The sequence below is a fragment of the Prionailurus bengalensis genome, chromosome B4 (genome assembly GCF_016509475.1).
Source record: "Prionailurus bengalensis isolate Pbe53 chromosome B4, Fcat_Pben_1.1_paternal_pri, whole genome shotgun sequence".
Lineage (NCBI taxonomy): Eukaryota > Metazoa > Chordata > Mammalia > Carnivora > Felidae > Prionailurus > Prionailurus bengalensis.
The window spans coordinates 112,817,416-112,889,504 of NC_057358.1; the positions used below are offsets into that span (position 1 = coordinate 112,817,416).

A 72,089-nucleotide genomic window follows, 5' to 3' on the forward strand; every position below is an offset into this window, starting at 1 on the left:
GGGAATCCTCTCCATGCATGGATTTATGGATTGTTGAGGCCATGGCAGATAACCAGTTCCACAGAAGCAACTCCATGTTCTTCTGAGGAAGATCCATAGCGCTGCGGAACAAGGAATATAAATGAGCGATGCCACAAGACATTGCAAATGGGGTCATCAAAATACAACCCTCAAAAACAAACTCTGAAGGTGGAGAATCTACAAGGAAAAATATTTTTTGAAATACAGACATTTTTAAATGGTTTCAGTATTAAGAGCACTGATAGACGTTCACTAGCCATGGCATGTGCCTCTTAAACATGTAACAGCCAAAATATCTGTTGATTCCAAGTTTATTAAGTAGACAGCTGAATAAATTTGTTAAAAAAAAACCTTTCAGCATTGCCAGAATTAAGCAAAAAGAAAAGAAAAAGAAAGAAAGAAAGAAAGAAAGAAAGAAAGAAAGAAAGAAACCTCCAGTGTCTAGAGAGGAAAACACCAAAAGAAACTATTCAAACTGCAGTAATAAAATATTTGGCCTTTAATCATTTCCAATTAAATTATATTTGAAAGCTCCCCCTCCCCCACCCAGAGTCATACACAAACACACCAATTTTTAAATGTTTTATAATGGTCAAAGGAGGGCTTTACATAGATATGTTTATTAATGGAACCCACTTTTTAAATTAGGTTTTAATAAGTTGCTAATGCAGTTTAGCCTCAAATCAGTTCCATCTCATTCTCAATCCCTTTCCTGATGTCTAACAGTTAATGTCGTCTAACATGAAGAGAGCTTCCTGCGGCATTTTGGGAATTACCTGCGTGGGGCTTAAATAAGTACAGTTTATAAAGTTCTCTCTCTCTTCCTCAGCGCCCACTAGGAACGATAAAGGCATTTCCAGAGGTAAGTGATTCTCTTCCTCCCTCTGCTCCTCCCCTTCCACCCCCTCCTCCTCCTCTTCTATTTCCTCGTCTTCTTCCTCTTCCGCCTCTTCCTCCTCCTCTTCCTCCTCCTCCTCCTCCTCTTCCTCTTCCTCCTCCCCCTCATCCACACAGTCCGCCTCTTGGACCTCCTCTTCGTCTTCAGCCTCTGCCTCCGCCTCCTCCTCCTCCTCCTCCTCCTCCTCCTCCTCGCTCTCCTCTTCCTTCCCGTCACACTCCTCCTCATCATACTCCTCCTCATTTTTCTCCTCGTCCTCCTCCCCAGGCTGTGCTGTCGGAGACTGGTCCGGAGGGAAGACCAGAGGCGGGTTCTGCGCAAAGCTGTACAAAGTTTCCCGCAGCTCCGCGGCTTCTTCGCCGCCGCTGGGGGGCGCGTCGTTCCAGGAGGGGCCCTCGGGGGAGGCCGGGCCGCGCGCCTGGGCCTGCTGCTCTCGCAGCGCCTCCTGCTGGCGCTCCAGCTTCTCCTGCTGCCGCATGTCCTCGTAGATCTGGTTCATGATGAACTGGGTTGTGTTCCGCGGCGCCCGCATGCCGGGTGCCCGCCACCCGTACAGGTTGACCGGCCGGAGCAGCGTGCTCAGATCCACGGGTGGGCTCCTGGGGAAGGAGCGGCGAGGGTGGCGGCGCAGGCCGCGGCCCCTGCGGCCCCAGCGCTTCTTCCTGCCCGGGGGCCTGGCCCAGCGCGGGCTCCAGGGCCCGCGCCAGCAGGAGCAGCAGCAGAGGCAGAGCGGGTGCAGCCCGTACACCCGGATCACTTGCACTCGGCCTGGAGGCCTCCAGCATCCCTCTGGAGGTGGGCGCCAGGGCCCTCCCCAGCGCCCCCAGTTAGAGTACACCTCCCAGTGGGGCCGCCGGGGTGGTTGGAACCAGGGGCCCGGACCGTGCTGTTGCTTCCTGGGGGGCTCATACTCAGACTTGGGACCAGAGCGGTAGCGCCGCTTGTTTATTGGAGCGCCCCTGCGCCTTCGGTGCCAGGAAGACCAGGTGCCTAACGGGGCCGAGGATGCCCAGCCGCCGCCCAGGTTCAGAGGGTCCTCCCTTTTGTGGAGAGTCTGGGTCATCGTTCAGGGAGCTCCGGGAGGTCTAAATGGAAGCTTCCTGGTAGCGGTCAAGTTTGGCCAGATCCGAAGAGCTGAAGAGCCTCGTTAGTCCGCTCAGCACCACGTGCCTGCTCCTGGGATCACGCCTTTCTCTCCAAGAGGACTCCTCTTCTCCCTCTTCTCCGCTTGCTTGATCGCTCTTCCTTCGTAATCTCTTCGCACCCGAGTTGTCTTGCCCAGGTGGGTTGGGCGGGACTGGGGCTGGGTAAGGATGGCGGGGGAGGAGGGTGTTGGTGGGCGACGCACAGCAAGACCCGCTCCCGGGTCCCACACACACCCGCCTCGGCAGAGGCGCGGGCTGGGAACCGGGGAGGCAAGGGTTGCGCGTTACCTTGCAGCTCACTCCCAACCCAGGTGCTTCACCGTCGCAGTCCTGGTGGGACTGAGGGGCCGAGGGCAGAGGCAGCCTTTAAATACCGGCCGGAGCCGCCGCGTGCCCACCGCGTCCTTGGTTGCCCAGGGTGATAGCCAATTGGGGCCGAGGTCGTTCCCCTTGTGGTGGAGGGGGATTCCAGGTGGAACGAGGTGCCCTGTGAAGGTTCGCAGAGGGCTTGTGACGCAGTTTTTGAAGGAGGGAAAGAGGGCCCTAGGCTGGGGTTGTGCTCAACTCTGATAATATTTGATACCTTTGTACCCCCTGGACGTGCGAGCATATGGAAGCTGGACCGTTAGCTGAACCTCTTGGAAGGGGGGCAGGGGGTGGGGGCTTGTACATTGGAAAACTTATAAAGGGAAAGTGCCTAGAGTCAGAAAACTGGGCCCCACTCCTTCCCTTATGGCCTGTGCACACTCTTCTAACTCTTGAGAGTTATAGTGCGTCATGTGGGAAAACACTACCAGGAACATTTATTGCGTGTGCCTGCAGCAAGCGTGGGCTCACGGCACGTAGCCCTCACACCTCCCCTGTGAGGTAGGCATTGTTATCACACCTCACAGAGTAGGAAATTGAGAGGTTATTTTACCAAGGGGATTAAGCGCTTCAGGGCTGGTATTGAAACCTAGGTTTGTCTGGCCACAGAACCCACATGCTTAACCACGTGACTCTCCTCAACTGCCACCCTCCTTAAATAGGACTCTTGTGAGGAGTACATGAAATCCTATAGGAAAGCACTGTGCTAATTGTATCATAGCACGCGAATGTCCACTGATTAAATAAATAGTACCAGGATGTATATTCGTGAGAACACAAATATGCCAGTTATGTCTTTTCATATGTCCCTCTATCTGTACCAGAAAACCCATTCGTTGGGAGCGTTTATAACATTACATTGAAAATACGGGCTGTGATTTAAATTATCATGAATATACTCTGAGTGATGCTATAAGGGTGGATGTATGTCATTATGCATTCGTCCAAATCCATAGAATGGGCAATATCCAGACTGAACCCTAATGTGAACTATGGACTTTGGGTGATGATGATGTGTCACTGTAGGTTGATCGGTTGAAAGGAAAGTACCATTCTGGTGAGGGATGTTGGTAACTGGGGAGGCTCTGCATGAGTGGGGAGGGGGATATATGGGAAATCTCTGTATATGGGAGATCTTACACTCAATTCGAATGTGAACCTAAGCTGCTAAAAAACTTGAAATCTATTAAAAAATGTGCTTGAATTTCAATTTACCGATTATTAGTCTCTGTAAACCTCAGATTCCTTACCCATATCCAGAAAACAGTTATAGTACCTATTCCATAGGGTTGTGTTAATGATTACATAGGGCACTTCATTAAAACAGCTAGTGCAGGTACCCCATGAGCACTCAGTACCTGTTAACTATCATTGTTGTCATACTAATTACTTAAGGATAAAGAAGTTGATTCAGTGTATGTAAAGATTAGTAACCCTGTGGGTAATGCCCAAATAGGTGTCCTTGCCCTGTGACTTTTTCTCGTTCCACTTTTCAGAAACATCAAGGAAATGCCCTGAGGCCTGATCCTAGAGAAAAACCATCTCAGGGTATATCCCTTTATTGCTTTCCTATGGTGAGTAGAATTGCGGAAAATGGAACGTTGCCCATTGGGAACCTGAGTCTATACAAGCCCCCAGTAAATGGCAAAGAAGTAAAAGGTGGAAGCGCCATGAAGCCTGCAGAGGTCATGCAGGCTTTCCTGGTTGAAAACGGAGAACAGTGTGGGGATTCTTGGATCAGGACTTCAGCCATTGCCGTGGGACCTGCAGGCTCCACAGGCTTCATTCAATTTTGTTTGCTCTGTGGTTTGCTGAGACTAGCCTGCTTGACTCAAAGTGCAGAATGCTGACACATTTAGCCTCCAGTGTCCCTTTCTGGATGTAGACCCAGACATTTGGCAGTTACTGTCCCTTTACTCTGCTTAATTCAAATTGGAATGGTGACACCCCAGATTTATTTTTTCTGAGGACCTATGTGGTATATGATATTGGGTTTTAATTGGGAACTTTAGAAACTGACCATGGTGCCATAGTGGAATTCTCACCAATGTCTTGTTTCAAAAAAGGTTAACTCAGATAATTAAGGACATTGTTTTTTGTACAATTGTTCCACGGTGATGTATACATTTCATATTAATTCTCCTTATTAAAGAACATTAATGTGGTATTGTTCTTGCCCCATCCTTCCTCTTCTTAAGAGAAACAGAAAATTATGATTTGTGAGTTTTAGTTTTATCAAAAGATTGGCATTGTAATTCTGGCTGTTCATGTAGTGGTAAATCACCCAAGAAAATTACTGCCTGAGTATGGTAAACACAGCTTTCAGAAATGCAACTAAGGAATTTTTTAAGACATCTTTTAATGGCCCATGTTCTTTAAATACTGTAATATGAGGTGTTCTAATTCATCATGAAAATATAACACACTTGCCATGGCTTAGTATGTTGTATTAGTTTTCTACTGCTGTGTAACAAATTCTCACAAACTCACTGAAACAATGTACACTTGTTACTTCAGAGTTTTCGGGTGTTAGTTGGGTCCTCTGCTCAGGGTCTCACCAGGCTATGGCCAAGGCACTTGTCTGGCTTGGTTCTTATCTGGAGGCTCCATTTGGGAAAATGTTATTGGCAGAATTTGTTGTGGGTATACAAATTAGGACCCTGCCTTTAGGACCCTCCAGCTGTCTGTTGGACAGACAGAATTTTTTCTGGAGGATGCCCTGAGGTTTGGAGGCCACCCACAAGTCCTAGGGGTCAACAGCCATTCCCAGAGACCATTCTCACTTCTTTGCCATGGGAAGGCCTAGGCTCAGTATGGCTACTCACTCCAATCAAGTCAGCAAGGCAGATCTCCCTGGTGCTTCCTAGCATAATGAATACACACACACGTACATATGTATCATAGCATGGGCTTGACATTGACATTTGTGACATCCATCATCTTTGTTATACTCTATTGGTTAGAAGCAAGACCCCATGTCTTACCGGCATTCAAGAGGAAAAGGTTCCACAAAGGCACGGATACCAAGAGGTGGGAAGTTAATTGGGGGATTACCTTAGAGCTTGTTCATCACATATACCAAGTAAATTTAGTAAAATATGTACTTCTTGGTAGCTAGTTATGATTTTATTTGGGAGACTTAATGACATTTTACATTTTGAAATTCCACTGAGTGCCACATGACAGCATAGGTTACACTAGGCTTTATGTACGCGAGACAGTATATTTTTAAGTTGAAAACACACTGCTATCTTAGTGTTGTTTTTTGTGCATTTGTGTGAATTGAAAAGGATGAATTCAAACACTTGATGGCAGTAGTAACTCATTCAAAATTCGGTCAGCGAAAGCCCTGGTATACAAAACAAGCTGTGAGAATATAGGTACTTCATTTTTATATTTATCACGAACACTATATTTAAACTATTCCAGTTTGCCAATATGAGTTACTAGATTTTAGCATTTTTTCAATTGGCTTTTAGAAAGCAAACCTCAATTAAACGTATAAAAAATTCTCTAGCTAGAAGTTGGATATACCTGATACATTTGGTCAGATAAATAAAATTCAACAAATATTTTTTAGATCCGTCTTTGTAACCAATTAAGTTCTATGGTAAATGAAAAAACAAATAAATGGAACATATTTTATGCACTCTCAAGAACTTGCTTTTTGCCACCCTGAAGGTATCCATGCACAGGAAGTTGAAACCACAAGGGGAGGCGCCATCTATTGGTGTTAGAGGCTAAATGCAAAGTATTAAGACCAGCTTTCAAAGTGGGTGATGGGCATCGAGGAGGGCATCTGTTGGGATGAGCACTGGGTGTCGTATGGAAACCAATTTGACAACACATTTCATATTAAAACATAGTGAGATACAAAGTACTCATTGCTTTCCCTTGATAATTTGGGAAGTTTGGGGATAGTTGGCATATTGTGAGGCCTACTGTGCATCAAAGAATAACATTGTGGTGCTTTTCTACTTATGACTCCTTGTGTCATTTAAGTAAATTATGAAGAGAAAGTTAACTTTGTAATGAGATAACTACAAAGACAGTTTCTGCAGAATTAAAGAGAAGTAAGGATGGGAATTTTGTACTGGTAATCGTACTATGTGTAGGTATTATTTGTTATCACGCTTTGAAAATATTACTAATCTTTTATTCACTCAAGATTTTCGGGGAATTAACCTGACATACTGTAGTCATGACATCTGAAAAACATGTGTAGTCAGTAATGATTAATTAGGAATTATTAGCATGAAAATGTTTGTTTATAAATAAGTTTAAAGTATGCTGTATTGTGTGGGGCAACAGAATGAAGTGCCCCCCCCCGAAAAATGGCCTGTAATATTCGAGAAAAATAAACCTGTGTAGCAATTGAATAAAGAAAAAAAAGTTTATTAAAAAACACAGCATTTAATCAGGGGCCAGTTTTAGAATTAAAGCTTTCAATGAAGAATGTGACGTGTTGGAAATGGCCACTGAAAAATAGGATGCATTTACAAGGAATGCTAAAATGTTATCATCATATTGCACATTCCATGTGAAATAAGGAAACATATAATCCAGACTAGATTCATTAGTGCATATTTATTATCATTATTATCATTATCTTGCTTTGTTTTATATTAAAAGAATGAAGACATTTTTATAGGTCTCTAAAACCATTATGGGACTTTGGCAACTGTGAAATCCTTAGCTGAGAGCCTAGTTGGTTCATGTAGGATTTCTGACCTATATAAACTGTGAGATAGTAAGATGCTAATTTTGTGCCAATTTTTTTAAAGCAATAATAGAAAACGAATATAGAGTTGCAAAGTTAGAATTCTACTTTTAGTCTGATTCAGAATCATGTATTGGAGTGTGTCTAAAAAGTCCGAACAAAAGCTCAATTAATTTCTAAATATCACTGTTTTATAATGATGGCTTGATGGTTATTCTTTTCTAAGGTTTACAACTTGGGGTATACAAATTGTGATTCACAGGGTGCATGATTAATTTTACCCCATATGTCTCAAGCAAATTAATACATATTTTTAATTATTACAGACATATTGGTATTTATACTTTTAAACTGAAACAAAGAAATGCTTATGCATCTACTGTGGAGAAACATAACAATTCTTTTCAGTTGCTGAACTACAGAAGTTCTGGATTTAGCTATAATGTCTATAAATAATGGCATATGATGGATGGTATGAAATAATGAGAAAAATTTCAGAAAATATAGACGAAGAAATATATTTGCCTGAAAGAGATAGTTGAAAATAAAAATATATACTTTAAGTTTTTATTTATTTTTTATTTTAAAAATTTTAATGTTTATTTTTGAGAGAGGGAGAGAAAGAGCGTGAGTGGAAGAGGGGCACAGAGAGAGGGAGACACAGGCTCCAGGCTCCAGGTTCCAGTTTCTGGGCTGTAAGCACAGAGCTCGACCCCATGAACCATGAACTCATGAACCAGGAGATCATGACCTGAGCCGAAGTCTGACGCTTAACCTACTGAGCCATGCAGGCGCCCCAATATATTGTATGTTTTTAATTATTAAAGGTGTACTATTGCCAATTGTCTCTTTTTTTACTTTAATATATTAATTCAGAAATAGTTAGGCAAGGGCGCCTGGGTGGCTCAGTCTGTTAAATGGCCGACTTCAGCTCAGGTCATGATCTCACAGTTAGTGGGTTCGAGCTCTGTGTTGGGCTCTGTGCTAACAGCTCAGAGCCTGGAGCCTACTTTTCAGATTCTGTGTCTCCCTCTCTCTCCACCCCTGCCCCATTCACACTCTGTCTCTCTCTCTGTGTCTCAAAAATAAAGTAAAAAAAAAACAACATAAGAAACAGATTATGCAATGATGAAGAAGTTTGATATTAAAACATTTTTGTGAGGTATAGAGAATTGTGCACTCTCCCACACTGTTGGTGAAAGTATAAATGGGTATAACATCTTTGAAGGCCAATCTAGTAATATTTATTAACATTTAAAATAATATGCTCTTCAACCCGGAATTCCACTTCTATGGCTTTACCCACAGATGTACTCTCACATGTACACGAAGTTATTTTTGTTTACATAAGGCTAGTCCTTCCAATTTTAGTGTAAATAAAAGAACATAAAATGTATGCTCATGTAATGGGCTGATACGTGCTTTTCAGAATCAGTAGAGCTGTATGTGCTGATATGGAAAAATCATCGAGAAATATTTTTAAGTGAAAGGAGCAAAGTTTAGAATAGTGATTATTGTATTTAAAAATCCATGTTTACATGTATAGATGCATATATTATGGTGATATATATGTCTGTGTGGCACCTGCACGTGTATATTTGTAATAAAGAGGAGTAATTGCTTATGTACAAGTTTTTGTTTCTTACGGAAACTTTCACAAAAGTGTGCAAGAAACCATTGCCTAGTTTGTTCTTGGGAGTGGAACTTGAGGTGTGCAGCTGGAAGGAAAATCACCTTTCATTGTATATTCTTTTGTCATCTTTCACTTTTAAACCATGTGCTTGTATTATGATCATACATTTCAGAAAGATCAACTTACCTTAGAAAGCATTCCTTAGCTTCTTCCCTAATGTAGCTCTCATATCATCCATTTTCTGTTTTCTAGTTTATAAACTTTATTTTGTTCACAGGCATAAAGATATACCAACAGAATGATTCGATAGTTATCTAGTTGTGTTCAAGGGATGAGACAAGCCTGAAGTCTTCCTACTACACCACCATCTTATGACATATGCCAACAAATTTCCATTTAAGCAAGGTTCTAAAATGAGTTGATAGATCTTTAAGGTGATAAAACATTATTATTCAACAACCAAAGCCATGTTTTTTGTTGTTGTTGTTGTTGTTGTTGGATATAATTATTTGTATGTTGCATTATAGTGAATATTTGCCCACAAGGCCATTGTAGATTTCAAATACTTTTATTCTCTCTTTGATTTTCTTTAATAAATTTGGAAACAGAAACATGCTTTAGTGGAAAAAAAAAGGAAAAGGAAAGTTTAATTAAAAAAATCTAAATCTTGACAATACACCTAAAGTGCTCATTTAAAATTTTTTCTTTATTATGTACTTAACTTGAAACTATATGGGACAGAAATCTTTAAAGCCTGCAAGTTACATGTGATTTTCAAGAATATCTGCGAAATAGATACATATTTTTTTTATCATTTGGTTTCACTCTTTCTGTACATCATTTGTTTTTATCCTTGACTTATCTGGTGTTTGCTTAAATTGATAAACTGTCATCATATCTTAAAACTTTTAGTTGTATTTTGTGAAATTATATCATTTTTCAGAACACTATTTGAAAGTATGCTGAGCTTTTGTTTCCGAAGAGAGCAGTAAGAATTGTTTCGTTATAGCAGGCATCATAATGCTAACCGTTATCCGCAATTAGACAAGACTCCCAATAGGCAAACGAGGTAGGCACATGTATGCTTGAGGAGTTTTGCTGAGATTGATAGGGTTTCCATCCAATCGAATATCCTCTAGCGCCTTACGGATATAAGTCAAATTTTTAATGTTGCAGAAAGTATCTTCATGCATCTCCAAAATGTTGTTATTCTAAAAGAGATGATAATAAATTATAAGACAAAATATAACATATGCCTCGTATTGATTAATAACATAGTGCATTTTGCCTCACCCCCATTTTTATTCTTTTGTTTTTTCTCTTATCCAAAAATGCATGTTAGGGATCATTATGCATTGAACACTTTCTAGACAGTGGGGATTAAATCATTGAAGCACAAAGTAGACATGTGCTTGCCCTAATGGAGCTTACATTTCAGTAATAGAAATGTAAAATAAGAAAGCGAGAAAACAAATTTAAAATGTTGTATCTAAAAATGTTGAGTAGGGAAAAGGAAGGGTGGTCACTGTGGAAAGTCATCTTAAGAGGTAGCAATGGAGCTGAGAATGGAAAGAGCCAAGGTAGGAATATTGCAGGGAGAGAGAACACCATGTTCAATCTGAGTAATTACCATGGAATGTTCAAGAATGGGAAAAAAGTCAAAATGGCTGAAGTCAATAAAGTGAGGGAGAGAGTGAGCAAATCTTAGGGAGATACGCAGGGCCCAGAAATATGTATTTAAAAATAGCTTTATTGGATATATTTTACATAACGTAAAATTCATTCACTTTAAGTGTGTGGTTCAGTGGTTTTTAAGATAGTCATGGAGCTATACAACCATCACCATAATTTAATTTAGAACACTTTAAACAGCCCCCCAAATCCCATAGATGTTAGCAATTACTTCCCCCCCCACCCCCCACCATTTTTCTCTATCTCTAGCCCCTGATGATTTCTAATCTACTTTTTGTTTTTATGGATGTTCCTACTTTGATATTTTATGTAAATGAAATCACATATCATCTTCTGTGACTGGGTTCTCTCATTTCCAATTGTATTTTTAAGGTTTATGTATTTTGTACCATGTGTCGGCACTTGTTTGTTTTTTATTGCCTGATAATATTCCATTGTGTGGACATAACCACATTTTTACCAATTCATCAGCTACAGAAATTTGGATTGTTTATACTTTTGGCTTTTATGAATAATGCTTCTATGAACATTTGCATACAAGTTTTGTGTTGACAGATGTTTTCAGTTCTCCTGCATATAGGCCTGGGAGTTGAATTGTGGGTCATACAGTAACTCTATGTTTAACATTTCAAGGAGGTATTGGACTGTTTTCCAAAGTAGCTGCACCATTTTAGATTCCCACCAACAATGTATGAGTGTTCCAATTTTCTCTGCATCCTAACCAACACTTGTAATTGTCTGTCTTTTTTATTTTAGCTGACCAAGTGGATGTGAAGTGGTACCTCATTGTGGTTGAGTTCATTGCTAGTGTATTGAGCAATTGATATTTTATATTGATTTTATCACCTGCCACATTGCTGAACTCATTTAAGTTCAAATGGTTTAGTGGATTACTTTGACTTTCTGTATAAAAGATCTATGGATCAATTTGGGGATTATTTCCATCTTAATATTAAGTCATCCAAACAATGAATATGGGCTATCTTTCCTTCATTTAGATCTATTTTTCCTCAGATAAAATTACATACATTGAAGGTATACAGCATAATGTTTTGATACATGTATACATGGTGAAATGATTACCACAATCAAGCTAATTAACGTTTCCATCACCTCATATGGTTACCTTTATGTGTGTTTCTGGTAAGAACACTTAAGATCCACTACTGTCAACAAATTTCAAGTACACAGTATAGTATTCTTAACTATAGTCACCATGCTGTATTACATTGTATCTCCAGAACTTAATACATTCTGAATAACTAAAACTTTTTATTCTTTGACTAACATGTTCCCATATGCCCCAGCCCCCAAACCCTGACAACCACCATTCTACTCTCTTCTTTGAGTTAGACTTTTTTAGATTCTACATGTGACGTCTTATAATATGTGTCTTTCTGTGTCTGACTTATTTCCCTCAGCATAATGTTCTCACCCATGTTGTTGTAAATGGCAGATTTTTTTTTGAATTTTTTCTTTTTATTTTTTTAAAAGTGTATTTATTTATTTTGAGAGAAAGAGAGAGCGAGCTGGAGGGACAGAGAGAGAGAGAGAAAGAGAGAGAATCCCAAGCAGGCTCAGCACTGTCAGCACAGAGTCCGATGCAGGGCTCAAACTCACGAACCGTGAGATCATGACCTGAGCCAAAATCAAGTTGGAGGCTTCACCGACTGAGCCACCCAGGTGCCTGGTGAATTTCTTTTCTTTTTTAAAGAATTAATAATTACCCATTGTATACATATACCAAAATTTCTTTATCCATTCGTCCATTGAGAGACACCTAGGTTGCTTCCATATCTTGACAACTGTTAGTAATGCTGCAGTGACCTTGAAAGTGCAGATACCTCTTCGAGATATTGATTTAGTTTCTCCCTTGAATATATATCTGGAAATGGGATTGATTGCTGGATCATATGGTAGTTCTGTTTAACTTTTTGAAGAACCTCCATACCAGTTTCTAGAATGCCTGTACCCCTTACATTTGCACCAATAGCAGACAAGGGTTCCCTTTTTTCCACATCCTTGTCAACACTTGTTATCTTTGGTCTTTTTGATAATAGACATTCAACGAGGTGACATCTCACCGTGGCTTTGATTTGCATTTCCCTTATGATTAGTGATGTTGAGCATCTTTGCATATACCTGTTGGCTATTTGTATGTTTCCTTTTAAGAAATGCCTATTTAGGTACTTGGCCAATATAGTCGATATTTTATTGAGTTATTTGAGTTGTGCATATATTTTGAATACTAACCCCTTATCAGATGTATAGTTTGTAGATATCGTCTTTCATTCTATAGATTATCTCCTCTCTCTGTTGATTATTTCCTTTGCTGTGCAGAAGTCTTTCAACAATATGTATTCCAACTATATATCTTGTACTTTTTTTTGTGAAAATTATTCTTAGGTGCTTTATTATTTTGTGATTAATAAAAAATGGAATTGTTTTCTTAATTTCATTTTCAAATTGTTCATTTATAGTGTATACATATACAATTAATATTTGTATATTGATTTTGTTACCTACTACCTTGCTTAAATCATTTATTGGATTTCTTTTTTAACTCATTGTTAATTAGGAAAATGTTGTTAAATGTCCACATACTTGTAAATTTTCCCGATTTCCTTTGTTATTGATTTCTATTTTAATTCCATTATACTCAGATGTACTTTGCATAATTTCAATTCTTTTCAATTTGTTGTGGCCAGTTTTGTGGCCTACCATATGATCTATCCTGGTAAATGTTCGTTGAACACTTGAGAACCATGTATATTTTGCTGTTGTTGGGTAGAATGTTCTGTAGGTGACTGTTAAGTCTGGTTGATATATAGATCAACCAGATGCTGCTAAGATCTTCTTGAACTGTTTCCTAGTTGATCTTATGACTAGCATTCTACCCATTATTAAAAGTGAAGTATTGAAGATCCAACTTCTTGTTGAATTGTCTATTTCTACCTTCACTTCTATTCATGCTTCACACAATTTGAGGCATACTGTTTATAGTCATTATTATAATAACGTAATAATGATTAATAATAATATATAGGAATATATAATTATACATTGTTAGGTGCATATATGTGGATAATCATTTTATCATTCTGTTGAATTGACCCTCTTCTCATTACAAAGTGTCCATCAGGAATAACAGATTTAGTGCCTATGTGCTCTACTATTTTCTTTGATAGGTAATAGGTACCTGCTGTTAATAATAATTGTGCCTCACATGTAAGAACTTACCATGTTCCTATAACTGTGGTGCAGGGAGGTTCAGCTATTTTATCCAATCTTTAGATAGTGTTGGGAGTAGAATTTCATCCTGGGGAATCTGCTTTTGCCAGAGCCTTCATTCTTAATTACTATATATATATATATATATATATATATATATATATATATATTTGGCAGACATTTGAAATGAATCAAAATTGGAGATTTTTATATAAGCATTAAAAATAAATACAAATGGAAAACAATGTAAATTAAAATAGCTAGGCGTGCGTAGGTGGCTCTCTTCAAGCGTCTGACTTCAGCTCAGGTCAAGATCTCGTGGTTCATGGGTTTGAGCCTCGCATTAGGCTCTACCCTAGTAGTGTGAAACCTGCTTTGGATTCTCTCTCTCCCTCTCTCTCTGCCTTTTCCCCACTTGCATCCTCTGTCTCTCAAAAAAAAAAAAAACAACTTAAAAACAGCTATATACTGCATGTTGATAAAGTGGTCATGAGAAGAGAAATGTTTTAAAGGGTGCACTTAATGATACCCTTTTAAACCTTAGAGTAGGGTATGTGAAGCCAATTACTTTTTATTTTTTAATGTCATATTGTATATACAAATCCATTGTGTTTGAATGCAACATCAGAGACCAATTTACTTTGTAGGGTCAGTATTATCACAGACAGCAGTAATAATCTCTTAATCCAGAGAGTTGGAAGTCTGTCATCCCTCAGCAGATAGGAATGTCCTAGGATTGAATTTAATTCAATACATAAAACCTAAAATCAAAAGCTAAAATCGACATTTTTTTTTCCTCCTGAAAGCCAGGAATTAAATTAAAAATTTCTTTCCGCCTTTTTCTCTTCCATTTCCAATTCTCACACATTTCTTCAGGAGATAAAGGTTTTGATTTTTTTTTTTTCAAAAGTAATTTCATGTGCCAGAAAGGTGTATTAAGATTTAACAAAGACTGAAAATCTTTAGAGACTATGGTTATCAGAAATAAAACAGTATAGACAGAAGCATGAATATACAAAGACCTTGCACTCAGATAGAGAGTGAGAGAGCGAATAAAGGGAGGAGAAGAAGAAGAAAAATGGTGACTGTGTGTCAACAGGACATTATAAACAGTTTTTGCCTCCCAGCTTCCTCCTCTTTGCTTTTGTTTTCCATGGAGCTATTGAGCGTACCTTACTAGTAGAAGCTTACCTGGAGGTGAAGGGCCCGTAGGTTTTCTGGGAGTGGCAGAGGGATGTGGTCCAAATTGTTATCGGTGAGGTAGAGATGATGGAGATCATACATATCCTGTAAACATTCCAAATGTAGGGACTTAGTGGAAATTAGCGGTGCCATAGTTGTATTTTCCATTCCCTGTTCTTTCAACTACTTGTAAAATAACACATGCCCATCCAGGTCTTGTTTTGCAAGGGTGAAGCAGATTAGTTCTCTAGTTGCTAGACAATTCAAATGAGTTTTGTAAGAATTAACTGTAAGCAAATCTTTCTTGATGAAAGTGTAAAGTGTTTCTGGAGCTGTAGGAAGAACCTTGCTTTGTGCACTCTAACTTCTTCAGTTTAAGCAAGGCAGTGTCTTCCCATGGAAGATCTTCTGCAATAAGGTTTTGAAGATTTGGGTAAGGCGTAGGAAGGTCCTTTATTTTTTATGGATAGAGAAAAGAGTTTCTCTCCAACAATATCCTATTCTTTCTAGTTCAAATAACGGGAAAAGGGCAGCATAACAAGATAAAAAACAAAAAACATTTAAACAATAAGAGGTCTACTCTAGCCAAATACTACAGAATAAACTGTGACTCACCATCACCCATGCCAACAAAAGCTGAATGGGGAGACTGAACTTTGACCCTTGGCAGACTACATACAGTAAGGTGTCCTAACTCCACTGCCTTACCAGGGTAATGTTATGGGAGAGCTAGTGGAGAAATGGAACTTTCGCCATTGCTTAGTGCTAATGGGTCCACACAGCTCTCTGTACTCTCCCTGGGAATAACATGGTGTCTCTTCAAATAGTATTTTAAATTTGTTTGTTTGGCATAGATTTAGAAGAGCAGCTTGAACAAAGAGAGGGTATGAAAGCTGGTTGGTGAGTGTTTTCATACTCTATGCTGTTATTCTAGCCTCAGACTTGCTTCTTTCATTTAGAAAATAAAATTTCTAAGATTAACTGAATCCATCCTTTTTACAAAGTGATTTAGAAGACTTCTCTATTCAACGCAACTCCCTCACCCTGCACAAGTAGTTATCCTTTAAGCCATGTAAAATATTCGCCTTGAGCGGAGTTCCTGGGAAATACAAATTGTCTGGCTTACACCATTTCTAGGTGCGCCTTGTAGACTGGTGTTCCAGGGAGAACCAACTCCTTAGTCTCACTCTGCTTTCTGTTCTTGTTGTTTGACTAGCCTCAGAACTTACCAGAGCACAATATTTCCCCAAAACTTGATAAGTAGTACTTACAGGTTTTGTTTGTTGTTTTGTTCTGTTTTGTTTTTAGTAGTTAAAAGTCTCATAAAATTGAGACTTTCCTTATGGAAATAAAAAAGCTAGTCAATGACAGCAAATGAGGTGGAAAGATTAAAGTCTTCCATATCCAAACTTAAAACTCACTTTAAATGCTTCTTGCTTTATTCCTTTCCTCCCCAGCCTATTGTTGCTAATATCAATAAATGTCAAAGTGTTTGGCAATTCTGGGAGCTGCCTTATTTTGTTGTCACGCAGGACAAGCTCTCGGAGTTGAGGTAGCTTTCTGAATGCATCCTCATCAATCTCAGATATTAGATTTGAAGTCAGATCAATTCTTTTTAAGTCATCTAGAAGGAAAAATGAAAGAAGTAGTTAAATAGTGTTGAATATGTTGTGCTCGCATAAAAATATGAATATAAATTAACAATGAATTTAATTATCAATGGACAATTAATAAAATAATTATTTCTAACTACTTTACATACAAATTTAATTGCTTCCACCCAGTGCTATACATATTTTTTTATACACTTATAAGTAAGCATAACTTTAGGGGTGCCTGGGTGGCTCAGTTGGTTAAGCTGCGGCTTTGGCTCAGGTCATGATCTTGTGGTTTGTGAGTTCCAGTCCCGCGTCAGGCTCTGTACTGACAGCTCAGAGCCTGGATCCTGCTTTGGATTCTGTGTCTCACTCTCTCTTTCTGCCCCTCCCTGACTTGTACTCTGTCCTCTCTCTCTCTCTTTCAAAACTAAATAAACATTAAAAAATTTTTAAAAAAAGCATAACTTTAACAAAACATTATATTTAAGATAACTTGTGCTTTCCCTATATTCTTCATAAGCTTTGTCTAGATTTTACCATTTAAAAGGTTTTCCTCACTGATGCCAGATTGCTGTATTTTCTAATAGTCATAGATACATTAGCATTAAAATACAAAGGCATTAAAAAGAAATTCTCAAATGATCAAACCACTTTATAAAGACACTTTATAAAACACTTTATAAAGTTTTGTAAAAACTTTTCTAAGTTGCCAAAATTATTAAGTCAGAATGTAGGCTTTTATGCATCAATCATAAAGCAACTGTGCTTTAATGGGAATCTATTCAAACAACCCAAATCCTAGTAAATATATGACCATGACATTTTACTCAATGTCATAACATGATAATGAATTTTAGCCTATAAAATATACACACTTATGATTCTATTTCTTGAAAATAGCTCATTTGAAAATATCAACTATATAGTTTCATAATGACCTTTAATTCGTCATCATTTTTAATACAATTAAAAATAACCTTCAAATATTTAAATAAGAAAAGAGTTGTTTATGGGCCAATTTTCATATCCAAGGTTCATTTTTAGTACCAACATTTTATAGTGCAAAAATTTTGGAAAAGTCTGTAAAGAAGAAATGGTATTAATGCTGTCATCCATACTTAGGCTTGCAAAATCATTTTTGTTGATCTTTTTAATTCTGTTGAAGCGGGAATAGAAATAAGCGGTGTTCTTGGGCAGCGGTGGAATAGCATCAAGTTCATGGTCATCACAGTATACGGTGGTACTTATACATGTACACAGAAGGCAGGTTGGAAAGTCTACAAGGTAGAGGCAAATAATTATGTGTAAGTAACAAAAGCAATTTCCAAGAAATACTGTGATTAGATGTTTGTTAAATAATATTAGGGTCTCATATAGACTACCCTGGGATATTTCGTATTTTATCATATAGTTTTCTATAAATAGAAGTTAAAGTCAAACGTACCAAGGAAAGCTGCCATGATGATTAGTATATTCTTTGTAATGTTGTAAATTTTATTTCAAATTACTGAGTGGATAAAGTGTGGTTGTTGCTTTTATGCTTATTAGAAATTCTCTTTTCGAATGTAAATAGTAAGACTGGTTTTCATAAAGTTAAAACATCACACATACTATTTTTATTAAGTCTTTGGTTTAATAATTAAACACCTCACTGAAACAAACCCTGCTTCAAGAAAAATGACAGAGTAATGATCATTAATATTAATTCATTCAATATATTTATTGAATTCTTTCTATGTAAATGACACTATGCTAGCTGGTGAAATAGTGAGGAGCATGAGGAGACACAGTTCTATTTTATGATCTTCTATGTAAGATAAGTGTTAATGACACAAATAAATAAAATGGTAACTGTGAAAAATGTCATGAAATATATGAGCATAAAATAGGGGAATCTGGCTCAGTCTGACAGTCATGGTTCTCTGAGGAGGTGATAACTGAGTTGAGATCTGCAAGAACAGAAGGAGTTAACCATGCAAGTGGGAGGAAAGAGTACCCAGGCAGAGGAAGCAGCATTTGCAAAGGCCCTTCACTTTGGAGGGACTAAAAGATGGTCCATGTGTCTATAGCACAGACTACATTGAAATGTATGGGGGAGACCGTGCAGAGGCCTTATAGGCTGTGCTATTACAGGTTTTGTTCCTTATCCTGAGGATGGGCAAGTTATTACATGATCAGATTTGCACAGATTAAGAAAACACTCTGCTTGAAGTTGTCATAGAAGACTGAGGGAGGGCAAGTGGACAGAGTGGAGATGACTTGCTGCCTAGATAAAAGATGATAGTTGCTTGGTTGGGGTCATGGTGACATGTTGAAAAGGCAACATATCCAAAAGGTATTTGTGAAGCTGCGTTATGTCTCAACATATTGATCTATATTTCTCTATCACATGTGCACACACACACACACACATACACACATCCCTCCTTCAGTCTCTGTTTAGTGGTCATGTAGAGGACAGTGAGCTTCAAAGGAAGACAGAAATGCAATGACCAGAAGGAAAGGAGCAAGATAAGATGGGGAGATATTATGGAGGCCAAATGGAGAGAGAGAGAGTTTAAAGGAAAAGGGAATAGAAAACATTCTAAAGCTGCTGAGATGTCAGGTAATTTAAGGACTGAAAATGTCTTTTGGGTTAGTTACTGCGGTGGTTATATACAACTTCAGTAAGAGCTACAGAGTGATGGGGCTAGAAGCCAGATTAACAGCCAATTGAGGAGGGAGTTGAGGGTGAGGAAGTAGTTACAGCAGATATAGACAATGCTAGTGAGATGTTTAACTGTGAAGGAGGAAAGAGAGATGGTGATAAGTATAAGCAAATATATATGCAGTGTGTAAATTGACTGAAGCAGGAGAAATTTGTAGACAGAGATCCAAAGTAGAATTTGAAGATCAAAAGGATCCTGAGAGGGCGGTAAGACATGGACTCAAAGCCACAGTGGGCAAGATCGCATCCTGTATTTGAGAGGACAGTCCATCTGTTGTGAAAGGAGGACAGGGAGATAAGGTGCGTGCATGTCCATGTAGGTAAAGATTACATCTCAAAACAGAAAGACCAAGAGCTGCTGACCAGAAGATTGCATTTTCACTGTTGAGCAAGAGGCTTGGCTCTCTGATGAGCTTGAAGAAAAAAGGGAGGAGGAGGAGAAGGGTGGTTAAGATGTGAGATGGAGAATGTGAAATAGCCATGAGAGAAACTAGACGAAAGTGATGGAAGAGCTTCCTTGCAATCGCTCAGTGATCAGTTCATCCCAGTTTAGCTGGGACTTTCCTGGTGTTAGCCTTGAAACCCCCCCACTATGGGATGCCTCACTCCCAGGCAGACCTGGACATTTGGTTGCCTTCGCGGAGGGATCTACTTGTGGTTTGTGATCAAGAATTATTAGTGCACCTACTAAGGTCTTATTGCTATCACCAAGTAGGGAAATTATTTACAATAACAGCTCTGGGAATGAAAACTATTTTAGGAATGGAAATCTAGGAAAGAAAATTTAAGGGGAACTATAAAATATTGAACACTTGCTAATTTTCAATTCATTATAAATTAATATTTACCACATATATATCTTTTTAAAATAAGTATTTGATTCTTCTATATTTTCATTGCCTTGCTAATTTAGCAGTAATTGCTTAAGGTAATTTATATATATTCACGCCAGTTATATTTTAATTCTAGCTTTTCCACTCATAACCCAAGCTTATTTTATATGGCTTCAGAAAATTATTTTTAGAAATTTGTATTCATAGTAAAAAAATATGATATTTTGATTATTAATGCTCTAAATAGTTCCTTCCAAGCTATTTAGCTATGATGCATGTATAAGATTTAAATTTAATTTTAAAGTTTAGCATATCTGGTGCTGATTTTTCTGTGGATAAAATGTGAATTAAAATTTTAACTTCATCGCTTCTCAGCCTTTTGGCTAAGGTCAAGTGTAAAATTTTAACTTCATTACTCACCCTCAGACTACTTTGCAGATAACTTTTTTTTTCTAAAGCCATAGATTTTTTTTATGGGTTCAAACCTGACATTATTGAGCCATAATTTCAAAAACTGAACACAATTTTCAAAATCTAAAGCTTTTGAAAAGATTGGGCGTTATGTTTTTCTGTTGTTTCTGGCTTGGCTGAAAGACCTGAGTATAGGTAACAGTGCCAGAGCAGTCAACTTCTGAAGGATCTGAAATAACTTAAAAGTGAGTAACGTTCTATATATGTTTAATTTCCCTGCTGAAAACTTTCTGCTGGATACTTACGTTTCTTTCTATCGTGTGTGTATCTGCATGTTTTTATTTGTAGCGTGCTCTACTACTTCTTAGAATGTTAGCTATGCGGTAAGAATATAATGTATTCACTTGAAGTATTGGCTTAGGATAGAGGGGTCGCTATTTGCATTTCAGCACAGCTAAGTACCACGGCCATGATCTTGCACAACTTTTATCCTATGTTGGAGTTTTAGTTGTCCTATTTGTAAAGCGGAAATAATAATACTTAGTACAGAGTATCATTCTGACTCTTCAAAGGGTTGATATACATAAAATGTTTTAGCGGTTGGCGTATAGGCAGCATTTTACAAAAGACAATCTTTTACATCACTTACTGGTGAACAGTTAAAACCCGGTAGAGGCAGAGAGTAGGTTGGTGCCTACCAGGGGCTGGGGAGTTGCTGCTCAACACATGTAAATTTTCGCTTATGCAAAATAAGTCAGCTGTTGAGGTCTGCTGTACAACATAGTGCCCATAGTTAGCAAACCTGTATTGTACACTGAAATATTTGTTGAGAATTTTTAAAAAATAAGCTCTTTTATCAATAGTGGAGTAACGAGAATAACATTTATTATGTTACTGTGGGTCAGGCACTAAATTCATTCATTCAATTCTTACAACAACTCTATGAAGAAAGTTGTATTATTTGTTATCCCACATTTTGGGTGAGGAAACTAAGGCAAAATATGGTGAATGTCTTGCTCAAGATTGTGTTCCCAGCAAGTCCCAAAGCTGGGATTTGAATGCGCTCCCCTGCTTTCTCTCTCAGTATGTTCTGTGCAGCCTTTTGTCATATTACCTATTACACATTATTGCCCCTCCATTTGTTTACACGTCTGTCTCCCTGTACTAGAGAAAAATATCCACGAAAACAGCAGTCCGTTTTAAGATAAGTTTCGTAGCTCCAGAAGTTCCAGTCCAGAGACACTCTCTGTACTAAATAAACCTTTGCAATGGGAACTCTGCTCATTTTGGTACACCCCCTCACTATGCCATCCTCTGTGTGTGAAACTATTCTGGTGGGAGTCCACTGGAGTGCCTCCAGGGGTGACACGGACGAATTCTAACAAGAAACATAGATCATAGAATCACATCTAGCCTCAGGAACTCCTAACGGCCGTGGCTTAGGTCACCCTCAGGCTGTACAAGATGGAGTTCAGGGCTATGGAATGCCTTCCTCTCTGCTGCTCCCTAGGACTGAGTGAGAGAAGAAGACTGTTCCAATAAGTACACAGACAAGAATCGGAACGGGCTTGCTTTGAACTCAGTGTGTGACACTAACAGCTGCGTGATCTCCGACAAGTTCCTACCATTTTTGAGCTATTAACGATGAAAAGATTAATCCTCACACCTTTACACGCGGGTGGTGGTAGTCAAGTGAGAGAATATGAAGCGCTGAGCCTTATGGCCCACAGGTAGTATGTGCCCGGTCAATGTAAAATATTAGCATTATTGCCGTCAACCCAATCAGCTGTCGTTACCTTATCATCCTGAACTGCTGTGGCCTCATCTGTCAGGCATCGATTCTCATCTTGCTAACTGTATACTCTTTGTTCTAGAAATGCGTTCCACCACAAAGATTTTGAGTAACGATGCTAGGCGAATGTTTTCGTCCCCAGATTTGGTTATTTGATCATTTCTATCATGCCAAAGCTTATTTAATTATTAAATTAATTATCAAAACTGCTTTTTATGAATTATTAAAACTCCTTTATATTTGAATGCAAAATACATATCTCCTGCTTCAAACCTAGCCTGTAGCAAAACTTTCTCTGTGAGTCATGTGGACTGCCTATGGCCTTGGAGCTTGACGGTGTTGCGGTATGACCAAGTGGACTTCATTCACATCAGCTTTGATGGACCTGACCTTCATTGGTGTGTGGACCCAGAACCCCAGTGAACTCAGGCTCCTGTGGGGAAGAGCCATCGATAAGTCTAGGGGTGGACTCCTCCTCCTCTTCTTCAGCTTCCTCTGGCTGTGGGGGTGGGGTGAGAAGCTCTCTGTTCCCAGAAGGCATCACTGTGGCTATTTCAATCTGGAAAAGAAACAAAATTTCACCAGGAAGCCTCAACCCCCCTGTGTGGTAGGGACACAAATTTTAAATGTATCCATTTTTTTTTTTGCCACAAGAGGGCACTGGTGTTCTGAAGTTCAACACTACAGGACAGCTTGCCAGGGAGAGCACATGTGGTTCTAGTTATTGTTATTGTTGGGTTTAATTAATTTTGTTTTTCAAATCTTAGTAATAATTTCCAATGCCCATGTTTTTTTCTGGGGGGGTGATTATCTTGCTCTTTAAAACATTCTTATATGATTATTTATTTTTTAAAAACCTCATTTATTGTTTTATAAATACATAGCATTGCAAGAATGCATTATTGTTGTGGAAGATTTAAATTAATCCAGGAGTGTGCAGAATAAAATCCCAAAGTCCCCTTCACCCTGAAACCCTGATTCCACTCTGCTTGAAGATAATCACTATTAAGAAATTAATGTGTATGCTCTGGTCCTTTTCATCCTTAGTTTCCTAGATTCAAATATTCTGTTTCTTTACAATTTACACTTCCAATAGTTTTACTGAGAAGTGTCCTTTCTACTAAAATGAAAAAAATATGTATGGGTATATGAAAACTATATGATTTTATCATGTGCAATTTCTCATATACTTTCAATTTTAATTTGAATAACAAGTATTACCAACAATATTTGGGTTTGTTAAAATTGGCTTTTGTGAGAGTTTTGACAATAGAAGGCATCTGTTAAAATGGAAAAAAAATACTCAAATATTTTTTCAGAGATTATATTTTAGATTATACATGGTGTTCTTTTCTTGCATATTTTAGGTAATGAGTTACTACTGCTTTTAAGAACACCATTTGCATTTAGAATAACCGCTTACTCTCAAATCCCTCCCCGTGTCTCAATGTCTATTCCTTTGCATTACTTAATAAATATCTACCTTCCTGACAATCTTATAACCTTAGGCAGGAAATCTGCTCAAGATAGTTCATTGGCAACATGAAGGACACACTTTGGGAGTCTACTTTCCTGATGGCATCCAGAAATCTCAGATTCTCCTTTTACTACCCTTATATGGCTGCTTGATTCTTCCCACCTTTCTTCTTTATTCACATTTATTAAATAAGCAAAAAAAAAAAACCCACAAATTACCTTTTAATGTATTTAATGTCAAATGGTATGCACAATATTACTTTCATGTATGAAATAAGTATGTAATTAGGCCAGATATTTTGGTATTTTAGATAGCTGTTTCAGGTAATTGTAATATATTTAAACTTAGATACATTTATTATTTAATGTTATTTTTAATAAATTTGAATGCGTGGCTTCACAGATGAAAATTAAAATTACTCTTTTTTTTTAATTTTTTTTTTCAACGTTTACTTATTTTTGTGACAGAGAGAGACAGAGCATGAACGGGGGAGGGGCAGAGAGAGAGGGAGACACAGAATCGGAAACAGGCTCCAGGCTCTGAGCCATCAGCCCAGAGCCCAACGCGGGGCTTGAACTCACGGACCGCGAGATCGTGACCTGGCTGAAGTCGGACGCTTAACCGACTGCGCCACCCAGGCGCCCCTAAAATTACTCTTTTAAAGGAACACTAAACTTTTTTGTCAGTTCACACTTCTGAATTGTGTCTTTTTCTGTTTCTGGAGAGTCTGTCCCTTTCAGCCCTTCCTCCCTGTATTGTAGTGACTCCGCCAGTTTCCTGCCTATCCAAGCCCACTACATGGGACACTCTGAGTTACATATCTTATCTTTGTAACTCAAGGCTGTAGCGTAATAGATGATCAACAAGTACTTATTAAATATAAGCTTGCTTGTCCAAACTATATCTAATTCACAGCTTTATATTTAACTTTAGAGATTTTACTGATAAGAATCATGAATGTGTTAATGCCCACTTTAATGCATTTTAAAGCATGAAATCAAACCAAAAGCATCTCATACTGTATTTGGTGCATTAGGAAGCCATACGTGAAGATATTGTAACTCTTGGCCAGAAATCTCCACTTGAGAAGATTGGGCACACTTCCTTAAGCAGGGAGACATACGGTTTCCATCTGCAGGATCAGAATGAAGCAGATTTAGAAGGAATAGATCTGCAGAGACCAAAAGGAGGCTCCAGGAAGAGCGGAAATTGAGACAGATGTTTCATGGAATGGAGGCAGCCTAAAGAGAGAAACACATTCCAGACACGTCGCCTTGAATCTTTAGCTTTGTAGGAAAAATGTTTGCACATACTTTCTACAGATAATTGTTTTTTCCACTGATTTGATGCGAAGCCGTAAGATCTCACTTGCCATCCAGTATAATGAGGCAAAAAACAGCTTTTGTGCTTATCAAAACCCGTTTTGTTCATGCTTACTTGCTAATAAAATGTGAACGTTGAACCATTTTGAAGACCAAGGGAAAGGAATGCCTTTTCAGTTCAGCAAAATTACAGAACTATAAACTCAAAGTGCTGTTCCTGGTAAGCTTTTCGCATTGCAGACCCATTTATTCTCACTATTGAATAGAAATGATTTAAGCTTCTGTCTTTTTTCCCCCTTTCTTTTAACAATTTTCATACTGCGATATGAAGTTATGAGGCAATGCGTGCAAAGAAATGTGGCCAGGGAAGCACAGCCACCTGGCTCTCCATGGGGCTGACTTTTATGCTTATCCTGCAGAAACCTAAATTTGGGAATCAACACAAATAGCCAGAAAACATCCCTGCCCCTTTTTCTTAGGCTACAACTGGCAACACTCAAACGCAAATATAACTGAGCCTGTGATAGAAATCTTCATTCTTCCCGAATGTTCCTCCGTTGTTTTTCCTTTTACCTCCTTGTTTTACTCTGACCTGTTGTTTTTGTCTGTTTGTTTTACTGTTTTTTTTTTTACTGAATTCTTTTGATCTGTTTATTATGTTTACCTGGATTTTACAAACACAATAAATGCAAAGGGTCACTCCTGCACATGGCCTCGAACTTAGCCACCACTGTGCTTGCATATCTTTTTTTTTTAGGTTTATTTATTTATTTTGAGAGGGAGAGGGAGAGAGAGAGAGAATTCCCAACCAAGCTCCACACTGTCAGCACAGAGAGCCTGATGTGGGGCTTGAACCCATGACCTGTGAGAGCATGCTTTTTGCTGAAACCAAGAGGTGGACACTTAACCGACCGAGCCACTCAGGTGCCCCTATATCTTCTTGACATAACACCAGCAAGGCACGTCTCTGAGTTGACTGGGGTGCAGTAAGCTTTTTCTTTTTCTTTCTTTTTCTTTTTTTCTTTTTGAAAGAGAGAGAGCTCACACAAACTAGAGAGAAGGGCAGAGGGAGAGAGAGAGAGAGACAGAGAGAAGAGAGAGACGGAATCTTAAGCAGGCTCCATGCTCCTCACAGAGCCAGACACAAGGCTTGATCCCACGACCCTGGAACTATGAACTGAGCTGAAATCAACAGTCAGATGCTCAACTAACTGAGCCACCCAGGTGCCCCTAAGCTATCCTCTTGTTTACCTGGCTTTAGAACTGTAGTCATGGTGGACATAAACTATCTACATAAAAGAGTACATCTGTACCAGAGATGACAAATGCATAGCCCACAGGCAGTGACCTGGGTAGAGTGAAGTGTCAGCAGATGTCAGGTTAGAGCAATAACAGTGCCAAAAAGAGTCATCAGGCCTACCTTGGCCTCTGCACCTTTCACAGCCTTGACTCCATGTAAGCCCAATACAGTCCCTGGGAAAAGGGGTCTGAAATAACTCACAAGGGTCTTAGATGAGGTCCCTGCCCCCTGGAGACATAAGAACTCACAGTGAAGAATGATTCAGTTACATTTCTTGGACCAGGTTATGTGTACTGAGACTTTTACCAGCAATATTTATCTCATTATCAATAATACTGCAAAAGATTTCAGACTTTCATTCTCCAATAATCAGAAGAGGTGTCCACAGAAAAATCTTCTAAAAGCACTCAGCACCATTTTAAGTGATAACATTTGGTTTTAAACAAATTTAATCAAATCCACTTGTCTCATCCAAAAGCACATCTAAATGACCTGGAGGAACATTGTTACCATTGAGTCTACTTAATGTATTTGTCTTAAGTTCATGGTAAAAATATGAAAAAAGAAGTGTGTTCGGAAACAATAGCCACACTTCTCTTCCTAATTGCCTCCTTTGCCAGGAACCCCGTCACTGCAGACTCTTGCTGAACATGCTGCTTATACTTGTTTAGGATGATGGAGAGTCATTTGCTGCTGCTAAGCATGTGTTTCAGCTAAAAAAACATAATGTATGTGTGTATGTGTGTGTTTTAATATTTTGATATCTTTTGATCTCAGCACTTAAACTGAACTTAAGTTTCCAAAGAAACACTTAATGAAAATGTCACTGATGTGTGACAGAAAGAAAGCTATGAAAGAATTCAGGATACTCAATCGATTCCTACCTTCATGAATGGATGAAAAGATCACTGAATGAATGAGTGAATTTGTAAATGCTGGAAGTTTTGCCAGTCTTTACGGTTACCTAATCAACCAGAATGAATGTCTATGCCAAACATTATATTTAAGTAATGATCATTATGTCCATTTTCCCTGTCAGTATTATTTTCTAAACATCTATCAATACCATTATTTTTTTTTCTATGTCTACCATTATGGCCAGAATCTAAGTCGCTACCTGTCTTGCCAGGAATACAGCAATAGTCTACTTACAGGAAGTTGGCATCTCCTCAATTATATGTTCACTCTCTAATGAGAATAAGCTCTTTAAAAGACAGAACTGATCACTGCCAACCTCTGCTTAAAATCTTTAAATGGCATTTTATTGTTCTTAATAGCCACAAGAACAGTGGCCTTGCAGAAGCAAGGTAACATATTGGTTTGACTGGATGAACTTGACTCTGGCCTATCTGTGAGATCTTGGGTGAGGGACTTTGCCTCCTAAACCTCAGTTTCTCTACCTGTAACATCCTGGTATATATAGTATATAGTACAGCTGTGTTAGGATGAAAATGTTAATACACAGAGTAAGTGCCATGGAAATTTATTATTAATAGTATTTGTTATTTTTATTTTTGCTGTTTTTATTTTATGTTTGTTTTTTTTTAATTTTTAAAATGTTTTTATTTATTTTTGAGACAGAGAGAGAGACAGAGCATGAGCAGGGGAGGGACAGAGAGAGAGAGGGAGACACAGAATCCGAAGCCATCTCCAGGCTCTGAGCTGTCAGCACAGAGCCCGAAGCGGGGCTTGAACTCACGGACTGTGAGATCATGACCTGAGCTGAAGTCGGACGCTTAACCGACTGAGCCACCCAGGCGCCCCTTATGTTTGTTATTATTAATAAAATAAATTCAAAACTCTCTGCCTTACAAGGTCCTGCATGGCTTTGCCCTTCTAGTGTTGCCTTCTTCCATTTCATACAAACTCTGAACTTTTTCAGCATTGCCCATCTTTAATTTCTTATGCTCCTTTTTCTAGAAGACGTTTGCATGTGCTAGTTGTTCTGCTTGGTATTCCCTCCATCCCTTAGCTTCCCCCCCAATATTATTTTATTTTATTTTATTTTTTAACAGCTTTATTGACACTACAGTACATCCTGAAAGACAAAGAAAGCAAAAGCATGTGCGCACTGAGATCCCTGGTGACTCATTGATATTCACTTCAGAATGAAGATATAATTGTTCCTATGGCAATACAAGAAAATAATGCATATTTTAGTGTAAATACTGATAGGGTCAGGGAGAGGGTCGCAGTGAGGTCTCCATTCCAAGAAGTCACTTTAGATTGTTCTCATGATGTAAAACTGACCTTAAAAACGCACAAGAAAAGACTGTTTCACCAAGGCTTTGAGAACAGCTTCCTGACGCTTGACTTTTTAGTGATAATAGCATAGCTAAAGAAAAAGTAAAATGAAGAGAGTGACAGCCTAAAAAAATCGAGTTCAGGAAAGAATGATTTGTTGTTGTGTCCAGCATTGTTTGGAGGAGAGAAATCTTAAATTTGTTGGCCATAAGCAGCAGTCACTAAAGAGATCATCTCTGGTATGGAGAAGAGACGTTTTACTGGATCTCATAATCTGCTAGATAAAAATAACTGGCATGGACTGAACATTCACTCTATGTGAGAAACTGTTATGTTCTTCCCATTGATTCACATGTAATTATCAGAACAGCTCTTTGTAGAACGTGCAGTAATTGTGCACATCTAATAGATTTGTAAACTGAGAATGGGAGATGGGAGGGCTAAAATGAATTGTCTGAGGTCACACAAATAGTAAGACCAGGATTTCAATCTCATTAGTCCTGCCACAAGACTGCTTGATTTACTTAATTTTGAACCTGTATTCAGCCAAATAAGTTTCTGCTGAATAATCTTGTTTCTTAGGAAATTTCCTTCTGAGAAAGATGGGATCTGGATCAGGGAAGTGAGCCTTACCACTGGGAAATGGCTTCACCTTATACATTCGTAAATGGACTATCTTGTCAAAATTTCAAGCCTCATATAGTTTTTGCTGGGCATCATTCATCAACCTACAATCTGATTTGATCATCATTGATTATGTTAGTCAGTTGCTGATCCTGAAGGCGAAAGACAATACCAAGGCCACATTGCCCTGTGGGAGCTCTTGACAGTCATTCAATCCTCCCCTGAAATTGACAAGTGTGAGAAGCATCATATAATATCAATATAGGTGGATTGTAAAATTCAAGCAGCATTTATTGTAATTCTAACTTTTTTGAGAAATAGGTATTATGTCAGAATGAAGCTTTAGTCTGGTTAAACTTGATGGTTAAGACAATTCCATGCATTCACCACAGTTTCATTTTCCTCCTGGGCATTCAGCTAAAGTTCATTCTCTACTTTCCTTGACTCTAGGTCGGGTCATGTGGTTCGTTCTAGCCAATTGAATGGGAAAAGAAGTAATGCACCACATCTGGTCCAAATTAGTGAAGCGCAAGTATACTTTCTCCATCTGTCAACAGAAGATACTAGTGTGACCTTGAAGTCCCAAGGTGAAGATGGTGAAGTTCTAGCATGAAGGAAGTTTGAATCCCTAAATAACTACTTGGAGGACAGTAAACCTATTGACCTGCATTGGACAGTCATGTCAGCAAGATATAAATTTTTATTGTGTAAAGCCACTGGGATTTTGGAGTTGTTTGTTACAGCTGCTAATGTAACTTGCCTTAACATAGATCTTTTAAATTTTTGTTTTCTTATCCATATCTTAATCATACTGAGGGAACAATTTTTAATATTGTTATGGGTTGATTTACCTGGCACAGATCACTGAAATTCGAAAACATAAATGCATTTTGTGTGCGTGTGTCACTCAATCCTCTCTGATTTCTTTCTTACAAACAACTGTTCTTTGATTTTGCTTATTTGGTGGAATACTTACTGAAATGGTATACTACCACATTTGAGTGAATTCACAATTATTTCGATTCACTTATTTTTAAAGCTCAGTATTTTATTAACTAGATTAAATCAGAGTTTATAAATACATATTATGAATAAATCTCTACAAGTCCAATATCAAAATTAGTTAATGGCTTTCTATTTACTTCAAAAAAGCATAAAATCATATTTGATATTGACTTGCTAGGATGTATTTATGAAAACATGTAAATTATTTCATGCTTTTAAAAAATCTATCCTAATAGATGGTGATTCATCATAAATTCATAACTCTGAATGGTAGTGTTTCTTTGTATTTAATGCGATGTTTAGGTGAAAATTGTAATGCAAGAGAGATGAGAGTTGATGATTTGAGGGTTTCATTTAATAATATCCTCTCTAGTCTGTATCTCTTCTGGGACCACAGCATTTTGTTGTTCCCATGTTTATTTACTCATTTCCTTTCCTTATTGTCAGAAAGTGGCAATATTCCATTTTTAGTTGCCAGAAAAAAATTTCTACTTTAGTTTTATCCCAGTTTATTAAGGACTCCATTCACCACCATTCCATTAGGCTCCAGAAAAACTTAATAGATTTTCAATATCTTAGTTCTCACAAAATGTATCATCTAGTTCTAATTGAATGTCTCCAAATAATATTGGAAGAGAACTTTGGCAAAGGCTTTAGAAACATTATCTAATAATAAAGTCAGTTCACATTCCCTTTCCCCTTACCTCCCTTATTCCCCAAGTAGGGATGCCAGAAGGACAATTTAGTGTAGGCTGAAATCAGTAATCTCATGAGGATAGGGGGAGAGAGAGAGAGAGAGAGAGGTGAGAGAGAGAGAGAGAGAGAGAGAGAGAGAGAGAGTCAATCACAGTAATTGAAAACAAAGAAGTTGGACTGAAAACCAAGAGATTTGGAACCTTATAAACTCTAGCTTTTTTTTTTTTGACAGAGCAATTTAGTAATATTTTAAGTTTTGATCTTTCCTATCTTTACACAAAGCAAATTATTCCTTCTAGCACAGACTTTATTGATTCACAAAGTATAATAAGCCATGCCTTTTAATACATAGAACCTATCCGCATAAAATTGCTATTCACTCATGGTGATGATGATGATGATGATGATGATGATGTATATATTATCAGAGGGTAATAATAGACATTTTGAATAGGAAAACGTGCAGCAGGGAGGACCAGATAGCTAATAGCCAATTAGCTATTAGCTAATAGCCAATTAGCTTTGAAATAGGTAATTATTATGTTATTTATTTCTACTGTTTAGTTCCAGTGGTAAAACCTTAAAAAATTTTTACAAATTTAGAAACCTGACTGTATCTTTTAGAGGCAGAATTTGTTTAAACAAATGCAAAAACTGAACTAGACCAGAATGCTAACCTGAAGGCACTTACTGCCACCAATATATCCCCTGTAGCCTCTGTAGTCTCACCCGGGAAACCAATCATGATCAAAAGATTGTTGTTGACCATAGCACCAGAACAAAAGACTATAGGTAAGTCAGCTTTGTAATAGCATAAGGCGAAGGAGGTGCTGTTTTTCTAGGGATCAAAATCTTTAAATTTGTTGATGGCCATAAGTTTTTACTATTAGTTTCAGGATTGAATCATCCTGCCAATTGAAGGCTGTTAAGTAGTAGTTGATTGGCCTTGAAAATATTTGATTTGATGATCTTCCTTTCTTCTCTCAGTATCAGAATGTACTGATCCTTTTCAATCTCCTTCATCTCTCTCTATATTACAGATTCAGTATAGTTTTAGTAGGAGGATTTTTTTTAATTTTAAATATCCTGGATTTGATTTCTTTCACATTTAATACTTTAATGAGAGTTTTGATATCATAACTCCAAAGATAACTTAATATCATAACTTATGAGAAAATTTGATCCTGCCTCAATATCTTATATATTTATTTTCTTTGTTATTCTTCTCATATGTTAAGAAATGGAGTGTATAATATATATTTGCATCCATACCATTTACCTCTTTAAAGCCCACACTGAATGTGAGCAGAGAGACTGGCATGATTCACTGTGATTACCCTTTAGATCTCACTTATTTGCATCTCATATTGGCTGAGTTGACATCAAAAGCTACTAATTGTACAACCTAATGAGGGACAACATTACCAAGCGATAATTCTTGAACTATTTCCACGCCTGTGAGTGTGTACCTTAACAAACATAAGGTAAGCCTCTCTATTCCTAGCAAACTCAAGACCAGTCTAAGCAGGACTTGTCCATATGAATATAGGAAATTGGGGAAGATCTAGTGAAAATTAGGCATATTGAAAGAGAGCTAATCAAGACAATAATAGGTCACTTTCAATCTCAGGTTAGAAATTAGTATGATGGGAGAACATGGTCAGGGTAGGATTACCCAACTCTGAAATATAAGATTTCCAAACTTTTTTTGAAAGATGTTATTTCTGGCATATTTATAATTTACTATTTTTTTTTAAATATATGTCATTATGTGAGATGCCACAAGGCAAAATCTACAGGAGTATGTTAGAAAAGCAAAAGTTTGGACTGGAAAAAAAATGAGAAGGCATACAGTGTATGGGCACCAAAAATGTAAAATAATTTTGAAAATAATTTAGAACTATTAAAATAATTTAGAAAAAAAAACACAACAAATGAGCAACTGACTCACACTTCCCAGCTGAGGGAAGTCAAACACTGGATCTGGGCCTATCCCAAGAGATTCTGATTTCAATAGTCTGGGGTGTGGCCTAGGCGTTAGGATTTCTAAAAGCTCTAGCAGTGATTCAAATATGTGGCCAAAGTTGAGAACCCCCACACTAAAGGGGAAATGTACTTCACTGAATAGCATGTAGGAGACAGAAATACTAATTAAGTCCTGGAACTTTGAAAGTTTAGTAAATTCTTGATGAGAATGTGGTAGAAGGATTGTTTTTCACTAGGCTTCCAGGGCCAGAAGCTTCACAAACATCCATGACAGTTCCAGTTCAAGAATCTGCTGAGGTTGATTCTCCAGCTGGGAAAAAAAAAAAAAAAAAAAAAAAAAAAACTTGGGGAAGAAAGAAGGGAAAGGTCTCTGGGAGGTAAATTTCTTGAATTCCATAGCAGGAAGCCATGGATAAGCCACTGGCATAGCTTTCAAGCTGGAGAACCCTACTGGCTGAAAATTCTTGTTCACAAGATAATCTGTCACCTGACAGAATACACAATTCAGAATCAGGTGCCAGAAACCCAGAAGTTAGCAGGAAATTAGACACTCAAAGGCTTTGAGTATGCAAAAAGAGGAAGAAACTTTGATTGACCTGGTAACTGGGCCAGCCGCCATTGTATATTTTAAAAAGATGCTGGAAAACAAAAATATCTCAAATGCTACTCTGAGAAAAGAGCCATTATTTTAGGGAGTGTTTCCTAGTTCAGTGCTGCTCAAACCACAGGTGTATCAGAATGACAGAGGAGTTAAAATCGCTGATTCCTGGCTCTCTCTAGAGTTTCTGACTCAGTAGGTCTGGGTTGGGACCTGAGAATTTGCATTCCTGACTAGCTCCCAGGTGATGCTGATACTGCTAGTTCAGAAACTACGTTTTGAGAAAAGCTACTCTGAGAATGGTAAAACTGTGCCATAATTGAACTCCTGATGGAAGATTTCTCCCAGTGTTTGAGCTCAAAGTTGCAAACTAGGGACAATAAACATCAGCTGACCAACATCTGGATGAGGCTAAACCATGGTTTTGTTTTGTTTTGTTTTGTTTCCATCTCCTGATTTTTCTTAGGTAGCTCCAGGTTTCTTCTTGAGTATCTGCCAACACTATGTACTGGTCTGGGGGAATACCCTTTTGCTTGGAATAATTAATTTTGGAGACTCGGGATTAATTTGTTCTTTAAATCTGATGGGGGTTAGGGCCATTTTTGTGATAATACTGCATGCACACTTAACGCTTCATTCTCTTAAAATATCAAAGTCATGGGAGACTGTAGTGAGCTACTAGCAAAGTATGTGCTTCTGAAGGAACTACACCTGTATCTGGAAGAATTCAGTCATGGTGTTACCGAGAGAGTCCAGCTTGGCCCAGGTAAGATGAAGAGAAGCAAAAAGAATTAGGAAAAGGAAGTTCTTTGGCTTTTTCAATCAAAGTCAAACAATGCTGATTTTGTACTGTAATCTCTTTGGATTTAAACAAATTCAGACTTTAATTTGCAGGAGATGGATATTAATCTTTGGTCCTTTATTTTTCCACACAAGCTTCATAGAAGTAGGGGAAATATACACAGATTTGTGTTATCTTTATGTTTCTGGAATTTTTTTAATGTTTACTTATTTTGAGAGAGAGAGAGAGAGAGAGAGAGAGAGAGAGTCAGGGGAGGCATAGAGAGAGGGAGACACATAATCCAAAGCAGGCTTTACGCTTTGAGCTGTCAGCACAGAGCCCGACATGGGGCTTGAACTCAGGAACTGTGAGATCATGACCTGAGCCAAAGTCGGAGGCTTAACTGACTGAGCCACCCAGGCACCCTTGGAATTGTTTTATTGGAGTATATTTACCCAGAATTTCATTTCATTTCAGAGTCTTTCCTAAGCTCTATTATTAATGTGGCTTGATATAATTTTAGGTAGAACATACAAGTGAGAGTGAGATATCAATCTCAGGTGCAGGACGGCCTTTGAGATAAATTCACTGATGTTCTTGGATCCATTTCAGAGCTTTTGGGATCAAAATCTACATTCTGCCATTCTGCCATACATGCCTAAGAGTGCTGACTGTCATGGTGGTAGGTCTCATAAAGATGGGAGCGTGATTGTCCTAAAAATGGGAAGAGCTATCTTGAACTTAATAGTTAAGCCTAATGGCTTGAAGGCCACCATCCTGGGAGGTGAGTGCATCTTTCATTCACTCTTCCTGAAGAAGAATGACTAGGCTAATTGGTAGATGGCAGAAGATACTAGGACTGAGTGGTTCACCTTCCCTTTTGGGGAGAATTGTCTGCCTGTCAAGAACATACCTTGCTTTGTCCCTCCATGCACTACGATTTACTGAATCAGGCACTAATCTGACGACTGTGGTTAACCACAGTTTTGGGTTAATACCAAAGTTAGTGGTTTGTTACATTATTCTTTGTAGTGTGTGGTTTAATAATTTAAATGCCCAACCAAAGTCAGATTGGAAAACAAATGTCCTCACCTATGTATTCATTTTGATTAAGATCCTCACTCTGCCAGTCAATTCCTAACCAGTAAGTCCAGGCCTTCAGCAGAAAATATTTAAATTACAGATCTGCTTCTCATTAAAAAAAATAGAAATCCAGAATGTTATTTGGATTTTCATATTTGCACAGAATAAGGTTTTTGTTAAACGGAATGGAATTTTAAATTTCTCTTTTCTCAAAATTGTCCCACACAGTTGATAAGAAATCTTGAAGCTATTCCTTGTTACCATTATGTCAACAATTGGCTTCCAAAGGTGTTAAAAGGTTCTCATATATTCAGCCTGGGTTACTAGCGAAGCATTCATAAGGATTTCATAGACTGGCACGTAGATATCTTAAGTGTGGTGGAATTCTTCTCTAAATATCAGCCTGGTGTACAAATTGATTTAACTGATCCATATTAATTATCTAAAAGAATGTGACCATGGACGCTGGCAATGAAAGCTGTATCTTATTTTCTATTTTATCTTGAAAATGGATGAGGAAGAAATGTGTTTGGCGAAGATTGCTCAATCCTCACATTTCTCACAAAGCAGCTTTCAGTTCAGAGGGATTGTCTTACCTCTTGCTCCCTTAAATACTTTGACAGCTAAGACAGATGCTTAGATATTGTGTTAATTATAATCACTTGAAAATTCTTGCTTTTCTGATTCCTAATAATCAAATTACTTAATCTCAGAGGAAAGAAACCTCAATATTGGACACAGCTAAAAGAAGTAAAGATTAAAGAGAAGAAGAAGGAAAATAATGGAAGCTTTTAATGCCAAAGTCTCTCTGGTTTGGCATTAAAACAATCTGGTTTAAATTTTACTCTGAAACGTACTGGCTGAATAACCTTGGGCAAAATTCTGATCTTCAATTGTTAATAATAATAATAATAATAATAAAATAATTTATCATTTCAAAGGATAGTTATGAGAATTAACTTAGGCTTGTGGTCTCATAAATAATGTATAATACAAACACAAATTAGTCACTGGCAAAGACTATCAGTGTTCTTTTGTTTCCTGATGAGCCTATATGATTGTATATTTGTTGCATTTTCTTAAAGTTTTCAAATAGTTTTAAAATGAGATTCAAATAGTTTAACACTGTTTTTAAAAGAAGCATATGGAAAGTCAATCAGACAACCATATTAAAAGCTCATCAGCAAAATTCTACCCCCCCCCACTTTCTCCAGAGTGTCTTTGGTGAGGAGGGAGGGTGAGGAGAAATATTAGCTTTTATTTTTTGCCAAATTCTGAAAAGAACATTTAATTCAGGCTGAGTTTAAGTTACTTCTTCCAATAAAAAGTATTTTATATACAAACCATAAGTTTGAAACTTTTAAATATATTTCATAAACTGGCCAAAGTGAGACATCATTCCAAATATAAAGGTAAAAAAAAAGATAAAAAAGTATTCCATATCTTTATTACCAGAGGAAATAAATAGTAGAAATATTACTAATCAATTGCTTTCTGTTCAGAAAATACAAAGATGTTATCTGTTAGCATTACCAAAGCTCTATACCAATTTATCATATTTAGATAACCTAATTAAAATACTTTTTATATATCATTATCTGAAGTGGACATTGATTCTATGAGTAGCTCAAAGTTAATGTCATTTTCTTAAGCAATTTCTAGTGTTACAGGGCACCAACATTTGTTCTAAAATTATTCTGCATGGCATCATATTACCATTATGGCAACTGAAAAGAAACCATTGTTCAACTGTTCCTGGATACAACTGCCTTCACTGAATACTTGCCCATTTCTACAACTCCACTAAATTTAACTTTCATTCCTTTGATGAATCTTATCACTTCTTCATCCCTGAAAGCTATTTTTTAAGCTTAATTCATTTCTTTCAATGGTGATTTTCTTTGGGATGATTTTAAATAAGTTCACTACTTATTCTCCTTATGAAAAAGAAAACAATGGCCTAATTTTAAGATCAATGGAGAGTAATAGCAAAGAAGGCACCTTTCATTCAAAAAAATCCCTATGGGTCAATTATTACTGATATCCCTTTATTAGTTATTGCCATTTATCTATGAATGCTTACTCCATCCTATTCCAGAAAGTATATGAGGCAGTTTTAAAAGCACGTATGGTAATTCTTCAAACAATCTACACGAGGAGATTAGGATGATGGGAAAGTAAAGGTGGGGGAAGTAATATAAAATGAGGAAAGAATGCAGCAAAAATTCAGGGCACAAATTTCTGAGCAAAATGACAAACACAATTATTTACAAGATGTAGAGCCCAGAAAATAAGCACATTCCTGAAAATTTGCAACCCATTTGGGTACTGAGGCCTGAGAGAAATGTCTACCCCATAGCCTCCTGAAGAGCATTGTATGGCATCACTGTAAGTGCCCCTCATGCTGTCCCACATTAAGTACAACCAAGTGCTCCACAGGGCTCTGTGATACAACATTTATGGTGTTTATTAAAGATGCAGAGACACTGCAGATGCAATTAAGTACAAGTAATTATATAAGACTAGAGTGAGGCAGGATAGGGGAGGGTAAATCTGATTGGATGGAGCCAAGGAAAGGTTACTGCAGGAATGGAAGTTCATATGCTCCATAAATACGAATACTGCCACTGAGTACTTTTCTGGGCAAAGGAAATAACTCATGGGCAGGCCAATGTTTTTCTGAGACCTAAGAGAAATGAGTAATCAATAACCCCAAAACTATACCATGGAAACGGAAGCATCAAATACCTACCTTAATCAAAAATACAGTCTCAGTTTAAATCACTCAAAGAATATCAAATTTTTAACTGTGTTCTGATGAAAACTTTAAGGCAAATAACAAAATGTTTCCGTGGAATCTAAACCACCAAATATTTATGATTTTATATATCTATCTATATTTATATTTGTATCTATATCTATATCTACATCTACATTGGATGGATGGATAGATAGATGTTAGATAGATGGATAGATAGATAGATGGATAGAAATAGAGACATAGAGAGATAGCTATAGGCTATTCCCCATAGCATAGATATACTATGTTGGAGGATGACTATCTACAATTAATCTTTGAAGTAGTCTTTTTTTATTTTAACTTAATTTTTTTTACATTTATTCATTTTTGGGAGACAGAGAGAGACAGAGCACAAGTGGAGGAGGGACAGAGAGAGAGGGAGACACAGAATCTGAAGCAGGCTGCAGGCTCCGAGCTAGCATCCGACATGGGGCTCCAACTCACAAACCACGAGATCATGACTTGAGCCGAAGTCAGATGCTCAACCTACTGAGCCACACAGGAGCTCCTGAAGTAGTCTTAAGCCATTCTTTCTCACAAGTTGGGTAAGTCAACTGTCTCTAAAATTTACTTCTAGATTACATTATTCACCCATAGAACAAATGCTTTTAGCAGTGTTGGAGCACCAGCATTCAGTTCTACTAAAACAAGTATCAAGTTAAAAGGACAATTTGGAAAATGGTAGAAAATGGAGGGAGGATAATATTTTTTTTATTAACCTGCTGGAAATTATTTTCTGATACGAGAAGATAATATCACTATAATTATATGTCATTAACAATTATGATCTTAATCAAGTTACTTAACCGCTCTTTATCTCAATAGTCTCATGTATTCAATGAAAAGAACAATATCACTTCCTAGTTTTGTTGTGAGTAAGGAGATCATGCATGTGACAGGCCTAGAATAGTACTCAGCACATAAAAAGTGCTCAATCAAGGTTAGCTAATATTCATCAGAAAGCAAAAAGTTCATATTTTTGTCTTACTGCTTGTAACCAATTCTCACTTGTACCATTAAATTAAAATAAAGGCTAAGTAAAAGACTGAAAAAAATTTATGTTATACCAGCAAGTTTATCCATTATCCACTGGGTAACAGGTAACATAGAGCATTATGATGGAATTGCTGAGCCTAAGATCTGCTTCTAACACAGAATCCAGCAGATTCTGAATATTCTAAATCATCAGAAATCACTTAAGTCAGCAGTCTGAATACTATTCCTGCATGTCATTTTCAAAACTAGAAATTCTTTCATGACCCTTTCACTCACTAGGGAGGTAATGAATATACTACCACCAGTAGAAATCGACAAAGCTCTATTGAGATTCTAACTCTGGGGTTGGAGGGGTGGTTTGACTCATTGCTAGATAAATCACTGGATTCACAAATGCAAGCCTTGCAGCAGTACAATTCAAATTTGGTTTTCAGAAAAAAATTTACATTATTACATATTGTATTAGTTTTCTATGGCTGCAAAGCAAATTGCTATACATTTAGCAGCTTAAATCTATACCCATTTTTAACTAACAGTTTCTGTGAGTCGGAAGTCCAGGAGTGGCCGGGAATGGTCAGAAGTCCAGGAATGGCCAGACATCTGCCCAGGGTCTCACAAGGCTAAAATCAAGCTAATGGCCAGGGCTGTGATCTCAGGTATACCTCTGGGTTCCTTATGTCTATAGGACTGTGGTTTCCATATGCTCTCTGGCTGTCAGCCACTCTCAAAATTTAGAGACTTCCTGCATTCCTTGCTATGTGGACCCATCCATCTTTAAAGCCAGCAACAAATAGTTTTCCATTTCCTTGAATTCATTTCATGCTTTAAAATTTGTCCCTGACCTCAAGACACTGTTTTAAAGGACTCATTAGTATAGATCAAGCCAACCAGTAGAATCTCCCTTTTTAAATTTCAGTTGTGCCATATAAAATAACCTAATTATAAGCCTGATATCCCAATACAGTTATGATGTTGAGAATTATAGAGGGCATGGACACACCAGGGAAGGAGTCACTTAGGGCACATCTTAGATTTCTGCCTACCTCATATGTCTAAGGCCTTAAGGGTAAATCATTCAAAGTCTAGAGGGTCTATTATATTGGCCCAAGATGCAAGTCTTAAAATTTGTAAGAAAGAAACTGGCATATATTTTAGAAACATTGCTCGGTTATTCTATAAATTTATAATTTTAAAATATAAACTTGCCTTTTCTAGAAATGAAATAAATTCTAGACTGACATAGTCAGAACCACACTCTTGGGATTGAAGACGTAAAAGAAAAGAACCTTATCTTACCATTCTCCATGTGCTTCATTTACCATGAATTTTTTTTTATCAACTGTACCTTATATGGGTAAGTTACCAGTGTGTTCACTCAAAAAGTGTCATACAGGAATAAGAAAATGTAGAACAACTGTTCTTAGTTGATAAATATGAGATAAATAAGCTTATCAGGAGTTGTCAGAATCTGAATTTCCATGACTAAAGTCAAGAAATTCATATAATGAGTAACTATATTCTAGAATCCATGCAGCATGGCTGGATCTATTGGCTTCATTTCACATCTTCTCATAAGGAATTGAATATTAGTTCTTTGTTTCTAAAGCAATTTATATTAACAACTTGTTAAGATCTGAGCTTCAATTCTGAATTTTATTCCTCAGGTCCTTTTATTTATTATATTACATTGTTTTTGTATTTTGTTCTTTCATAGGTGGTGGGTGGGTGGATTGGTGAATTGGTTTTTGCTACTGGACCAACTTGGTAAAATTAAAAAATTATGCATTGTTTGTTTTCAAATGTGTTACATTTTCATTATAGCACAGGTATATATGTATATGTATATCATCTATCTATAAACTGTTTTTCTTCATCACAAAAGATCATTAAATCAGGGATGACTTATGTATTTCAGTCATCAACAAGAGATTATTTTGTGGCTCTCTGGAGAGAGTTGTTAAGGATGCTGAGTTTGGCTACGTCAGTGTGAAAATTAAGCATATTTGAATGAGGTAACAGGATACAATGCCACATATTTGGTACCTTGCAAGAAGGTTGCTCTTCCAGAATAAGCAAATACTGAGGAAGGGTTGGATACGAAACCATCTTTATAGAGATACATTTATCACCTTAAGCTTCTTGATGGCACAAAGAACTTCAGAATCTCTTGAGAATGTCTGTGCAGCAAAAAGGATTCTGACATCAAGGAATGGCTTTAAAGAGGTCTACAGATAAAGCTCATCTCCTTCAAAATTTTATCTAGGGCAGCCTTGAACCCACTCCACAGGCCTACTCAAAACAGAGGATTCACTGATGATACTCATCAAACCTCTTTGATCTTATGAAATCTCTTTTGGAGGAATGACAGTACATTTAAAACTAAAATATTTAGCTTGGTAGATAACTGCAGATACATACTGAGTCTTTTTTTTTTAATATTTATGCAAAATGGGAAAAGGAGCAGAGCAGAGGAGTTAAGCACTAACAAAGCTTCTCCTTATATTCTAAACTGATGCATTAGATTGGAGATCTAGAGAACATGTATAGCAAGACTAGTGTTAATGACTATAAACTCTACAGAAAATTCCCTTAACATAGTAGAAGTCATACAGCAAAATGAATCAAACAATGTATAAAGACTTGGAAAACAATCACAACCAAATGTGCAGAAGACAAGTGGTCTTCTGTCAAGCCTAAAACTTTACTAAAAATAAGGAAAGAGGGAGACAGAGAAGGAATGGGGTGGGAAGAGCGTAAAAACAAAAGAGAGGAGGATGGAAAGGAAAATGGAGTGGGGAAGAAGATGTGAGAGTCATCGCGTTGCAAAAATTTGACATAAGGCAACATAAACAATAACAAGAATGCATATCCTCTTAATAAAGATATAGCTATGTCCATACAATTTAAATAAGTGCTTTTGTCAAAATATTTTATTTCCCTAGTTACCAAAAGTAATTATTCTAACAAGACTTACACTCGAGTGACTGCCCAAAATATGTTATGATCCTGTAAAGGTGATGTAACTTCCCTTTTGGTTGATTTATGCTTAATTAGTTTTTGTCAATGTTGTACATTAATTACCCTCCAACATTTCAAGGTCTATTTGTGTTTTGATTTAAGAAATTAGTCTGTATCCTTTAGTTATGTAAAAAGTCTAACATTTAATTGGAAACATGTCATATCAGATTTATGTAATGGGCTGTAACCTTGCCAATGCCTACATTAGCTGAGAGATAATCCGTCATTTAGAAAAGCACCCTCACTCTTGGAACACAGTGGAGTTCCAAATCACTGCCCTTTCTTTGCATTCTTATTTTATTCAAATTTATTTTCCTCTTATTATCGCACGTGTACTATTTCCACTCTTCTCCTCTAATGCTCTCTGTTCTAACTTGAAAGAAACTCTTTTTTGTTATTGTTGTTTTAATTTGTGAGAAGATATAAAGAAAATGAAGTGAAAGCAAAAGAGGCGAAAGCAAAAGAGTGTCCCAATGTTAACTTCCAACAGATTGAACAGATTGTGGAGAAAGGGTTCATATGAAACCATTAAGGTAGAACATCTCTATTTATAAATAAACAAAAATCTATTTGAAGAGAGCAAATCTCAATAACTCCCCATATTCATGCTTTTAAAAGTCTCAAGAGAGGCAGGAATCAGTTACCTCAGCTTGACCAATAGGTATGTTTTCATAGTTGTATAAATTATCCAGGTCGTCCAAAGTGGCATCGTAAGTTTCTGAGTCATAGTTGATGGGGTCCAGAGTGGGAGCAGTCACAGCAGCATCAAAGATGACAAGTCCCAGAATGAGTCTTGCTAACATTTTCATTTTTCAAGCTTTCCTAACAAAAAATACTTAAATGTATAAATATCTAATTGATAATAACTTAGGAATAGTTTCCACTAACTAGGAATGATAAATTCACAGTTCGACACTGTGAAACTCAAGCTGGTAGCTTTCTTTATATGGATCATTTATAAACATAGCACATGAAATTATACGGATTCTGAAGGCTATTCATAGCAGATGTTCAAATTAATTCACAAACCTATCCACATTTTTACAGTAGATATAGTCATTACAGTGAAATTAAGTTTCTTTCATACAGAAACACAGGGAAAAAGGGGACACAGAAATATTGTGATACACTTGTTCATGGAAGCCTTTGCCTTAGAGTTTTACCTTTTACTAAACATTAAGTTTCTTTCATCAACTCTGGGATGTAGGAAGGAGAAGGAGGTGGCGGAGGACTATAACCGTAACTCCATTTTACAGATGAGGAAACCGAGGCAGAGTTGACTAGCGATCTAACTAGGACTCATAAGTGTTTCTTGCACATTTAAGCCTATGGCTTTTTCCAGACAAAATAATGAAGGTTTTCTTTTTTTTTTTTCTTTTTTACTTCCTTGTTGCCTCTGGGTATCATTGATGTATGCATAATTTAATATGTGTATAATTTACTATTTCATGCAATATTTTTCAAAACTTATTCTTAACCAAATGAGGCAGAAAATGATTTTTTCTTTAGTCCTTCGTGTTTTATTTCAGTTCTTCATAGCTATCTAAGCTTTAAACTCAGAATCAGTCAGAATACATGCCTAAAAGACACTATAAGGCAAGATTTTCTTGGAGGAGGATTTCCACACACATAAGATTAAGAAGTTTTTGTTTCGTAATTCTTTGTTAAGCACAATTCTTATTTTCCATGGTAACATCGTGGCGGGGGGATTCGATCAAGGTCTTACCATTTTAATTATTTTAGTTCTGTATGTACTCCTTTGAATACGTTCTAGTTTTAGGGGGAAAAAACCTCTCACGTTTAATTTTAAACATCTAAATTGGGCTTATCAAAAATGTTACCTGGTAATCATTTTTCGAGGAGGCAAAGAATCTGGAAAACTTTTCTTATCAAGCATGTCTAATTTTAAAGGTGTTGTATTTTGAATACACTTCTCAGGTTTACTTCAAGAACAGTGCCTATGGTGTTTTGTACCTATACACACGTATAAAAGGGAATTCATGATAAATATTACTTTTAAACTTGAATGCACTGGCAGACAAACTGACCTTCAGTTACTTGAAAGAAAGTCTTTATGAAGCAGGTTTAGGCAGAGGCATATGAAATTCCTCCGAGAATAAGAAGCAGTACAAGGAGCTCCTTTTTATTCCCTCCTATGATTTCTTCAAGTAATTTTTTTATCCATCCTGGATAAGCCAAGCCTCTATGTCACTTGCCTTTGCAGGGGTCTTTGCAGGATTGCAGATTTCGAACTGTCGTACACAATCACCAGCAAAGTCCTGCTTAATCAAACAGTGTGATTTACAAATTTTCCACAAACCATTCTTCCATAGTCGAGTGGAAAACATTAACTGTGGACCCCACTAACCTAGAGAAAATCTTTTCTTTTTACATTTCCTTCTGCATTTCTGGCCACTTTCATTGTTCAAAGTAATTATGTACTTGCTGATGATTTTTTTTTCTCACTTCAAACTATAAATGTGAGTATGTGTCTACATTCTTAGAGTTTATTTGCTTTGGGCATATCCCTCAAAGTTATCAGCAATGAGACAGTCTGTGCAAACCCCAGAAATATGAAGAACACCTATCTATGCTTAGTTTAAAAAGTACATTTCTTCCTCCAAGTAACTATACTCGTATTTAATGTTGTATCTTTGAACTTGTTGCCCACTTTATACCATTTCATGATATTTTGAAAATTATGCTTATAATAAAACTTTAAAATATATAGTTTATAAAGACATTCTAAATGCATAATTGCCATATAATCATCAATACATTTTTAAACGCCTGAAATCTCCCTTTTTCTTCTTTTGCATGATATTTCAATCAATGCTAATCAATAGTGCATGTCTATAATGGCAAGAAACATGGTCAATGTCAGGGCACTTGATTTAAGGAATATATTGGAAACTACTACAATTTTATTGGCATCTATCCTGGCTATTAAGATCAACCATTTTACTGTGTGTTATTAATTCCTGAGCTAATTAAAAAGTTGAGTTTTCCAAGAGTAATATAAACGTAAAATAACAAACTTAAACCTAAACCATTGAATCAAAGTTCACCATGAAATATGAAAGCAAGTTGAATTATTTCTCAAAAAGTTGTTAGAGGAGAAAAAAAAAGTATCTCACCCAAGAAGAAAGCAATTGTAAAAACTTACCTTTGGCTCCTACTTGGTGAAATGGCACGAAGTGACTGAGGACGCCGAGCCAGTAGTATGTGCCCCTGACCAATGGTTGTGAATTCTGGTCTGTGGGAGGTGGAATTTATAACACTCAATTTTCTGTTTGGAAAAGCTAACCTTGAGAAATGCTTCTCAGTCTTTAAAAACCCCAAATTACTTTATAGTCACTCAAAATAAGCAGTCGAATCCAAATGCCATAGTGTATAGAGTTCTTGAAATATGTTAAAGGAGTTCTAATTGCCAACATGTCGCCTTAAACATTTTAAATGCAAAAAGTTGGTTTTAATATATTTAATCTATAACAAGCTCACCAATTAAGAAAAAGTTAATGTATACAGTGATACTAGAAATGGATATTTTAGAAATGTTCTAATAAGAAATAATTTTCCTTGCGTGTCTAGCGTTGCTTTCTTCACTTTTCATTAATGTTAAATGAAATTCAGTAAATGTGGCAAAAGCCTTACCTGTTTAATGCCGGGAAAGTAAAAAAAAAAAAATCCATTTTTTTATTGCTTGGAACATTCTGAGAGCAAAGAAACAATAAACGCTTTGCATTCCCATTTACAAAGAAAAATATGCCCTGAAACAATGCATAAATATGATCTGAGTGTTTTGGAAAAAAAAGTCTCCTTTTCCTCTCTTATCTATCAGAACCAAACAAATCAGATTACATAAAAACGTTTTTTCCCACAGAATACAAGATTTGTTGTAGGCTCCTGGTACCTGACATGGTTTGTGAAACTGAGCCTTACTACAGGTATGGAGACAAAGTACATTTGTGTCAAATCTCCTCTCTCCACTTCCATTCACACTGCAAAAGTTCTAGAGGAAGATCAAACTTATGTCATGTATTCTGGCATGCTTTCATAAATCCAGGTGTCTGCTTCTAACCTGTGCATCAGGAATTCTTTTTCACTGACCAGAAGTGAATAGCTGTATTGAATTTTGAAAGCAGGTGAGGGCAAACTGATGGAGGAAAGTCTGTCTTCAAGACTCTCCTCTTTCTGCCTTCCCTCCTGTTCTCCCTCCTACCCCCAATTTTTGGGGATTCAGGGCACAGTCAATCATCCTCATCACGCACACCTGCTTCCACATGATCTGTGCTCAGTGTGAGTTATTTTCCTTGGGACCAGTTTTATTTGTAATGGAAGCAGTGATACTGGATAAAGTGCAGAATCTATCAAGACCTCTCCAATAGCAGAGAGGCCATCCTGGGGGGTAGGGACTCCTTCCCTGCATCCTGCAGTTTCACATCATGTGGAGGCTACTTTCAGAAGCATTTCTACAAAAAGGCATGAAGCTGGGTTCCTACACTGGCTGTGTTACAGCGCTGTCCCACAGTGCATGCTAGATGAGTTTACCTATTGTTAACTCTCCCGACACGTTCTCGATCAGAGTAGTTCTCCATTCCCAGGTGGGTGGCACTCAATCAGTTAATTCTCTAAGGTCACATGTGACACAAAGAGAAAACCAAATTGGGTCAAGTTCCCTGATGTTACTGAGCTCATCTAAGGGATATGGGTGAAGGTAAAAAGACAGTGGCATCTCTCAGTTTCTTAGATTCTAGGCTGTTTACCTGTCACCAGTTTTTAGCCTCTTCTAGGTGCTTTGGGATAAAAACAGATGAATAGACTATCCATGAAAATACCTAATTTTTTTCTTCTTGCTGCATTATTTAGTCTAATACTCTGCACACATTGTCAGGTGACAAAGGTGGCATCTATGGAGTCCCTTGTTTTCTGGAAGACTCTGACCGAACCTATAAGTCTCTATTTTCAGAACTAATATTTTCACACTGTCCTTTGGTCACCTGTTGGTTTAAGTGATGCTGTCCTTGGGCTTCATAACACTGTCTACTAATGCAGTTGTTTTGTGAGAAGGCAATACCTAAATTACTTGTCCTAATATAGGATTGAAAACACAAATGATCATTCCTGAGTCTTCTCTTTTTCCAAATAAGTAAGTGTTTCATTTTTCCTTATAAAAAATGGGCAGTTTTTAAGTTATTCAGGTTGGTCTTCTTTGGGGCTGTCTCCAATATTTCAAAATCTATTTTGAACTATGGGAGCTCAAATTTGTAAGAATCCCATGAGGACCTAATCTCTGTTTAATAGTGAGAAGGATTAATTACCAGTTCCAGTCTTTCTTATCCTTGGTAAATATCTTTTAGTTTCATGATGATTTTCTTAATAGAGCCTGAGCTTGGTTATCAGAAACCCTCAGGGGATCAGTTATTAAGACTAGTTGCATTATCTAGTAACTAAGGCTTTCTGGCTTTATCTCTTTAAGCCCCCAAACATTTTACAAATCCTTTTGGCTACAACTCTTAACAAAATTAATTAAACATCGTCCTGCTTGCTTAAATGGAATTAATTTTAAACAAAATGGTCTTCTCTTAATAATTCTCTTTGTTCTGCAGCAGTAACGAAGAGAAAAGAGCACTCTGAGGACAGCATAGTGCTGCCTGTCCTTGTCCTCAGTGTCAGAGGACCACATCAGTAAGAGCTATGTGAGGGTGTAGATATCCCGCTCCACCGATTATCAAGAATAAAAACAATACCTGAAGTGATTAGCTACCTTCCTAAGAATCTGCATGTTGCCATAAAGACTTTGAACTCAGTAATAGAAGTCCTGGAATTTTAGACCATAAACCCATATACACTGTGCTGATGTATCCCCTAATCTGATCTGATCACCTCCTCCAGAATCTGTCAAGGCTGACCTGAAATCTGAAAACTCTCCTTTGCCTTCTGTTTCTTTTGGAAAGTTTCCCTTTGCTTATTTTATCTTAAAGAAATCTAAACGTCATAAAAGCCATATATGAAAGGCCTACAGCCAATATGGGGAAAAACTGAGAGCATTCCCCTTCACCCTAAAGTCTGGAACACGACAGAGATGTCCACTCTAACCACTATTGTTTAATATAGTGCTGGAAGTCCTGGCCTCAGCAATCAGACAACACAAAGAAATAAAAGGCAAACCAATTGGCAAAGGGGAAGTCAAACTTTCACTCTTCACAGATGACATACAAGACGCTGTATGAGGAAAAAAACGAAAGATTCCACCAACATGTTGGATCCACCCCCTGAAAGACTCCACCAAAAAACTGCAAGAACTGATACATGGATTCAGCAGTTGTAGGTTATAAAATCAATGTACAAAAGTCATTTGCATTTCTATACACCAATAATGAAGCAGCAGAAAGAGAAATCAAGGAATGGATCCCATTTACAACTGTACCAAAAATATAAGATACCTAGGAATAAACCTAATCAAAGAGGTAGAAGTTCTGTACGCTGAAAACTATGGAAAGTTTATGAAAGAAATGGAGGAAGACACAAAGAAATGGAAAAACATTCCATGCTCATGGGTTGGAAGAACAAACATTGTTAAAATGTCTATACTACTCAAAGCAATCTACACGTTCAATGCAATCCCTATCAAAATAACACCAACATTCTTCACAGAGCTGAAACAAATAATCCTAAAATTTGTATGGAATCACAAAAGACCTCGAATAGCCAAAGTAATGTTGAAACAGAAAACCAAAGCTGGAGGCATCACAATGCTGGACTTCAAGCTGTGTAACAAAGCTGTACTCATCAAGACAGTGTGGTACTGGCACAAAAACAGACACAGATGTCGATGGAACAGAACAGAGAGCCCAGACAGAGATCCACAAAGGTATCACTAACTAATCTTTGACAAAGCAGGAAAAGAGTATCCAATGGGAAAAAAACACAGTATCTTCAGCAAATAGTGCTGGGAAAATTGGACAGTGATATGCACAGGAATGAACCTGGACCACTTTCTTACACCATACACAAAAATAAATTCAAAATAGATGAAAGACCTAAATGTAAGGCAGGAAACTAACAAAATCCTACAGGAGAAAATAAGAAGCAACCTTTTTGACCTCAGCCACAACGTCTTACTAGAAATGTCTCCAGAGACAAGGGAAACAAAAGCAAAAATGAACTTTTGGACCTCATCAAGATAAAAATCTTCTGCACAGCGAAGGAAACAATCAACAAAATTAAAAGGCAATCAACAGAAAGGAAGATATTTGCAAATGACATATTGGATAAAGCATTATTATCCAAAATCTATGAAGAACTTAATAAACTCAACCTCAAAAAACAAATAATCCAGTAAAGAAATGGGCAGAAGACATGAATAGACACTTTTCCAAAGAAGACATCCAGGTGGCTAATAGACACATGAAAAGATGTTCAACATTACTCATCATCAGAGAAATAAAAACCAAAATCACGATGAGATACCTCCTCACACCTGTCAGAATAGCTAAAATGAACAACTCAGGAAGCAGCAGATGTTGGTGAGGATGCGGAGAAAGAGGATCTCTTTTGCACTGTTGGTGAGAATGCAATCTGGGGCAACCACTCTGGAAAATAGTATGGAAGTTCCTCAAAAAATTAAAAATAGAACTACCCTCTACCTTATGATCCAGCAATTACACTGCTGGGTAGTTATCCAAAGGATACAAAAATGCTGATTCTAAGGGGCACCTGCATCCCAAAGTTTATAGCAGCACTATCAACCATAGCCAAATAACAGAAAGAAGTCAAATGTCCATCAACTGACGAATAGATAAAGAAGAAATGGTCTACATATACAATGGAACAATACTCAAAGATCAAAAAGAATGAAATCTTGCCATTTGCTACAACATGGATTAAACTAGAGTGTATTAAACTAAGCAAAATAAGTCAGTCAGAGAAAGACAAATATCATGTGATTCCACTCCTATGTGGAATTTAAGAAATAAAACAGATAAACATAGGGGAAAGGAAGGGAAGGAAAAATCAGACAAAAACAGAGAGGAAGGCAAACTGTAAAAGATTCTTAACTATAGGAACAAACTGAGGGTTGCTGGAGGGGAGGAACATGGGAGGATGGGATAAATAGTGATGGGCATTAAGGAGGGCACTTGTTGGGATGAGCACTGGGTGTTATACTTAAGTGATGAATCACTGAGTTCTACTCCTGAAACCAATACTATACTGTATGTTAACTAACTTGAATTTAAATAAGTAAATTAAATAATAATAATAATAATAATAATAATAATAATAATAGAATCTGGCTGCCTCCTGGCAAAGTTTTCTGCTGCTGTCCTTTAAACTGATGTTTTCTTTTTTTTAATTCTTCACACATAACTCAAAGATGGGGGGATTTTACTTGTTTTAGATTTTCTCTTTCAAATGACTTGTCCTCTTTACTCTTGCAAAAATTTTGCCCATTCTGGAATTCATGGCATTTGGTTTAACTATCTGTAACCTCTCCCTTGTCATCAACTGCTTGATCTCCTAGCCAAACCCCTTGCTGTTGATGACTTCAGCTCCTGGCTCGCTCATACCCTCTATTCATACCCGGTCATCATCTCCAGTGATGCCAACCTCCATGTACACGATCCATCTATCATGGTGGTGTGACGGCTGCTTTATCTCCTCAGATACAGGAAAGTTACCACATTCCTACCCAGCCACTCACCACCACTGTCATGCCTTTTAGTTCATCATCACCAGGTTTTACTTAAACCTACTAATGGGGCCCTATTATTATTTTTCTTTTTGCCTAATGAGGCCTTCTTCCATAGCTTCCATCACTTTCCCACAATTCATTAAATCTCCTGTTTTACTTCTCTCCTTACCTTTAGGTTGGATGCACCATTATCATATGCATACCTTTTCAAGTACTTTCTGCTATCTTTTTTTTTCTTCTTCTTCCCATCATACTCACCTGGGAAAACCTCAACTTTAGTTGAACACAACTCCCAGCTTTCTTCTCTCCTGTATTGGAACGGCTGTCTATTACCAGTGAATATCACACACAATGATGGGCATCACTTTAAATTCTTTAAACTAATCTTCAACCATACTATGTTTCTGATGATGATGATGATGATGCCCTTTCTGACATTCTAAGATGACTACTTTATAACATTTCCTCTGTTGTCAAACATCCCATATTCCTTTTAAAACAGAGTGATGGTAAAAGTCATCAGAATAATGCTCAATTAACTTCGGCCATCAAATCCTCTTGCGCGTATAGGCACGCTCTGTTTTCCCTTCTGTGACAGACTAAGGCATTAAAAGTAAACCCCCCAAATGATGCCCAGGATCTTATACCCTTTCCTCCTTTCAAGGTCTGTGTTTCTTGAATTCTCTCCTCCCTCCCAGTATCTCCCTTTCCACTAGGTCAGTTCTACATACAGATACACATGCTCTGAACAAAGTTCAGGCAGGGGTTTCCTATAACACAAACGGACTGAATAAATGTCAAAAAATGATGGCTGTATAGTAGCATCTTTGAGAACACATGTGTAAAGCTAAAGAAATTTAAAATCAACTTATTTTAAAGCACTGCAGAGTCCAAAATTGTATCTGCAGACTTGATTCACCCTACAAATCTTTCAATTTTGACTTTTGAAATTATGCCTTAACTTAATAAAGTACACTTTCATCTTACTATGGTTTTATTTTCCTGCCTGGCCTCCTCCCCATCCTAGAAGACCCTCTTCCTTTGCATCATACTCTAATGCCTCGCTACATTTTTTTTTTCATAGCACTTGCCACAATCTGTTATTATATTTTTCTGTTTTTACATCTGTCTCCCCTGGGTGAATATAAACACCACGATGCCTAAAATTTATTGGTCACATTCACAATTGTATCCTTAGTGTCTAAAATACTGCTTGGCCCAAATCCATGCTCAGTGTTATTTGAATGAATCAGCCAATTAATGATTGACTGCCTGAATCAAATGCACAGTAATTCAAAGTAAGACATAATTACTTAATAAACTATGATTTGCTTGGGCTATTCTAAAATATATATCATAGGATTACTTGCATTTATGATAAGTGGGTTTTGGCCTTTCTTCTCTCTCTCTCTCTCTCTCTCTCTCTCTCTCTCTCTCTCTCTCCTCTCTTTTTAATTGCATCTTTCTGTTTAGCTAACTGCCAGGCTATCTCTTAACACTTTTCAAGCCACTGCCCATGGGCCTCATGCAGCAAGGTTTCATGTTTATTTGCTGCTAATGCTTCCTTGTGTCACATACAAAGACATATGGTATGGACTTGTGAGGACTTGTGATGAGAATTTGAGAGAGTTTCCATACCGGTTAGGAATCCTTCTGAATAGAGGTATAGAAATCCAAAACTCAAACTGACTTAGGAAACAGGGAATTCATTGACCCAAGTAACTGAAAAGTACATTTCTCTCTTTTCAGAGAATTTGCTTTTGGTTGACGTCATTCTTAGTGGGCCACCTAGCCAAGGAGGTGACTACGTCTGCTCCATATCTTACATCTTTTCGGGTGAAAATCCAGGGGGAAAGGGGGATTCTTTAGTAACCTAAGAAAATATTACTTTTTGCGCTATTAATTCTGATAAAATCAATGCACATTACTTAAAAAAATGGAGTTGAGAGAATTTAGTGTCTATTCAGCTGAGTCGTTGCCTCATTTGGGGCTCAGCTCAAATGTTACCTTTACGGTCACTCCTTTTCTGACCACTCTGTCTAAAAGAGAGCCAACCTTCTTCAGAACGCTTCTAACTATTTGACATCACTGCATAAGATAACATTCTGGCGAAGAAAATAAAGAAAGTAATTTTCTTTATTTTCTTCGCCAGAGTGTTATCTTCACAAAACCACGATATATTCGTTTTATCGCTGCATTTCTAGCCCATAATCACACAATAGGCGTTCAACAAATATTTGTTGAATAAGTTAATGAACCAACCTAGACCTCTGGCCAAATGCTTTACCCTTGAGCCTGCAATGAACTGAGAAAGAAGGGGTTCCCAGCAGGGACTAGTAAAAGACGAGAGAATAAATCATGAGTGGAGACAGTCTTTGAACATTAATGCATGGACTTTCTGAAAACTATTTTGTATGATCTGAGAGTTTTCTGATAAATTTATTATTTTTATATGTCTTCCCAGTAAATTGATGTAAGGTATCAACAAATCATTGACAAACAACATGTGATAGTAGTACCATTAAATCTCTGCTTCATGGAAAGTTTATGGTAGATCATGTTTTCTGTATCATTTTCACATTGCTCAAGCCTAATCGGTAATACTTATAATAACAATTATAGATACAGTTGAGGTTTTTTTTATCATAATTTGGACTCTAAAGTATTACATTTTATTTGCTTTTTTTTATGTTGCATCTTTTTAAAAAGCTTATTATTTTGGTATAAATTATATATTTTGTCATTATAAAAATTCAAGGACATTTTGAGAAAAAGGGAAGATAACCATCCAAATGCTCAGGGCCCAAAATGTTATCTCTGTGTATCTACAGATAACAATGCTTTTAGCTACATTTGTTTCCAGATTTTTTTCCCCCAAAAAACATCTCATATGTGCCAAATTCCCTGAGGCCTTGCATGTTTGAAAATGTCTGTGAACTTTTTACTCTGAGGACAAATTGTTTGGTAGGATATTCTTAGGTCACATTTTTCTTGGGACATTGAGACATTGCTTCATTGTCTTCTGGCTCTAAAGGTTGCAGTGGAAAAGTCTGAAGCCAGCCTAATCATTTTCCACTGTTTAGGTCATTTTCTTTTCTCCTCTGGAGGCTCATAAGATGTTTTCTACACCTTGAGCCTTGGTAACATCACCAAATGATGGCTTGACATTTATGTTCTGTATTAATCTTTCCAAGAGAAGAAAGTGCATTTTTTACTTGCAGATTAGTTACTATTCTTAATTTTAGCACAAATCGCTTCTAGCTTACCTTTGAATTTTGATTTCTGTTTAATTCATTGGAATCATTTTTCTCAAATAACAAATACATCATATTGAGACATTTTGTTATTTTCTGTCATCATCTCTTTTCACTCTAGTCAAAGTTATTATTTTTCCTGTATATGTCCTTAAACTGGCCGCTCTTTTACTGTTTTTAGTAAATATTTTGAATTATGCCCAAAGGAAAATTAACAAAGGCCTGTTGTCCATGGGAAGCTACTTTACCAGAGGCCTCTCTGACTTGATGGAAGGGCAACCAGCCAACTCCAGCTCCTGTTAGCCTCTTTGTCCCACATAAAGAGAGAGAGAGAGAGAGAGAGAGAGAGAGAGAGAGAGAGAAAGCACTAAGGCATACTTCCCAGGGACTAAGTTCTACTAAAAACCTGAGCTGTAACTATAAAAATATATAATGCTTACCCTCCCCAGCATCTTACCAGCACATCAACAGGGCTTCAACTTAAAAACAACAGATTGGAACTGAGAAATATTCAAGATGTGGAATCTATTTAAGAAGGCGTTCTTAGGGGAAACCCATTGGCAATGGGGGGAGGGAGTAAATGTCCAACAAAGAAACTAGAGAAAACTAAAGCTTCTAGCATCTACAGCCATGGTGAACATTAAACACAACCCAACTCTTGGCCGGATTAACATAAAACCTCACACTAAAAGCCTAATTACCCCGGTGCCTAATACCCAATTCATCATGCCCAGCTTTCAACCAAAAATTACAAGGTATGCTAAAAGACAAGAAAAACACAGTTTGGCAAGACAAAGCAGGTATCAGAACACAACTCAGATATGACACAGATTTTGTGTTTTTTTTAATGAAGTTTATTGTCAAATTTGTTTCCATACAACACCCAGTGCTCATCCCAGAAGGTGCCCTCAATACCCATCACCCACCCTCCCCTCACTCCCACCCCCCATCAACCCTCAGTTTGTTCTCAGTTTTTAAGAGTCTCTTATGCTTTGGCTTTCTTCCACTCTAACCTTTTTTTTTTCCTTCCCCTCCCCCATGGGTTTCTGTTAAGTTTCTCAGGATCCACACAAGAGTGAAACCATATGGTATCTGTCTTTCTCTGTATGGCTTACTTCACTTAGCATAACACTCTCCAGTTCCATCCATGTTGCTACAAAAGGCCATATTTCATTCTTTCTCATTGCCACGTAGTACTCCATTGTGTATATAAACCACAATTTCTTTATCCATTCATTAGTTGATGGACATTTAGGCTCTTTACATAATTTGGCTATTGTTGAGAGTGCTGCTATAAACATTGGGGTACAAGTGCCCCTACGCATCAGTCCTCCTGTATCCCTTGGGTAAATTCCTAGCAGTGCTATTGCTGGGTCATAGGGTAGATCTATTTTTAATTTTTTGAGGAACCTCCACACTGTTTTCCAGAGATGACACAGATTTTGAAATGACCAGACAGAGAATCTAAAATAAATATGATTACTATGTGAAGGACTCTACTGGAAAAAGTGGACAGCGTGCAAAGACAAACAGATAATGTAGTAAATGGACAAGTAAAATGAATGGCAGCAGCGCTATAAAGAATGGGAGGAAGGAACTGAGAGCATTCTGTTTATAGCAGTTTTATTCATACTCGCCAAAACCTGGAAGCACTCAAGATATACTTCAAAGGTGAATGAAATTGCAGTATACCCATACAATGGAAAATAATTCAAATTATTTAAAAAAATTTTTTTTAACATTTTATTTATTTTTGAGACAGGGAGAGACAGAGCATGAACAGGGGAGGGTCAGAGAGAGGGAGACACAGAATCTGAAACAGGCTCCAGGCTCTGAGCTGTCAGCACAGAGCCCGACGCGGGGGTCGAACTCACCGACCGCGAGATGATGACCTGAGCCGAAGTCGGCCGCTTAACCGACTGAGCCACCCAGGCACCCCTCAAATTATTTTTGAAAAATGAATTATCAAGCCATAAAAAGACTTGGATTAAAATTGAATATATATTGTTAAATGAAAGAAGCCAATCTTCAATGTCAAGATATTGTATGATTCCAACTATATGGCATTCTGAAAAAGGCATAACTATAGAAACAGTAAAAAGATCAGTGTTTGCCAAGTGTTTAGAGGGCGTGGATAGGGGTTAGCAGGTGAAGCACAGGGGACTTGGGGGGCAGGAAAACTGTTCTGTATGATACTGTAATGATTGATACATGACATTATGCATTTGTCAAAGCCCATAGAACAGTACAGCACAAGTAGCAACCCTTCATGTTAACTATGCACTTTAGTTAATAACACTGTATTAATATTGGTTCATTAATTATAAGAAATGTCCCATACTAATGCAAGATATTAATTATAAAGGAATAGTATATGGGGCACGGGAGGTGGGAACCTGGGAAGTTCTGTACCAGCTGCCCAATTTGCCTGCAAATCTAAAACTATTAATCAAAAATTCAATCTTTAAAAAAAATTCAGTCTTTTCATTTCACCACACACACACACACACACACACACACACATGATTAATATATTAATTGGCTCACTAATTTGCCTTATTTTTGGTGTGCCTACTACAGACGTACCTCAGAGATACTGCAGGTTTTGTTCTGCAAATAAGGCAAGTTAAATGATTTTTTTTTAATTCCCAGTGCATGTAAAATTATGCTTACACTACCCAGTAAAGAAAGAAAGAAAGAAAGAAAGAAAGAAAGAAAGAAAGAAAAGGAAAATGCAATCGCTGCGAAGTTCAATGAAGTGAAGGGCAAGAACATGAGGTGTGCCTGTGTACCCAGGCACTGTACTTGGGGCATACAACTTTATGGAATTCTCCTGATGTAGGGAGCACCTAAAGTAAACATACAGTATTATATTGGATTAAGGATAGACCATATTTTAAAATGTGGTAACTATTACTATGGCTACTACAACTCCCACCGTTACTACCTCTGGTTATGGATGGGTTCCTGCATTAATCTGCAGGGATAACCCACACAGTGTGTACATTATATATATATATATATATGTGTGTGTATATATATATATATCATATATCATATATATGAGAAATTTTTTCTCCTTTAGCAAATATTTTCCTCTAAAGGAAAACCATTGAAATAAAAAGAGGCTTTTCTCAGAGCAGAGAACTGTTGCACACAGTGCATTGATGGTGTTCTTACTACAGAATATAGCCTCGCTTCTAAGTTTATGTCTACACACGGATATAAATGCCAGCAGTCTTAACACTTTGCTCTCTAGTTTTCTGACTCTTTGGTTTGTTGGCTTTGTTACAGTTAACATCCAGTCTTCGCTTGGCTGAAATGACTTTATGTTGTCTAACTTGGTTAAATCAGTCGTTCTGAAATGAATAAGTTAATTCATGTACTTGTTTACACGATGATACGTTTTTCATCTTGGCCTTCACAGCTCATGTAGATGGCTTTTTGCTCCAAACTTGATTCTCATCCCAGAACATCAAACTTTTGCTCTTTCTGTGCTTTAAACAATTTTACTCTGATGTTTGCAGCTTGAGATAGCATTTGATACAGCTTTTATAAGTTGCTGCTATTTTTCTCTCCTTATAGTTTCCTTCGGTTATAATCATATTTTAGACTTCAGTTTTTTAATATATAATTGCCAAAGCCATTAACAAAATGATAAATGATAAAAGGAGAAATATATATACCTAAGAAAGAGAGTTAAAATGGAATTTTTAGGGGCATCTGGGTGGCTTAGTCTGTTGAGTGTTTGACTTTGGCTCAGGTCATGATCTTGTGGTTGGTGAGTGTGAGCCCCACATCAGGCTCTGTGCTGACAGCTCAAAACCTGGAACCTGCTTCGGATTCTGTGTCTCCCTCTCTGTCTCTGCCTGTCTCCCACTGGTGCTCTCTCTATCTCTCAAAGATAAGTAAATAAACATAAAAAAGAAGATAAAATGGAATTTTCAAAAGCTTATTAATAATTGGTGAAAAATTTGTAAAAGCAACTATACAGTATATTTGGTGATATGAATCCCAAACCTAAAGATTTAATTCTATTTAGTCTTTTTTATTATTTTTTAAAGCTTTTATTTTAGTTCCAGTTAGTTAACATACAGTGTGATATTAGTTTCAGGCGCACAATATAGAGATTCAGCACTTCCATGCATCGCCCAGGGCTCATCACAAGTGTACTTCTTAATCCCCATCTCCTATTTAACATAGCCTCCTACCCGCTTCCCCTCTAACAATCATCAGTCTGTTCTCTATACTTAAGAGTCTGTTTCTTAGTTTCTCTCTCTCTTTTTCCCGTTGCTTGTTTGTTTTGTTTCTTTTTTTTAATTTTTATTTTAGAGAGAGAGAGTGTGAGCAAGGAAGAGGGGCAGAGGGAGAGAGAGAGAGAGAGAGAGAGAGAGAATCTTAAGCAGGCTCCACGCTCAGCGTGAATCCCAACGCAGGGGTTCCCAACCCCGGGGTCACAACCTGAGCTGAAATCACAAGTCAGATGTTCAACCCACTAAGCCACCCAGGTGCCCCTGCTTTGTTTATGAAGTTCCACATATGAGTGAGATCATACGGTATTTGTCTTTCTCAGACTGATCTACCTAGCTTAGCATTATACTCTCTAGCTCTATCCATGTCATTGCAAATGGCAAGACTGCATTCTTTCTATGGCTGAATAATAGTCCATTGTATATATGTACCACATCTTCTTTATCTATTCATCAGCTGATGGGCACTTGGGATGCGTCCGTATCTTGGCTATTGTAAATAATGCTGCCATAAAAATGGGGGTGCATGTATCCCTTTGCATTAATGTTTTTGTATTTTTTGAGTAAATACTCAGTAGTGTGATTGCTGGATCATAGGATAGTTCTATTTTTAACTTTTTGAGGAATGTCCATATTGTTTCCACAGTTTGCATTCCCACCAACAGTGCACAAGTGTTCCTTTTTCCCCACATCCTCGCCAACATCTGTTGTTTCTTGAGTTGTTGTTTTTTTTTTTTTTAGTTTAGCCGTTTTGACAGTTGTGAGGTGATATCACATTGCAGTTTTGGTTTGTATTCCTAGTCTTTTTATTATTACTTAAAATACTAAGTAAATGCCTCTAGGAATCAGAAATGCTTCTCTTTTATAAGAGAAAACACAGACAATCAGTTCCTTTAAAACTGTCTATAATGCATCTTTTCATACTGTTGTTCTTTTTAAAAATCCACTGAAAACATTGTTTATATCTACAACAAAGCAATGGCACTTTCTTGTGCTTGGAAATAAATAAAACATCATTGAACTAGCTGAAATATGCTTTCTGTAGAGGCTTGGTACCTTTCCAACCTCATCCTGTCATGTTCCTTTAAGATTCGGTCACATTAATCTTTCACTGCCTCCAATATACCAAGTTCTTTCTATTTTGACTTCTTCACCGCTATCATTTCCTTTTGTCTCATACGTACTTTCCTCCCTCTCTCAAAACACCCCTGTCAATCATTTGTGTCTCAGAGAGGCCTTCATGATGTCTCCAAACCAAAATTCTTATTGTTATTATTATAGAATCTTGCTTTCATTTTCCATATTTTTTCTTATTGAATATTTTGTGTTTATTTATTGTCCTCTTTAATTCCCACAAAGCAAACTTCCATAGGGGCAAAAATCACGTTTTGTTTTCCTATCTTTGGATATCCGCTGTCTAGCTCTGTCTCTGGAACAAAGGAGGACTCCAATAAATGTAGGGCTAAAGAAAATACAGTTTCAAAATTTATATCGTGTGGCCATTTGGTTTCATTGAGTCAAATTAGTATAGAACTAGGTCATACCCAAGTAAAATACAAGAAGACCATCTGGAAGACTCTTTCCTCATGAGGTCAAAATGTCTATTGGTGGAAACAGTAGTTGGTAGTGGCCATTATTCAGTATGTCTTGTGTCAGCTTTTGAGCTGGTGCCTCTTGACCACTCGGTTGTATGATATACTGTTCTAGCCACTCAGTGGGTGATTGCTGTTGAGTTTTCCTGACTTCCCTCTTATTCTGCACTTCATAAAAATCTGCTCTCCCTTCATTCAAGAAGTCTTTATGCGGTCCTGATACGCCAGTCACCCGTAGGTATTAGGGAATACAAATTAATAAACCTGACAAACTTCAGAGCTGAAGAGGTCGACAGAATGGACCTCTTGAGAATACTCTACCAATTCCTCACTCTGCTTGTGCATATTTATACACCATGTACATGTGCATGCACATGCACATCCAAGACTGGAGGGAAATACATCAAGATATTATTCATGTTTATCTCTGTGTGTCAAAATTACAGATAATACAATATTTTCTTTCTTTTTTTCAGGTATGCAAGTTTGTTTTATTTTTGTTTATATTTTTTATTGTAGTTGACATACAATATTATATTTGTGTCGGGTATACAATGTAGTGATTCTACAATTCTATACATTACAAAATGATCACCCTGATAAATCTATCAACTGTCACCCCATACAAAGGTGTTTGGTGCATTATTATTAACTGTATTCTCTATACTGTACATTTCATCCTTGTGACTTATTTATTTTGTAACTGGAAGTTTGTATCTTTTTTCTTTATTTTGTATACATTTTTTTTTTATTTTTCAGAATTATTATCTCTTAAGTTAAAAAGTGTTATCTCTCATCAATCCTCACCATCCCTGGGTAAAATGTCTTTTGAACTACGCTATCTGGAAACACCAAAGCCCTTTAAGTCAGCTTTTATGATTATAATTTATTAGAGTATTCTTATCAACATTAAAGTGAAAATGCTGGCAATTATGAAGTATTTTATCAATATTATTTACCATTATATTAGCAAATGTGATGTTTTACCCTTTTGTTTGATTTACTCTGTAATTGTATCTCTCAATTACTAGCAAGTGTTGTCAGATTTAGGAACTAAAAATATAGCAACACAGTGAAATTTGAATTTCAAATGAATGGCAATTTTTAAAATATAAGTATGCCTCATGTAATACTTGGGACGTTTTTATACTAAAAACTTGCTCATTGTTTGCCTAAGATTTGGATTAACCGAGTGTTCCATATCTCATAGTCAACTCTAATTAGTTTAGAATTTGAGCAGTGAAAAGGAAGAATGGATCTCTTCAAATTCCTACAAGTCATTGCAAAGATTCCTCATCGAACTTCAGAATCTGTAGAATGGCAGGTCACTCAAAGGTCATGAAGGAAAGTAAAATGTGCAATACTTAAATACCTCTCATGGGGTATTCAGATGAGGTTTCATTGAAGGCATCTGAATCTACCTCACTCAAGAAGAACTTGGGAGCGTGTGTGGGGGGCCTTGGGCCAATGTGAATGCACCAGGGTAGGTTTATTTATCCTTTGAAATCTAAGGTGATAATCTTTAAAAAAATTTTTTTTTCCAACGTTTATTTATTTTTGGGACAGAGAGAGACAAAGCATGAATGGGGGAGGGGCAGAGAGAGAGGGAGACACAGAATCGGAAACAAGCTCCAGGCTCTGAGCCATCAGCCCAGAGCCCGACGCAGGGCTTGAACTCATGGACCGCGAGATTGTGACCTGGCTGAAGTCGGACGCTTAACCGACTGTGCCACCCAGGCGCCCCCTAAGGTGATAATCTTGAAGCTCCCTGAAATCTTAAAGGCATATGCAGTTTCAAAGTGGAGCTAGGATTTTTGAAAGTATGCATGAAGAATTTTCTTTGGTTTACAATGGTCATCACATAAGAAGTCATGTATAGGTGTTGCTATGGCAGTCTATTTTACGCAAGTTCTTGACCCACACCTCACCTGAAGTGTTAGCTGTGCACACACTGTAAGTTAGGACTGGTGTCAGTACCCCGAGTATTAGGGTTCTCCAGAGAGACAGAACCAGTAGACTATGTGCACATATTCCATAGAAATTTAGCTCACACATTGTGTGTGTGGGGGTTGGGGGTGGTGGCAAGGACAACATTCCTAGGGCTAGCCCTCAAGCTGGAAATTCAGGTGGTGGTTAATGTTGTGGCCTTGAGTCTGAAATGTGTAGGGCAGAATGGTAAACAAAGCCCATGCTAGATTTCTCTATTTCAGTCTTGAGACTGAATTTCTTCCTTCCTTGGAAATCTGTTTTTCCTCTAAAGACCTTCAACTGATTAGATGAGCCCCACTCACATTATCAATGGTAAATCTCTTTTACTTAAGGTCAGCCAATTGTAGATGTTAATCACATCTACAAAATATCTTTACAGCAACACCTAGACTAGTATCTGACCAAACAACTGGGTGCCAGAGCCTAATCAAGTTGACACATAAAATGAACTATCACATCCCCTTTTAACTGATATGCATTTAAAGGTTTCAAAACATTTCATTCCTCACACAGTGTGAAGAATCTTGGCTTTGGGGTTAGATGGCTCCTAAAGTCAGCGTTTACTGGCTATGTACCCTTGAAAAGCTCATTTAATCCTTCTTCACCGCAGATTATTGTTCTGTAGAACAAGAAAAGCAAAAGCCTTATAGGATTAACATGAGGATCGTATATTTAAATGATCTATTGAATGTAAATGCATATAGCAAATTTCCAATGTACGGGAAGCATTCGGTATATATAGTAATTTTTGTTTACTTTGATAGCTATTGTAATTATTTCATAATTCACCATGGGTTTTTATTAAAATTAATGCTGTTCTTTGGATTCCTTAGCTAGATATCCAAGGAATGCTGACATTCTGCCTTGACCACTATTCCTCTTCCTAGTAGATTTTCTTTTTTTTTTATTTTTTAATGTTTATTTATTTTTGAGAGAGAGAGAGACAGACAGAGGGTGAGTGAGCTGTCAGCACAGAGCCAGATGCAGGGCTCATCACAGACCGTGAGATCATGACCCGGCTGAAGTCAAACTCTTAACTGACTGAGCCACCCAGGTGCCCCTTCCTAGTATTTTCTAAGGGACCTCCACATACAAAGTATTTCAAGACATAGAAAAAATTAAGTACAATTTCACTTAAAAAATTAATGTTTATTTGTTTTTGAGAGAGAGAGAGCGAGAGCACTTGCGCACAAGCAGGGAGACGCAGAGAGAAAAAGAGAAAATCCCAAGCAGGCTCCATGCTGTCAGAAGAGAGCCCAATGTGGGGCTTGAACTCACGAACAGTGAGATCATGACCCGAGCCAAAGTCTGGCGCTTAACCCACTGAGACACCCAGGCACCTCCAATTCTATTTTCAGCCAGTCTTCTTCCTGACATATTAAGGCAGAGTTCTTTGGTAAGCCTTTTAGGTAATCTCAGTCATCATCCTGAAATGTGACTAGATAACTGATTGCCTGTGGGGAAAGGGAGGTGTGGAATAAAGTGTGCGAAAAATGTCAGATGCACATCCTTAGCAGAGACATCTGAATGCGGGTCTCATCAGGAGAAAGAATCTGTGCCTGAAGGGAAAGTGTGGAAAAAAATTAGAAACGTGCAAAATCCAACTCAGCTCTGCTGACCTTTCTCAAATCTGCCACTCCTTTAAGAAGAAACTAAACTCAATGCAATTAAACACAATAGGGACCAGCTTCCTCCGGCATATCCCTTTTAGGTCACCAGTGTGGAGATGCCTCAGGAGCCCAGGTGAGTTCCCGTCCTCCATGCTGGGGGCAGTGGGTAAGCAACAAGCAGGACAGGCACTCATCAGGGATCTTTGGAGAGAGAAGCCCTGGGAGGAGGCTGTCTGGACAGATAGGAGATTGAAGTCATTGCAGTTTGAATGGTTAAGAAAAAGTCACCTGATTTCTAGCCCCAGGCTGGCACAGCCTAGTAATTACTGTCTTGTTCAAACATATGAAGCAATACAGTATTTTCCAAACTTCCATTATTACCAGGCTGCTTTGATGAGGTTTGTCATATCCTTATAAACTCATTCCATTACTTAATATTTCTATTAAATCAAATGCAACTTGATTCGTTTAAACATATTATCTCATGATTTCTGTGAAACTTCAGAATGTCACAGAAATTTTACAGAAATCGTGAGTGTTTTTCTTTATCATGTGTATCACATTAAAAATAAAATTTAAAATTACCTAAGTAAAACTGCTGAAATCTGTGTCTCGTACAACCACTTGCTTGGAAGTGTATCATGCTTTCAAAAATAATTAGTTTTATTCAGGTGAAAATATAAGTTTCAACAAATATTTCCTGAACTCCTATTGTTTCAACAAATATTTGTCAATTACAATGTCAGGAGCTATTCTATGCATTGTAGATGCAGAAATAATTGAGGCTGTCAAAACTGCTGCTTTCAATGAATTTACTTCCAAGTGGGGGTGTCAGACAAATAAAAAGGAAAAAAATACATTTGAAATAATGACATGTATTTGGACTCCTGTGTGGCTGTTGGTCGAGCCTCTGGCTCTTGATTTTGGCTCAGGTCATGATCCCAGGGCTGTGGGATCAAGCCCCATGTTGGGCTCCATGCTGAGCATAAAGCCTGCCTAAGATTCTCTCTCTCTCTCTCTTTCTCTCTCTCTCTCTCTCTGTCCCTCTCATGCACTCTCTCTTTCTCCCTCTCTAAAAGAATAAATAAACAAACAAACAAATAAATATACATGTTACAAAGACAACAAAATAGGTTAAGAGGAAAGAAAATTATTCAGAGGGTGAATTCTTATTTTTATTTATTTTTGTTTTATTTATTTTTTTGATGTTTACTTTTGAGACAGAGAGAGACAGAGGGTGAGCAGAGAACGGGCAGAGAGAGAGGAGACACGGAATCTGAAGCAGGCTCTAGGCTCTGAGTTGTCAGCACAGAGCCTGACACAAGGCTTGAACTCCTAAACTGTGAGATCGTGACCTGAGCCAAAGTTGGACGCTTAATTGACTGAACTACCCAGGCACCCCCAGAGGGTGAATTGTGTGTGTGTGTGTGTGTGTGTGTGTGGCTGAATATAATCAGTGTGCCCTTCTTTTTCTTGGCAATCATCCAGCGGCAACAAAGAGGATAGAAAACAGATACATAAAGTTCATTGTATAATAAATAAAAATAAATGAATAAAATCCTGGAGGTTATAGTAAGTAACGCTGAATTATTAAATAAGAGAGAGGACTGTTCAAATAGTGAAGACCAACGGGATATAGAGAGAGGATCTTTGTGGCTGCAGAACTCAATTCAAAGGCCATAAGCACTTCTTTGCAATCTAGAGATTCAAAAGCAAGTTTCTTGTTTGCAAAAATGGCAACAGGGTGTCTGGGCTGATGGGGGAGCTTCCTTGGGCCTGGCTCTGTTTTGAAGGAAAAATTACACAGACAACTTACCTGTAGCTCGGTCCAAGGAGAGGAGAGAGTCCTTCATGCCATTGGGAGCTGCCTGCCAGTTGCTAACCTCAATATTTTGGGGATAAGTAAGAGCTAATAAACTTCTCACACACATCAACACAGGGATGGGAATAAAAATATTTCTCACCATCCTGAAATATACCACTGGCCCATCCATCAGGAAAACCTCATCCAAATAATTAGGCCAGAAAAAATCATCTTATTCAAACACGAATTGTCAAAATGGAACGAGCTACAGTGCAAAATCTAAACAGACAAAGAGAACTCCAGCGGGAGTTATTCTAATCTAATCCCTAGACCGATCCCTAAAAATATAACGAAAAGAGACATACAAGAGACAACTAACAAGTAAATATATGTTAAAATAGAATTGTAAAAGACAAATGATAAAAACAAAAAACAGAAAAGAGGATTACTATACTTACTGTGGCGAGCATTTCATAAGACATATTAATTTTGACTCATTGTGTTGTATACCTGAAACTAATATAATATTGTACATAGATTATACTTAAATTAAAACAACAACAACAGCGGGACACCTGGGTGGCTTAGTTGGTTAAGCGTCCGACTTTAGCTCAGGTCATGAACTCATAATTCCTGAGTTCGAGCCCCATGTCAGCTCTGTGCTGACAGCTCGGAGCCTAGAGCCTGCTTCGGATTCTGTGTGTCTCTCTCTCTCTCCACACCTCCCCCACTCATGCTCTGTCCCTCTCTCTCAAAAATAAATAAACATTAAAAATATTTAAAAAATGAAACAACAGCAACTAAAAAAATGTTAATAATATGATATGATAGAAGTGTTAGCTAATGCTATGGTGGTAATCATTTTGTAATAATAAACATATCAAATCAATATGTTGTACACCTTAAACTTACGGAATGTTACATGTGAATTATATTTCAATAACAATACTTTCTTAAAAAGGGGGAAAAAGGGAATAGAAGATCAAAACACAGTATAAACAGAGAACAAATAGAAAAATGATAGGCCTTAAACAATGAATATTAATAATTCCATTATATGCTAATAAACTAAACAAAAAAAGGCAAACGTTACCAAAATAGATAAAAAGGAAAAGAGTACTACATAGTAATTAAAAGAAAGGGGCAATTGATAGACGTATGATATAGATGGATTTTAAAACTTTTCTGAGTGAAAGAAGCTTTATACAAAGGATACATACTCTATGATTCCTTTTATATCAAATTCTAGAATGGGCAGATGAGTCTATAATGGAAAAAATTAGAACAGTGGATGTTTGCAGGAGGATGAGGTTAAGACTTGACTTTCCAGACTGATATTGATGTTCTATACCTTGTAAGAATCTGATATAACTGTCTTTGTTTGTTGAAACTCAGCAAATGAATACTAAACATTTACATATTTCTTTTCATTTTTTTCATCATGTCAAGTATACTCTTTAAACCCTACCCCCTATTTTCCCCATGCCCCCCGCTGACTTCTGCTCTAGTAACCATCAGTTTGTTCTCTTTGGCTAAGAGTCTATTTCTTGATTTTTTTTTCTCTCCTTTTTTTCTTCCTTTGCTCATTTGTTTTGTTTCTTAAATTCCACATATGAGTAAGATTATATCGTATTTGTCTTCCTCTGACTTCCTTATTTTGCTTAGCATACTTTCTAGCTCCATTCATGTTATTGTAAATGGCAAGATTTCACTCATTTTTGTGGCTGAATAATATTCCAGTATATATATATATATATATATATATATATATATATATATCCGGATACATCTTCTCTATCCTTTCATCAGTAGATGGACACTTGGGCTGCTTCCATGATTTGGCTATTGCAAATAATGCTGCATTAAACACAGGGGTGCATATGTCCCTTTTAATTAATGTTTTTGTATTTTTAAGTAAATACTCGGTAGGGCAATCCCTGGATCATAGGATAGTTCTATTTTTAACTTTTTGAAGAAACTCTACTGTTTTCCACAGTGGCTTCACCAGTTTGCATTGTCACTAACAGAGCACTAGTGTTCTTTTTTCTCCACATCCTCACCAACACTTGTTGTTTCTTATGTTTTTGATTTTAGCCATTCTGATAGGTGTGAGGTAGCATCTCTGTGTGGCTTTGATTTGCATTTCCCTGATGATGAATGATGTTGAGCATCTTTTCATGTGTCTGTTGGCCATCTGGATGTCTTTTTCGGAGAAATGTCTGTTCATGCCTTCTTCCCATCTTTTAATGGGATTATTTGTTTTTTGGGTATTGAGTTATATCAGTTCTTCATGTATTTGGGATCTTAACCCTTTATTGGATATTTCATTTGCAAATATTTTCTCCCATTCTATGGGCTGCCTTTCGGTTTTGTTAATTGTTTCCTTCGCTGTGCAGAAACTATTTTGATACAGTCTCAATAGTTTATTTTTGCTTTATTTCCTTTGCCTCAGGAGACATTTCCGGAAAAACATTGCTATGGCTGATGTCAGAAAGATTACTACCTGTGCCCTCTTCAAGGATTTTTACATATTCCATTTTATCTAAATTTTTAATAAAAAGAAAATAACAAAGCAAATATTGAATTCTACATAATGAAGTATCTAGGAAGAAATATACTGATATCCACTATTTATTTTGAGAAGTGTCAAATAATAAATGGATGATGGGTGGCTAGAAGTGTTTATATATGATAAGTATTCCATAAATACAGTAGATTAGAGGGTTAATTGTGGAATCATGGTGGTGAATGTATGAGTATCCAAGGTAAAATGCTTTCAACTTTCCAATATGCCTAAAAATTTAGTAATAAAATGTTAAAACACAGTTGAACCAACCTGGAATCTATAGAAAGAGAACATTTGGACATGTCGATAAATGCAATGACCAAATGCATTTCTGTGAATTAGATCAATAGAGGGAAAAAGGCAAATATTAGTAAGGATATCAAAGATGTGACCAACATACGTAATTGCAAGAGCTAAGGTATTTGAACAATTACCAAGTACCTGAATCCCTGGTCCAGAGCCCTGTCCCTGCAGAGAGGGAGGCTGCTAGAAGTCGATCTTATGAGCCGCATGGCAGTGATGCTTATTTATCCATGGCCTGTTGTTGACAGTGCACAGAGAGAAGCACCTCCTTTACGTTGTGAAGAGGTGAGATGCAGAGCAATGTGTACGATACTAGATATCAAAGAAAACACGAATGTACTGTCTGCCTTCCACTTATTAAGGGGCTGGATAGAGAAGAACGAAGCAATGGGCACGCGAGTCCTAAAATCTGCTCTGCCGTTGGACAACATGTGAAGCGCCGTTCGGTAGGGCCCGGAGATCTTGGCTTCTGAGATCTGAAGCTGGTCTCAGGTTTCCTGGGAGTTCCTGGATAAAAGATGCAAAACATAGACTCTCTAGATTACCGCAGCAGAAAGGGGCCTATTGAAAAGGCTGCTGAGGCATCAGGTGAAGGGACTTCACTCCTGAAGGCAGCACAGCGGGTCTTCCCACTGGATGTAGTAGTTTCCAGAATCAGACACTTCAAAGTCTTAATTTCCATTTTCCTGAAGATTGCTTCCCTTTTTACCTAGTATCATAATCCTCTTTGTTGTACACGCAAATAAACATGCTCTGCGCTATGAAAATAAGTAGACAAATGATTTAAAAGAGATCAGTCTTTGCCAACAGATGTAGCTCTTTAGTTACTGTTCCGGTACAGTTCATATTGTGGGGGACTTTAAAGGCACAGATTCCACTTCGGAACTAAAAAAATAAGATACGGGACGTATTAGGAAATCATCCATAATTTTATGTATTTAATCATCATTAAATGCAAGTACTGTTCTGGCTTTTAGTTGCAACAGATACTTCAAACCAAAACTCATTGTCCTCTAACGCATCACTGAAGTCACAAAACTTAAACCACTGGGTAGTTAAGATTTTTACAAATAATAATCACAGAACAGGACACAGAGCTGGAATAGTGCAGTTTGGGATATAGAACATTCCCCCACCCACCCACCGTCAGTATTTATATTGATCTTTCAGTCTTTATTAAAATATAATCTCTGTCCCTTGTTTGATAGTTTGGTAATGAAACTAACCATTCACTCAGTGTAAGTTATTTGCGAAATGAGTCTTTGCTGTTTCATAGAGGGTTTTTTATTATTATTAATAAAAACAAATGCACCTCTTTAATAAAATTCACCGTTTTGCAATACATTTCTTTGAAAAATGTTTATGGTTTTCAATTAAAAAACAAAAGCAAACCTCTCACCAATTTGGCAACTTAAAATACCGGTTATTTATTCTCCTGGATCTGAGCTTGCCGAGGCAGTTGTGCCTCAGCTTGGCGTTAGTGGCAAAGTGTGAGGAGAGGAAAAGAAGGGCAGAGAACTGGGCCTACTTGTAGAATATGCTACAGAGACAGCAAATGTGCCACTCGGCCCCCTCGAACTGCAGAATGCACTCTACGTTTAGTTTCCTTCATTGCATTTATAAAACTGGATCGTATTCCGAGCTATCAGGCATGACTCAACACGTTTCCAAGGACTCAAGTCAGTGGGATATAATCTCCGACCAAAGGAAGAAGCTACAAATCGGTAACAAAACAATTACTAAGGCAGTCACACATGAAAGAATACACTTCTATGATGAATCAGTGAAGTCTACACCTGAAACTGACATTGTGCTATATGTTAACAAACTGGGCTTTAAATTAAAACTTGAAGGGGGGAAAAAAAAGAAATATGCTTCTAAATAATCCATAGATCAAAAAAGAAATCACAGTGAAAATTAGGAAATATTTTCAACTCAATGACAAAATACTGCTTCTCACAACATGTGGGATGCATCTATAGTAATTCATAGGAGAAAATTTGTGGCCTAAAATGGACATATTAGGCCTGAAGAAAAGATAGAATTTGAATGATTTAAATATTCATTTAAAGAATTTAGATAACAAGACAGAAACTTAAAATAAAGAAAATAATGGAATAGTGAATTTAAAATAATAAAATAGAAAATAAAATCAATAGACAGGATTGAGAAAGCCAAAATTTAGTATTTGAAAAAGCTCATAAAATTGGTAAATCTCTTCTGGATCTAATCTAGGAAAAAAAGAGAGGTATAATATAAGGAATAAAAAAGAAAAAAAATTACAATCCCATAGACATTGAAAAAACTATAAATAAGGATATTTTGAGAAAACTTCTGTCAATAAATTTTATTCACATCTGTTGTCATTGAGCTTAATAATTTTCTGAATTGGACTATACTTTTAGAAAAATGTTTTAAAAAACAACAAAGTCATCAGCTTAATAAAGTACTAATAACCAACATTTACTGGATGCTGATTTTGTGCCAACAATAGTTCTAAGTGTTTGGCATACATTATTATCTCATTTAATTCTCATGGCAAATATGCCAAGTGGGTACTTTTCTTATTATTTTAACATGAGAAAAACCGAGGTATTAAGTAGCTTGAATGCCTCAGAGCTCAGAAAAAATGTAAAAATAAAATAAACTTAGTACATGAATGAAGACACAGTGAAAGCAACACAAGGCAGAGCAAAATAGAAACTCCAATGAGAATGGACAGAGAGGAATAAGAAAAATGTGAATATGAAAGTGTCACAAAACCAAGGACAATTATTGATTCCATACAAAGGACTTTATGAATGATAAAGGCAGCAACGAGGTTGTATCAGTTAAGGATTACATTATACTCCAGATAAGTCATTTCCTTTCCTCCAAGCGATAGTCATAAAACAGCTCTCCACCTCGAACTTTCTGTCCATTAAATACAAGCATAAAGAAGGTAGAGGCAACCAAACATTGGATATGGTGCTTGTATCAGGAAATCCACACATGCTCCAAAATCTCCTGTAGGCTTCATTGCAGGCAGTTCATTGGGCAGACTTGTCAAATGGGTAGATACTGTGGTGTGGAAACCTAGAAAATGTAGGTTTTGTGTGTGTGTTTCTGTGTGTGTGTGTGTGTGTGTGCGCGCATGTGTGTGTGTGACAGAGAGAGAGAGAGAGAGAGAGAGAGAGAGAGAGAGAGAGAATGAGAGAGAAAGGAAGGAAGAGAGAGAAAGGGAGACAGGACATTGCTACAGCAAATAAAATTGCTATTTGATTAGCACAGAAGGAAAGAATGGCTATTAAGTAGGGAACAGCATTGCCACGGGGGTTATATTAATAACTGAATTTAGTAACAAGGATGTCCCTGGTGACAATGGCCAAAAAAAAAACAACCCAAAAAACAAAAACAAAAACAAAAACCATTTCAGTGATACAGGAGATCAGAAGGCAAATGTCAGTAACTGGAAGTAAATTAAAGGTGAATGAAAAAGTGGAAAAAGGGTGTGAGGACAAACTGCATGAAATTTATTCTAAAAGAAAGAGTAGCTGAAGAGTCTAAATACAGGATACAGTATACAATTATAGAGACTTGCAATAGTTTATTTTTTATGAATTTTAATTAGGTTTACAACATTTTGAATTAATATTCATTTATTTAAGATTCTCAAATATGTACATTTACATACGCATATTCCCAAATATGGACATGAATATGAATATTTGTATGTATCGGCATTCGTGACTCAGATGTTCTCATATGGCAATGACTTTCAAGTTCTTATATTCCTTAACCTGTGAAATGAGAGGAAAGTCTCCTAAGATGATGTAAAGCAGAAGATCATGGTTTAGCTGAAAACCAATTTACCACAAATGTTACATT

General features: G+C 37.3%; 2 protein-coding genes and 1 long non-coding RNA gene across 3 annotated transcripts; 1 reads left to right on the plus strand and 2 right to left on the minus strand.

Moving 5' to 3' along the window:
* Positions 1-588: 588 nt before the first annotated feature.
* Positions 589-2,953, minus strand: CCER1 (coiled-coil glutamate rich protein 1). The gene has a single exon (XM_043562048.1). The coding sequence runs from the start codon at positions 1,980-1,982 to the stop codon at positions 741-743; it is 1,242 nt and encodes a 413-aa protein (XP_043417983.1). The 5' UTR covers positions 1,983-2,953; the 3' UTR covers positions 589-740.
* A 6,515-nt stretch (positions 2,954-9,468) lies between these two features.
* EPYC (epiphycan) lies at positions 9,469-45,416 on the minus strand. The gene is made up of 7 exons (XM_043562049.1): positions 45,326-45,416; positions 42,804-42,981; positions 22,620-22,788; positions 17,605-17,763; positions 16,310-16,512; positions 14,898-14,993; positions 9,469-9,994 (listed from the first exon to the last, which is right to left on the minus strand). Exons 2-7 carry the CDS (start codon positions 42,966-42,968, stop codon positions 9,824-9,826), a joined length of 963 nt encoding a protein of 320 aa, XP_043417984.1. The 5' UTR covers positions 42,969-42,981; positions 45,326-45,416; the 3' UTR covers positions 9,469-9,823.
* LOC122472471 lies at positions 40,045-58,316 on the plus strand. Its single transcript, XR_006294448.1, has 3 exons — positions 40,045-40,059; positions 51,357-51,363; positions 58,195-58,316. It is a non-coding gene; the product is annotated as an uncharacterized LOC122472471 (long non-coding RNA).
* Positions 58,317-72,089: the final 13,773 nt, after the last annotated feature.

Coding starts and splice junctions, on each gene's coding strand:
- CCER1 (XM_043562048.1), bottom strand. CDS start 1,982: ATGACCCAGACTCTCCACAAAAGGGAGGACCCTCTGAACCTGGGCGGC.
- EPYC (XM_043562049.1), bottom strand. CDS start 42,968: ATGAAAATGTTAGCAAGACTCATTCTGGGACTTGTCATCTTTGATGCT. Junction 22,789..42,803: donor TACCTATTGGTCAAGCTGAG/GTAACTGATTCC, acceptor TTTCTTTTCCAG/ATTGAAATAGCCACAGTGAT. Junction 16,513..17,604: donor AAATGATTTTGCAAGCCTAA/GTATGGATGACA, acceptor TTTTCCTTCTAG/ATGACTTAAAAAGAATTGAT.